Here is a 59,848-nt window from a genome sequence, read left to right as displayed (position 1 = left end):
GTATCTTATTTACCACTGAATCCCCTGCAGCCCATGGTTTAGCACCTCGTATGCGGTAAGCACATAAATACTGGATGGAGAGAGGGATAGACGATGGACGGAGGATGGACAAAGAATGGTAACCAGAGGACATCTCTATAGAATGGATTGAATGGAGGCCTCCATTCATTTGTCAAGTTAGTATTGAGCTGTATGCCAGGCATTGCTCTTGGTGCTGGGGAGACAGAGTCCCTCTGATCCTTGACCCTGGAGAACATCTGTGCTGCAGTGTCATGAGATGAGCAGACCCCTCTGTTTCCTCACTGGGCTAAACTACCTTCCCATCCTGGTATCCAACCACAGGCAAACCTGATGGTCCTTCAAGCACTAATTTCAAGGCTTTTCAGTTTCCCGGGGACATGCAATCCGCCAACCCACCATCATCCAGTCACTGTTGTTCTCTTTCCCTCAGAGGAGCCTTGATGAATCAGGTCAAATTCATAAGGTCATGTACTTAATCAGCTTTAAATTACAGTAAAAAGAGGGAGAGATTAATTACCTTCAAGGGCATTATCTGTGTTGCCTTTAACAGAGGCAGCGTAAATAATGATCGTCAACATAGAGAACCAAGCCTCAGGCTGTGCAGAGTCCCAGATCACCAAAACAGGGTACCACCTCCATCATTCGACTGTTCTCGCTGAGACAAGCACCTCCACACTTCAGGAGCATTTCCAGCTTTAAAGTCCCGACAGAAAGAGATTTCTGATGAGTACTAAATTGATAAGAACGTTTAGTGAACCAGAATATCCCACTTCCTAAAGCTTCCAGGTGATTGCGCTTACCCCCAGGTTGCTCCGTAGACTTGTCTTTTTCCACCGTTTGACTGGATCTCTACCCTGCATGTCCCAGGAAAACATTAGGCAGAGGAGCATAAGGAAATCTGGCATTTCTCAACACAGCCTGGAGAGGGGCTGTCAGAGACCCAGCAGACAAGTCTCTGTTCTAGAAATGTTATTTAGGCCTTAGACGTGACACACTGGCTCTGGGTATCTGATGCAACACCCGCAGCATTACGCCTGATCACGTGCTTCGGTTACGTGACTCTACGCAGGAACACTTTGTCTGCTCACGTACATGCTGTGTTCCACGGAGCTCTGGTGCTCTGGAACGCACCTCCTCCCAGCCCCTCATACTCTCCCTGGTGCTGCTTTGTCTTCACATAGGTCGGAGCTGGGACAGAGGGTGCAGTTAGTAGCAGGTGTTAGAATATAGAAGTGGAGGCGGTTTCTTTCTGAGGAACACTGGTAATCACTGTTCGCAGTATTGTTACTTCCTGATTCATCAAATGCCGTCATGTCGGTATTTGAGCACAAAAACCTAGTCCGCAGTGAGTTTTAAATTAGCTGCCACTTTGAAGTGTTCATGCCTTTCTTCCTCTCCACTAGCACAGTATTGATGGCATGTTTTTGTGTCAGACACTTGAACGATTCACAGGACTGTCAGAAAGATGATCCATCTCTACTCCTGTGTTGGAGTGTACACACGCATGCACGCACACGCTCCTACCCACCCCAGCATCAACGTTCTTGCAGAGGGAGGGGACCTGTAATCATCTCATTCTTTCAGAGAAGGGTAAGCTCTGGGAACAATGAGCTGCCCCCTGGCGGGGGTCCAGTGATTCCACCTATACCTCCAGTTCCAAGGCTGCTTCAATCTCTGGCTTGTGAGCATGGTGTCCATATTTCCCAATTCCACCACTGAGCCACATGGGTGACAAAGGATTTTCATGTTGCCACTACACCTCTTCCCCCTACTTAGTGTGAGAGACTGACTGGGAAATGGAATTTGGATGCCAAAATATTGACATTTGGAACATCTCAGTGTGACAGAATGATTGATATCTACAAAATTCTGAACATCCGGTCCGTGTGGCTACCATCCCTTCAAGGCAAAGTGTTTGGCAAAGGAACAAGCTTTGTTGACTTATTCAAACTATTACCTACTATTCCACAGGCCCCTCCTGTCGTCTGTAAAATGAGGACAATAAATCCTACTTGGTAGAGAGTTACTAAATAGAGTTCATGCTTGGAAAGCAGCACAGTCCTTGGCAAATAGCACTCAATTTGTGGATACTGTTCTTCTGAACTTGGGAAGGTGGCAAAGGAAGGAATGGGGTAGGTTGAACTTTAGCCAGGTGGTACTGGTGGACCCCAGGCTCAGATGGCAGCCCTTTGCAGTTGTATGTATCCCTTGCTGTGTGGCAATCCCTCAACCATTCCAAAGGAAGGGGCTCTGGAATAATGGGTCCCAGTAATGTGTCATAGTCTGGGGCTGGGGGGGGGGATTACCATGTTTACCAAATGTTTGGCAATAAAATTGATGTATGATGATAATTTTTGAAATTTTATTTTAAGACTTGACTAAAATGACAAAATGTTTTTAAATTCACATCTCTTTCTTGGGGAAAAGAGGGTGTGCTGCTGTCTTGGTTAGACTCAAATGCTTTGGTAACATCTTTAGCAGAACCAAGTAGAAGAAGGTGTGGGAGAACCACTGTTCTGGGGTGTTCTGGTAATGCAGGATGTGGTACCTGGCAGGAATTCTGAGATATGCAGCCATCTCTGCTATGGCCCCATGGGCATGAGGAAGAGGGTCTGGGACAAGCCCAACCCAGGAGAGCGCTGATGGGCTCACTGTGGGAACCGATGTTGGACCAGGAAGGAGAGAGGTGGGTGTGCATTAGCATTGCTTCATCCTCAACAAATGACATTCTCTGATGAGGCACAGAAAATGCCCCTGTCTCCTTCCCTGCCCCCCAACCCTGCACACAGTTGCATGGAGGTTAGCTGCAGGACTGGATCTGCAGAAGTCCATTCCCCACTCTGGCTGTACATCAATGCACAGAGGTGCTGAACAGGCCTCCTGGCCCGTGCTGGCCCACACTGTGCATCGGGAAGTGAGGACCACAGCTGAGGCGAGCTGCTAGGAGCTCTCCTGCATTTGTCACCTTTCTTCTGCCCTTGGATACCCTAGAGGGAGGCCCCAGTGGACCTTAGAGGCCTCCTGAGCCTTCATCAAAATCATAGAGTAGGCAGAGCATGCCTCCCAAGAACATCTGCTTGTTTGAAGAGAACCCACAGGGCGAGCAAAACACATAGCCAAAGGAAAAAATTTGCTAATGTGATTGCAGGGGTAATGATAGCTAACGCATGCTAAGCACTTATACTGGGCAGCTGACTGTTTTTTGGTTTTGGTTTTGGGGTTTTTTTTAAACACTTAATCCTCACAAGGGCTTTAGGAGGAAAGTACATTAATATTCCCATTTTACAAATGAGAAAATTGAGGCACCGAGTTTAAGTGACTTGCCCAAGGTCACACAGCTAGTGCTGGGCAGAACTGGGCTCGGGGAATTGAGTTTCAGTGGGCTTGACTTCAGCTGATACACATGTCACTTACTAGACCAGCCCTTCCTGACTCTTGAGATTCACAGCAAAAGGATATTAGGAGTGGAGCAGTTTATTGTTTGATCCAGGCTCAGCCAAAAGCTCTGGCCTTACGTTTCGTAGTCTGCCTCGGTTGCCATATGTGGGTCAAGAATTCTGCCTGGGCTCCTACTTCCGGCAGCCACTAAAGTAAGTGGAAACAAATGACAGGGAGGGAGGAAAGTGAGCTTCATTGGGAAAGGAAAGGGCTGATTTATGAAGGGTCATTAAAATAAGTAAGAGCATCATTATGTCCAAGAAAGGAGAAAATGCAGTGAGAGTGGAGGAAAAAAGGAAGGGAATCAAAAAAGAGAGAGGCTGGGGCATACTAGGAAGAAGCCAGAGACAGAAAAATTCAGCTAGGATCTATATCTTGTGAGTCTGAGCACAGCTAAATAAGTCAGTGCCTCAACAGAGGAGCAACAGGCCCACCACTGGAGCCGCCTTAAGGCAACTGAAGCAAGACTCAAGGAGGAGAAAGGAGACAGCAGGTGCCTTAGACACTGATAGTCGCTGTAGGTCCCAGTTCAAAATTGTTCGTAGTCTAGATGTGTCAGATCTACAAAGATAAGGCCAGGCAAGCCATCTCTAAAGGGCTTTCCAAAAGTCGCCAAACTTCTAGCAAAAAGAAAGTACAAGTGATGAAAACATACATCATTTCTTGTGCTGGTGATTAAGCCAGTTAAGAAATCCTTGGAATCCATTCGAAGGTACTTCTGAGATACCCCTTCTCTATGTGGGCCCAGAACAGATATCGTTTCTACCTCAAGTAGCAGAAAAAGTAAACAAAGCTCAAGGCAAAGACAGTATGCTTTGTAACGCTGAGGACACGATGGGTAGCAGTATTTGGAAGGTGAAGAATTGAAACGTACACAGAGCACTAGAATGCAGAATGATTTAGAAGGCAATAGATCATATTTATTAGGCAAGAGAAAATCCATTATTGATTTTCTTTAATGTTCTTATCATCTAATCCCAATGAAAGATGCCAGATTGCCCTGAAGCTTTCAGTTTGGCTGAACAACATGAAACCATTGATATTCAACCGTTTTTTGCCCTACGAAGCAGCGAACAGCGGGATGACTTGTGCCCTAAATGGGCTGTCTGAAGCTCCTACCAGACTGGAGGTGGGGGCTGTGGGTGTGGGTAGAGGCCCAGATGGCTGGGGCATCCAGGTCTCACGCAGAGAGAGACGTCCCTTAAGGAGCTGGCACAGGCAGGTCAAAGGCAGCCTGCTGGCCTGCATAGGCAAAGGGCAGCTTCTCTGCCTGCAGGAAGCGTAAATTTACATCAGCACGTCTAAATGGGAACCCATTTGGTCTCTCCCCACAGATTGGGCTGCACGGCCCTTCATTTTCTTAAAATCTGCAAACGTTTCTGCAGAGGCTGTGGTCTCCTGGCTGACTGCACGCTCCCAGGAGTCCTGCAGGGAGCAAGTTGATCAGCACACTGCTGCCTGCCCAGAATACCAAACAGCACACAGCAGTGCAGGCTCCCAGTCCTCTGCTGCAGCCGGCTACCCTGGCACAAGCTCCACCCTCCAAGAGCCCTTTCTCTCCCTCCATTGTCGCTTTTCTACAAGCCCACTTGTTTCCAGGTGGCAGAAATACGTCTGCAATCCAGCAATATATTTCTAAGACCTTCTCCATGACAACGCAGGGCCGTGAGCAGACTGCCAGATCTGAGCAGCCAGAGAACTGCCCTGGGGGCAACAGCATAAAGACAGCCCGGGGCAGCTGGGGATGCTAGAAGTCTGCCTTAGCTGTGTTGCAGTTTGGGGTTAACACTCCCCATCTTCTGGGGAAGCAGTGAGCCCGTGTCTCCAGAGGCCCAGCAATGATCATTCATAAACCCTGATGTTAGCACAGAAGCCAAATAGTTCAGGGAAGCTTGGACGTCTTTTCTTCTTGAAAGATCTTTTGCAGCAGAACAAGAAAAGAGAAATGCAGCAAAGAAGGACCTGGGTTTTTTAATGGGCTGCCAGTGTTTTGTGATTGTACAAATTCTTTATATATCTCAAGTGCCATCCAGATGGTATGTCTCACAGATGTCGCCTCCCCACACCTGCCCAAATCACCCCTAGCCCCAGACAATCTCACAGTGGACAGAGCCTAAGAACCAAAATCTCTACTTGCCCTCCCCAGTATTGAATGACATTAACCTTGGGGCAGAATGCCGGGCACAGCAGAGATGGCTCCTCGAGACCCAGCATCCACAAAGAAGCTTCCTAGGAGCTTGTTGTTGGGAGTATGGAGGTCATCAAACAAGGGAGAAAGCCAGAGGAGCAAGGGAGGGACATATCTGTGAGTTGGAAACAGGGGTGAAGACAGAAGCCAAACCAGATGGCACTGATTCTCCTTTTTACAAAATTATGCAGTGGTTAAAACTGTAGTCAGACAACCTGGCCTTCAGATCACCTTGAGCAAATTATATAATTTCCCTGAGCCTCAGTTTCCTCATCCGTAAAGTAGAGACAGTAATGGTACCTACCTCACAGGTGGTCGTAAGAACTAAATGAGATAAAAAGTGAAGAGAGAAGAGCACAGTGCCTGGCACGTTATATGAGTGCAATAAATAGCTTTTATGATTAATCTCATCATTATTTTTTTTAAGTAGGAGCTTCTAAAAGGTGAGCTCTGTTGAAACAGAGGTAACCATGAGCTGAACTATTTCTCTTAACCTCATTCTCAGGGAGAAAGTGCTAGAAGGGATACAGAGAGACTGGCTGGAGGTGTCCATGTTCAACCCAAATTGTCTACCCTAACAGCCCATTAGGGTGGGATCATGGACCCTCAACTAACTTCCTGAGGTTTCTCCCCCAAAGCTCAATTAAGGCAGTTCTCTTGCCAATTCACAGACAAAATTAAGTCAAAGCATAAAACTGCTTTAATTTTAGATTCCCACCCCCACCGTGAGGTTTTTCTTAAGACTTTGGTGTGTGCGTCTGGATATCTAAACTAGAATGTAGACTAAAATGGCAACCATTTATAACCAACGTATAGTGAGTATTTTTAAATTTAGGACCACAAAGATTCATGACTTCCACATGATTTGTCACCTGAACATATTTAAGTAAGGTGAACATGAACTTTGGAACAGTGACCTTGCATCAACATTAGCTTATGTGAACTAATCCCAGACCCTAGGGGATTCCCCTGCTTGATGACTTATTTGAGGGTGGCCTCCCCTCCGACCCCTCCTCACCCTGTGCTCCACTAGGGAGGAAATCTGAGCATGGCCCATCAGGGGCTGAGCCCTAGGAAGCTCAGCCCTTTGAATCCCTCCACAAACATGTGCGATTCTGGCTCAAACACCAGGAACAATTAAACCACCATCATCTCCTTGTCATGGTCAAGGACAAGTCTGAGACAAATGTGGGGTCTGAATGCCCCGCTCTGAGGCAGTACTCCCCTTCTTCTCAAAAGCTCTTTTTTAGGCTAAAAAGAGTTTGCTCTGGGGCAAACTCAACCCTTTAAAGACTCGCTTATACCCAAGGCTGGGGCTCACTAGACCCACGGAGCCGTCAGGAAAGCTGACATTATTTCTGAGCCTCCTGGGCTGCAGGATCACAATAGTGCATGTTTGGAAGTTTGGGAATGTGGATGATGCTGTGCGTTTGGTCCCCAAAGCCAAGGCTGATGGACAGTGAGGCAGGCCAACTGTGCTCTTCCGAACGCTCAGGTCGCAATTAAAGCCGCTGCCCACGCAAAGCACCCCAAAGAAAGTCTGGCAAAAGAGAAGGAAGCACTAATAAAAAGCAGCAGGATGGGGCTTCCCCGGTGGCGCAGTGGTTGAGAGTCCGCCTGCCGATGCAGGGGACATGGGTTCGTGCCCCGGTCAGGGAAGATCCCATGTGCCGCAGAGCGGCTGGGCCCGTGAGCCATGGCCGCTGAGCCTGCGCGTCCGGAGCCTGTGCTCCGCAACAGGAGAGGCCACAACAGCGAGAGGCTCGCGTACCGCAAAAAAAAAAAAAAAAAAAAAAAAAAAGCATCTAACTGCTGCCAAGACTAGTGCTCTCGGGAACTGTCTTCAAGGAAATGCTGGTGGGAGGCCAGAGCCCCAGCTTTCAGAGTCAGCCTCCAAGGCCTTGGTCCATTGGATGGTGCATAGTTCCCTCCATACAGTGACCAGAGAAATCCACCAGGGCTGCCCTGCCCCAGATTTGTAAACAGACCTCCATGGCTGTCTATCAATTGAAAACAAATTACAAAAGAGTTTACATACCTTTTCCAATTAAATTTGATGTATGGATTTTTCCCCTTTTTACCAAGAGACTATTTTTGCCCAGGTTTTCAAGGCAAAAATAATCTAGTGAGACCTAATCAAAATACTCCCAGGTCTCACATTAGGGTGGAGCTTTCCTGATAACAGGGGTCTTATGGTAATGTACCCCATGGACTGGGGTCCAGCACTGGGCTGCACTTAGCCCATAGTTAACAAGCTCCCTGGGGAGCACTTCTCTCCGGAGCCTAGGCTGGCTGACTGGAGGTGGAAGAAAGCCCTGGGTGTGTTTGGAGGAAGGGAGAGAAGAGTGGAGATTGTTTTTCAGGTTTTGCTTGGGATTAAGCAGTGGAAGTGTTTAAGATCCCTTTAGGCAAGAACCAAGGCAGTGTGCAAGTGAGTGGCTCTACCATGGATCTGATCAACATTCACTTAATTCTGACTGTATTCCAGATCCTGAGAACAGAGGGCAGGTGAGAGCGTGGTCCCTGCCTTACAGCTCTGCCAGTCAGGTAGGGCTGCAAACAAGCCAATAAGTTTTTACAAGACCCTGTGAGGTGTATGCTCCAGTGAGGACACGGGTGAGAGCTCACAGGAAGTGCTGGTCCTGGGAGCAACAGAGACAGCTTCCTAGAGAAGTGATGTCTAAGCTGAGACTGGAGGGATGAGTAGAAGGCTGAGAAGAGGCTTGTTTTTCTCTTGCATGATATTCCATAGGCAGGCAGATGGTCCAGACTGGGTAGACAGCCCACAGCACGAGGTCGTCCAGGGCCTGGCTTCCTTCTATCTTACTTTGTCATCTTCTATGGCATTTTCCTCGCTTGCATAATCAAAGCTAACTCACCAACACTGCTTCCATATTCCAGGGAAAGAGAGAACGTGGAAGACAAACAATTTCCTCTTGTGGGAGTTGCATGCGTCACATTTGCTTCCATCTCACTGGCCAGAAATTAGTCATATGGTCACTTTTTGGCTACAAAAGAGGCTGGAGAATATAATCTCTGGCTAATTTGCCATGTCTCAAGCTAAAACTAAGAGGGAAAAAGGGGAGAATGGACACGAGTGGACAATTAGAAGTCTTTGTCACAGTGGGAGAGAGAATGGTCTATGCATGTACGCCCTTGTCAAGGGCAAGAGGTAAAAGAGAGTACAGTGGACTTGGGGAGGAATGTGCCATACACTATACTAAGTACATTATCTACATGATTTCATTTAAACCTCATAATCCTACAAATAAAAAGTGTTACCATTTTAATTTTAAAGAAGAGGAAAGTGAAGGTCAGAGAGGTTGGGTGATTTTCCCAAGGTCACACAGCTGTACAGGTGAAGCCAAGATATTGATCTAGGTCCACCCGGCTCCAGACCTGCTGGTCTCTCCATGAGGCTACAGTGCCTCTCTGTGAAGCCACCTGGCAGGTAGAGGAGGCTATGGGAGACTCTAGGAGTCACTGGCTGAATGAATGGTGCCAGTGGTGGGGCACTGCAAGGAATGAGTGAAGACTAGGAGGCAGGGAGGGGACTGGCAACAGTCGGCAAGTGAATCCAGGAAGGCACATCTGATAAAGCCAACCGTGTCTGAGTCTAAGAGAATCAGTGTTTAGATTCTGCTTTGAGATCAAATTATCCCTAGTAGTTGAATTCTAGAATCTCAAGGCACTCAGATATAAGGATCTTGTTCCTCAAACTGATCAACAGGATAGTTTTGAATGATCATCCACAGACGGCTAGTCCTACCCCACTCAAAGCAGGAGCCCCTCCTACAGCATGCCTGGTGGTTGTTCATCATTGGCACCTCAAACACTTTCAGTGCAGGGGAGCTCACCACCTCCAGCCAGTGTCTCTGTCAGAAAACTCTGGGTACCCTGATCCCCTTCTGAATGGTCCAGCTGAGGGGAAGATGGATTCTACACAGCTGTAGAGGTTGGGTGAGGCCCAGCTATCTGCTGGTGCATTTAATCCATCAATCCACTGATTGAAGAGTTCAGGGAGTCCAAGGCCAAAGTTATGTGAATCTCTACACAAGACATTTCTCTTCACTATGCTTGTCCTAGGGCCTTAGGAGACAGAGACCCTAGACTATCTGATTTGATGGCTTTTCTGACCTCCATGAATGTTAGGCATGTTCATTAATCCTTTTACCCGTAGCCTCACAATCACAACCTTGAAGAAAAATCACTTTGAAATTTGCAACAGATTTGGCCTATGAATAATTCAGCATGGCTCTCGACTCAGGGGAAGTATTCAGTTTCTGAAGCTTCTTAACCTACAGGAGACAGTAGATAGGATGCTGCAGGGATGCATCTGCTTAGATTTGAGTGAATGGATGGGAGGAAGGATGGAGAGAAGGAAGGATAAAAGGAAGGAGGACAGGGAGGGTGGGAGGGAGTGAAGGGGGAAGGGAAGTCAGGTATAAAACAAATTTCCTTCTTCAAGCAGTCTTAGAGGCTCCCAAGGACTTCAGCTCATGTTGGGGAGCAGGCACTGGGGGAAGAATTGTGGTCAGGCTGTGGTGCCAGGCCAACCTGCCTCGAGAGCAGCTACAGGAGAGCAGCCATTGAGTGTGGAGCTTGTCCACCATGGAACCAAACTTGAACCCAGGTAGGAACCCGGCACCAGCATGCAGAGCTCCTCCCTGGAATGCCAAAGCCTGTGGGACCATCCCCCATACTCCTATTTTGTCTTGGCTTTGTCTCCAGACTAGAAGAGATAGAAGGAAAGAGATGGGGACTTGGCTGAGTTTCAGCCCCGGTTCTACTTTTCATGGCAGTGGGACCTCAGGCGGGTCACTACTGTGTGCTGTCATCAGGGTAACTTTATCTGGCTAAGGATGACCATATCTGGCCAGAGACCCTCCCACTTCCATCACAGGTGGGGTCTCAGCTTACTATCTTGGAATTCTTTTGCTTTTTAAATAAATGCATTTTTTGTTTGTTTGTTTGCGGTACACGGGCCCCTCACTGTTGTGGCCTCTCCCATTGCGGAGCACAGGCTCTGGACGCACAGGCTCAGCGGCCATGGCTCACGGGTCCAGCTGCTCCGTGGCATGTGGGATCTTCCCGGACCAGGGCACGAACCCGTGTCCCCTGCATCAGCAGGCGGACTCTCAACCACTGCGCCACCAGGGAAGCCCAATAAATGCATTTTTTACTGTTCACCTCCCACTCCAAGGAGGTGAAGTGGATAGAATTTTTTTTTTTAATCCTATCCTATCACAGGTCAAACAAATGCAAACTCTTTACTACTGAAGCTCATTTGCCCTGGTGGACCGGGTTGCCCCATGTAAGGGACTCCCTAATGCAGGCTGAGGGCTCACTTAAGAAGCCTATTTTTTTCTCCTGTATCCCCAAACTACTTAACACTCCCATAGAAAGGAAAGGTGAGTCCCAGGAAAAGCATGCCAAGGAAAAGTGAGTAAGAATTTCTGTCCAAGATCCAGACAGAGCAGGTCCAATCCACACACCTCAGGCTCACTCAGGGAGGGAAGTCCCCAGGCATGGAGAAGAGCCCAAGGAGGCATCCTTCCCCATCTTGTGGGCCTAGAGTGATGTCTCCTTCCCCAGGCCCTGGATCACCCCTGATATCATCCTGTTCCTTGGGGATGGGAGGAGAGGGTGGGCAGGGCTAGGAAGAGTGAGATTTCAAGCTTCTCTTGAAGCCAGCAGTCTCTGATCTCTGTTTCTTCATCTTTAAAATGGAAATTGTAGGGCTTCCCTGGTGGCACAGTGGTTGAGAGTCCGCCTGCCGATGCAGGGGACACAGGTTCGTGCCCCGGTCCAGGAGGATCCCACATGCCGCGGAGCGGCTGGGCCCGTGAGCCATGGCCGCTGAGCCTGCGTGTCTGGAGCCTGTGCTCCGCAACGGGAGAGGACACAACAGTGAGAGGCCCACATACCGCAAAAAAAAAAAAAAAAAAAAAAAAAGGAAATTGTAAAAGCACCAGCCCTGCTTCTTCATGGGCTGAGGCAATGGAGGGGAAGGTATCAAAAGCGAGAAGCCTCATAATACTGGCTCTCATTGTGGGGCTGCCAGTCCCCATTTCAGGAAGCCCTCGCTGGACTGGAGATAGACAACAAGCATATTCTGGCTGCAGCAGGTTCCTTGGAGGGACGCACACTGTGTATGAAATATAGTCCCTGCCTGCAAGTTGCCTAAATGCTTGTCGGGAACAGAACATACTCCTGCAATACCCTGAGGAACCACCCTGCGATGGTAGACCACGTGGTGCAGGTTCTTTGCTGCCGATTGATGGTTGTATGAGTTAGCATGCTTGTTCTAGCACCTGAGTCCCATGGCCTCCCTCCAATCGGGCTCCTGGCATCCTCCACACCTTGGTGGAGTCACCAGGATTCCCAGTCTGGTCCTTTACTCAGTAGTTCCAAAACCCTTTCAGACACTAATGCACCCTGGGAAAGAGGTTCACGTCAGCCTGGTCCAGATGTCAGTGCATTGTTTACAATGGAAAAGCAGCCCCGCATTTGCACAGAGCCCACATCCTTCTGAGAAGGCATACATCCACGTAAGGGACCCAGCGAGAGACTGGAAATTTTCCTCATAAAAAGAGTGAAACCAGAGGGTACTGGGCAGCCTCACGAGGCGTCATCTATTACTCCATCACAGTCGCATGGTGACTGCATCCTACGCCCTTCTCACCCACTGTCTCTTTCTCGCTGGGTGTCTTGGGAAGCCTCACTCTCCCGACAGTCCATTGCCTCTTTTTTTTCTGGCCTCCATGAACCGTTCTGCCAAGAAAATAAGTTAAATCACAGTTTATCTGGCGCTGTTCGCACATTGGACGTGGACCTCCTTAGTAAGACTCACGGTGAACCAAACCTCCAAGAACTGCCCCACCCTTCCAGGCTGCCAGTCCCAGGGAACAGCAGTTCCTTCTGTGATTGGCCGCACTGCAGTCACTGTCTGAAGGACCAACTCTATTTTTTTTTTTTTTAAAGGGCTCACTGGGTGGGGATGCACCTCTGATTGTCTCAGCTCTTGTAACTCTTTTTTTTTTTTTTGAAGATGTTGGGGTAGGAGTTTATTAATTAATTAATTTATTTTTTGTTGTGTTGGGTCTTCATTTCTGTGCGAGGGCTTTCTCTAGTTGTGGCAAGCGGGGGCCACTCTTCATCACGGCGCGCGGGCCTCTCACTATCGTGGCCTCTCTTGTTGCGGAGCACAGGCTCCAGACGCGCAGGCTCAGTAGTTGTGGCTCACGGGCCTAGTTGCTCCGTGGCATGTGGGATCCTCCCAGACCAGGGCTCGAACCCGTGTCCCCTGCATTAGCAGGCAGATTCTCAACCACTGAGCCACCAGGGAAGCCCCCCAACTCTATTTTTCAGGAGAGACTTCATCCCCACAGCCAAGGAACTTAGTAGCAAACAATCGCTTAGACCCTGATTCTCAACATTTTTAATCTCATAGTCCACAAAGATTCAAGCAAGCTTTACTACTATCTGTGGTTTGAAGGACAAAATGATGGATGATGACAATGACAATGTTTAAATTCTATTAGAATATTGGGTGTATTTTCAAACTCTGCTGCCCCCAGTCCATGTGCTGAGGTTCCCTTCTACCCCCACACATTGTTGTAAATTAGTGTTTGGGGGTCACCTCTTCAAATGGACCTTCTCACTTGTGCTGCAGGAATGAATTCTACAAGCGTTGGGAGTGCCAGGCTCTATGCTGGTATCGCCAGCCTGTTTGTGGGTGGACGGGGGCGGGGAGAGGCAGAGTTTCAGAGGGAACAGCACAAAATTCAACAGCGAAAGAGTGTTGGTGTCTTTATTCTCTGTGTTGGAGTTCTGAGAGTGGATGTGGGGGTGCGGTGTGTCATCTCACGGAATGTAGGAAGATCTTTTCAGCTGTAGAAGGAAGGATAAGGACCCTCTGCAGGGAGCCGAGAGAGTACTGGAGAAGGCTGTCTGGTGCACCTGGCTGGACCGGGCGGTGCCGCGAACAGAGAGGTAAGGGTTGGGTGGGGTGACCCAAGACAAATAAAAACCCCCCTCCTCGTGGGAACAGATGTATGTGTATGACTGATTCACTTTGTTATAAAGCAGAAACTAATAAAAAAAAATTGTGTAAAAAAAAAAAAAAAAAAAAAAACCCCTCCTCGGTTCCTTTCACACCGTTGAAAGGGTGACTCAACCTGGCCACTCCTGGGCTCCGCCTCTACAGTCTATGCAGAGAGAGGCTTTTCCCCAGTTTCCTGTGGAGGACCTAATGGTCTCTTTCCTGCGGTGATGGGAGGGCAGGTGGAGCACCTCTGGGAGTTCTCTCATTATTAATTATCCCATGAAGCCTCCAAGGTTTTGTCTCTGCTGTGAGTGAGAAAAATGAGCCGTGAGCATCCCCAGCGCTGTGTGAGTCACGGGGAAGAGTGTGGCTATTTTCCCATGGGTTGTTTTTCTGGGTGGAGCCACACTCCTGTACCAGTGTGCGCTGTGGGGAGCGGGGAAGGCTGACTGCCGCTCATCTGGCCCGAGTAGGTGAGAAGATAAGGTCCTCAGGTGCCACAGCAGTAGCCACGGGGAGGAGAGAAGCCAGGGAGCGGGGTTGGGTGAGGCTGCCAAGGGGGCGCACAGGGAGGGGCAGTGGCAGCAACGCCCCTCATGGAGTGGATCAAAACGGGGCACGGTGGTAGGAGACCCTCCCAGGTGTTCCTTCTTCTCCTGGAGGCTGGAAATCAGCGGAGGATCAAAGTAAAAACTTTCAACTCTCATCTCAGATTTTCATGCATTTTTTTTAAGGTTGGAGATTTGCAAGCATTGAAAAACTCTAGGCCATGGCATAATAATCTTAGAGGATAGGCTGGGATGCAACCTTGTAAGGAGGTTAACACTGGTGAGATTGGGAACCTTTCCCTGGGAACCTACAGGAAGTGGCCTCTAGTTCTCTGTCTCCCCTTTGTCCTCTCCTGGAACGCTGGTTCTGAGCATATCAGCCTTGTTCTCAGTCTTTCTGGCAGGTTCCTCCTCTTGTTGGGGTGCCCCAGGGTCAAACCTTTGTCCTGATCTTCACTCACTCCCGTGATGGTCTCACCTAGTTTCATGGTTTTAAATACCATCAGGATGGGCTGACTCCCAAATTTATGTCTCCATCCCAGCCTCTCTCCCAATACCAGGCTTAAATATCCAATTACCTTCCTGATACATCCACTTGGATATCTAGCAGACATCTCACATTCAATATATCTAACATGGGAACACCTGATCCTTTCCCCTAAACCTCCTCTACCTGCAGCCTTCCACATCTTAACTAATGGTGACTCCATTCTTCCCACTGCCCAAGCCAAAATCTTGGCGTCATTTTGACTCCTTTTCCTTTCCCACTCCATATCCAATTTGTTAGGAAATCCTGTGGATTTTCCCTTCCAAATAGATACAGAATCTGACCGCTTCTCACTGCCTCCATTCTCATCATCCTGGTCCAAGCCACTGTCATTCCTTATCTGGATTTCTGTAAGCGCATCCTAACAGGTCTTCCTGTTTCTACATGGCCTAGTCTCAATACAGTACCAGGTGGGCATTTAAAACGTAAGTCTGATCATGCCGCCCCTCAGCTCAACCTCCTGAGATGGCTCCCATCTCTCTCCCAGGAAGAGCCAAAGTTCTCACATGGCGCACAAGGCCCTGCATGATCTGGTCCTGTCACTCCTCTAACTTCACCTCCTACTGCTACTGTCCCCTTGCTCACCCCACTCTGTCCACACTGGCCTCCTTGCGATTTCTCTAACACCTGGACACATTCCCACCCCAGGCTCTTTGCAACAGCCATTCTGTTGCCTGGAATGCTTCCCCCAAGATATTCCAATTCCCTCACCACCTTCAATCCCATCTCCAAATTTTGCCTTCTCAGTAAGGCTTGTTTTGGACTGAATTGTGTCCCCCACCCTGCCCCTGAGTTCATATGTTGAAGCCTTAACCCCCAATGTGATGGTATTTAGAGATAGGGCCTAAAAAAGAGGCAATAAAGATTAAGTGACATGACGAGAGTGGGGCTTTAATCCAATAGGGCTGGTGTCCTTTTAAAAAGAGGAAGAGACACCAGAGCTCTCTTTCCTTGCACACACAAAGAGGTCACGTAAGCACACAGAGAGATGGCGGCCACCTACAAGGAGAAAGAAGAGGCCTCAGAATGAAACCTAACTTGCCTGCACCTTGATCATGGACTTCCCAGCGTCCGGAGCTGTGAGAAATAAATTTCTGTGGTTTAAGCCACCTGAGCTGGGGCATTCTGTTATGGCAGCCCTAGCAGACTGACCCTGTTTCTCTATTACTATTGCAGGCTGCCCACCCTTCCCTCCTGGGGCTCCCAAACTCCCTTACCTTGTTCTACTTGTCCTATTTACCATAGCCCTTAGTGCCTTTTAATAAATTATATAATTTATTTTTTTCTTATATTTACTGTTTACTCTCTGTCTCCCCTGCTAGAGCATAAGCTCCACGAGGGCAGGAACTTTTGTCTGTTTCGTTTACCAGTGTATCCAAGTGTCTGGAACAGTGCCTAGTGAAACCGAAACTGTGCAACTCAGATTGGGACTTGAACCCATGGTCTTCTAAGGAATTTTTTTGTATGTATATAAATTTATTTATTTACTTATTTTTGGCTGTGTTAGGTCTTCGTTGCTGTGCGCGGGCTTTCTCTAGTTGCGGCGAGCGGGGGCTCCTCTTGTTGTGGTGCGTGGGCTTCTCATCACGGTGACTTCTCTTGTTGCGGAGCACAGGCTCTAGGTGCACAGGCTTCAGTAGTTGTGGCACGTGGGCTTCAGCAGTTGTGGCTCGTGGGCTCTAGAGTGCAGGATCAGTAGTTGTGGCGCACGGGCTTAGTTGCTCCATGGCATGTGGGATCTTCCCGGACCAGGGCTCCAACCCGTGTCCCCTGCACTGGCAGGCAGATTCTTAACCACTGTGCCACCAGGGAAGCCCAACCCATGGTCTTTTAACTGAGATTATACACCTGGTCTCAGGACTAATGAAGCTCAGCTTCTTGATGTCTCGTTGCAGAAAGAATTCAGTGAGAGACAAAGTGATAAGTAAGAAGTGGATTTATTTAGAGAGAAACACACTCCACAGACAGAGTGTGGGCCATCTCAGAGAGAGCAGCACCTGGGTGTGGGGCTGTCAGTTTTTATAGGGGCGGGTAATTTCATAGGCTAATGAGTGGGAGGAATATCCCAGCTATTTCGGGGAAGGGGTGGGGATTTCCAAGAATTGGGCCATCGCCCACATTTTGACCTTTAGTAGTCAGCCTTGGAACTGTCATGGCACCTGTGGGTGTGTCATTTAGCTTGCTCAAGGTCTAGTGGAAGTCGATCATCCACCATCTTGGGCCTAGTTGGTTCTAACCAGTTTATGTCATGTCCTCAGGCTAAGTCATTCTTTTAAAGGTTGTGCCCTGCCCCCTTCCCTCCTGTTTCACTAGTGCGTAAGGGATATTCACCAAGTCTTGTCAAATGAAGGGATGAGTCACCTTTTTTGAAGGTGCAAAAGAAACCAAGGAACCAAGGAGAGGGTTTTTTATTTATCTTGGGTTTGCTTGTCTCTAAAGGGAAAGCAGCCCAACCTGGCCGGGGTGGGGCGCAGGGTGGGGGGGTGGGCGTGGAGTGGGGAGGGGGGCGCGTGCGCAGATGTGCTGGGCAGGTGTGGCTGTGGCCTCCAGCACCCAGAGAGACAAATGAGGCTCAGAAGGCTCAAGCACGGCCACTTGGCTGGTGCTCTCCTAGACTGAGAGTCATGCAGATGGGAGGAGCTGTCACCCACTTTGTTTAAAGAAGGAGCCAACATTCTCCAGTGGAAGCAGGAAGACAGTCCAAGCACACAGCATGTGCAAAGGCACCAAGGCATGAAGCCATCTGGGAATACAGATTTGCAAGGAGTGTGAGTGGAAGAGAGTGAAAGCAAAGCAGAGAGTCCAGGGAAGACGAGGTCATGAGGACAAGGAATGTCAGGTTCAGGCACTTGAGCTTTATTCTGTCAGCAATCAGGGACCACTATAGGACTTAAGGCAGAGAAGCAGCCTGATGGGATTTACTTGCTAGAAAGATCACTTGGGCAATAGCTCGACTGCACTGCACTCCCTGTGTGCAGAGCACGAGTCTTTGTTAACCAATAACAGGCAAAGCTACCGCCAAGCCTCCCTTGCAACCTCAGGGAGGGAAACCTAAACCCCACTCCAACCCCCTCTACTCAGAGTGAGACAACCCAAATAGCTGGGCTCTGTCTTTCTTTGGCTCTTAGCAAGAGAGGGACTTATCTATAGGCAAATACCATTCAAAACACTCCAGTCTCAGGCTTTTCCTTAAAACACTCCCATCAGGCTGTTGCCATGACAACCATTGCTGACCCAGCCTTCAGGAAGCTATTGGAGTCCCGAGAGGATGTGGTCCTGCTGCTGCTGCGGCTCATCAACTCCTCAACAATGCTCGCCCAGTGATGCAACAGTCCCGCTGGCTACAGTTCATACACACACCCACAGCCCTCCCACTCCTCTGCATCTGTCCTGTGCACATATTCTTCCCACTCACCTCTGTACTGGTGGATTTCCTGACCAATCACAGATCCAATTCTCCCCACCTACAGCAATGATTCAGCCAAGAGGTGGGCATATGACCTGCATTGCAAGACCAATTCATTCCTTGGGGTGAGTACAGGGAACCTCAAAAAAGGAGCTCCCCTTCCTCTAGGGTGCCAAGCTGGGGCTGGCAGCGGCCATGCCCTCTCCCAGATGTTTGCAGCGGGAAAGCGAAGTCAACACACAAATAGAAGCAAAGATAAGCAGAAAAGAGAACCAACATCCCCGTGGCAGAGTCTCCAGTTCTAGGCCCTAAGCCCTGGTTCCTGTCACTCATGCTTTGAATGAGTCCTTCCCAGCCTCCAAAGCCAATATGTTCTGTCACAGGAACCAGAATTTTCCCGGATGGGTCCTCCCTCTTTCCAAGTGAATTCTTCTCAGTCACCACCCATCCACCTCCTTCCCCCTTCTGAAGAAACCCCCTCCCTCTCTGTGCCTTCATTTGCATAGCTCTACAATGGAGACAATTCGTCTTGTTCCCAACCTCCCTTCCTTCTAAGAACTGTTAACGGAACAAGAGGAGACAGACAAGGCTTGGAAGGCTCGGAAACTCAGGAATATGTCACAGGATTCAGGAAATGACAGAAATGGTTCATGCTGAAGAGAGGTGGAGAGACAGAAACGGCCCAAGCCTGCCAAGCTGGCCTGAGCGGGGTGACAAAACTGTGGGCCCGGCACTGGGCGTGTGGGCTGCTCCTGGCATCCCAGCCACTGCCAGGCTGCTGCCCGCGAAGAAGGCATCCGGTTGCCACACAGGGTGAGAGGACAGCACGGCCCGCAGCTTTCCTCACCTTCCCAAGGATGTCCCGCTAACATTAGGCTTCAGTTCCTCAGCCCTGACCCAGAGGCTTTACCCTGAATACCAAAGGGAACAAGTTCCTCTGTGTGTGTGAGAGTGTGTGAAGGACAGTGAGAGACTTTCAAACAAGCAGCGTAGAAATGCTGAATCCAAGGCAGAGAGCATGAGCAAGACCATCACGATTCACTCAAGCAGCGTTCACGCGGTCCCTCCTAAGTGCGGAGGTGGCCCGCTCACCTCAACACAATACCTGTTTGCAAAGGTTTACAGTTCCCGAAGGTCTCCCTTACTTCAGCTCTCCGGATCCTCTGAACAACCTCTGAGGTAGTAAGGGCAGACATTACAGCTACAGTTACTAGTGAGGAATGTACACCGACAACGGAGGAATCCAGCGCCTAGAAACGTTAAGTAATTTGCCCAAGTCACACAACTTATCATCGGTGAAACCTAAACTCTGCCACGGGACTCCATTGGTCTGTTCTACACCCTGGAGGCTGGAGCCCTGTGTCCCGAGACGCTAGCAAATATGTCACTGAGCGAGCGACACGTTCCCCTCCAGCCCTCTGGGCAGGCAGAGTGGTGGTATGGGCAGTGCTAAGTGACGGGGCTCCACAGACACGCCAGAAAAACATCTGCCCCCAAAGAGCTCAAGTAGAGATCCATGGTTTACGGTAAGCACCACAGCCTCCATTAACCCCATCAGCTTATAGCTGGTTACCCATGGGGCTAATATTCTGAGTCATGGACCCCTTCCTCTTTGATAATGGGTCTGATATTCAGGACCGGCATCCCCAGACAGAATGTGGTAGGATAAGCAGGTTGGTGTTTTGTTTTGTCTCCTTTGGGGAGGCTCTGAGCTGCTGGGACTCTCCCCGACCTCCACAATGTCGTTTACAGTGAGGGGGACCGACCGCTGGCTGCCCATCAGCGTCCACATTTTTCCTGGTGCTCAGCCAGGCTACGTTTCCCAGACTCCCTGCAGGGGAATGTAGCCATGTGATAGTTTCAGCCAATTAAATGAGGACAGAGGTGCTCTGAGCCATTTCCAGGTCCAATGAAAAGGCGTTAGGGATGGCTGGAGACTATGACACCAGGGCAACTTGGGTTGATAGCGAAAAATTGGCTGCTATGCGGTTTCCTGAATGACATATATAGGACTCTCCACAGTCAACCTGCACAAACAACCAGGCTTTGTCTCTTGTTCCCTGTCATCTCCCCAGCACCAGAGCAGGGCTTGGCACATAGTATATATCATCCAACATAAGACATCATTAGATATAGGGCACACCATTACTCTATGTACCACTAAGAAATAAAGGGTGGGGACTTCCCTAGTGGTGCAGTGGGTAAGAATCCACCTGCTAATGCAGGGGACACAAATTTGATCCCTGGTCCGGGAAGATCCCATGTGCTACCAAGCAACTAAGCCCATGCGCCACAACTACTGAGCCCACGCGCCTAGAGCCCATGCTCCACAACAAGAGAAACCACCGCAACGAGAAGCCCGCACACCGTAACAAAGAGTAGCCCCTGCTCACTGCTGCAACTAGAGAAGGCCCGCGCACAGCAACGAAGACCCAATGCAGCCAAAAATAAATAAATAAATAAATAAATAAAAGAAATAAAGGGTGCTGTCAAACTATGACACTATACTTGCACTTGGAATTTTTTAAATTAAATTTATTTATTTGGTTGCACCGGGTCTTAGTTGTGACACGCAAACTCTTAGTTGTGGCACGCATGTGGGAGCTAGTTCCCTGACCAGGGATGGAACCCAGGCCCCCTACGTGAGGAGCGTGGAGTCTTAACCACTGCGCCACCAGGGAAGTCCCCCAGAATTTTTATTTTACACTTATTGAAAGAGCTTTTTTAGATTTGGTTAGTCATAGGTTTTCATCAGATATCACTCTTGTGCATAATAAAATGGGAAATAGAAGTGAAATAAGTGAGCTAAGGCATTTCTAGAACTTCTCATCCCAAATCTGACTCCTCTCTCTTTGACTAGGAGTGACGATGACCACATTTTTTTCACACAAGGCCATCTTCTGAAGCATCAAGAGTGTCAGTGATGCAGCATTTCTCAGAAGAATCCGTAGGGCTTCCCTGGTGGTGCAGTGGTTGAGAGTCCGCCTGCCGATGCAGGGGACACGGGTTCTTGCCCCGGTCCGGGAAGATCCCACATGCCGCGGAGCGGCTGGGCCCGTGAGCCATGGCCGCTGAGCCTGCGCGTCCGGAGCCCGTGCTCCGCAACGGGAGAGGCCACAACAGAGAGAGGCCCGCGTACAGCAAAAAAAAAAAAAAAAAAAAAAAGGAAGGAACTAGGGGGCTTCCCTGGTGGCGCAGTGGTTGAGAGTCCGCCTGCCGATGCAGGGGACACGGGTTTGTGCTCCAGTCCAGGAGGATCCCACATGCCGCGGAGCGGCTGGGCCCGTGAGCCATGGCCGCTGAGCCTGCGCGTCCGGAGCCCGTGCTCCGCAACGGGAGAGGCCACAACAGTGAGAGGCCCGCGTACCGCAAAAAAACAAAAGAATCCGTAAAAGAAGTGTCATAGGTGCTGGGCTCTTAAGCCGGTTTTACAGTTGAGTGGATCAGCTCTATCTCAAGCACTGCCAAACAAGTCTGATTCACCAGCCCCCCGGCAACCATCTGATTCTTATCTGTTAAGTGCACCTCCATGAGTATTTCGGGATTTTTTTTTTCACCAAACTGTTGATGCGCATTCAGCACATTTTGATGCTGGGACTTCTGATGCCTGCAAAGGCAAGACACCCTCATCAAGACTGCTGTACGGCCAGCAGCAATCAAAAGCTGCCATCGAATTAAGATACATCCCAATTTCAGAGATTTTGAGTTGGGGTGAGTGTGTCATAGAATTTTAAAGAATATGATTGTAGACTCAATAAATATTTGTTGAATGAATGAGTAGGTGAATTCTAGTAGATGACTGAAAAAATGCCTTGACTTTCTTAGGAAAAGGTCTTCAGACTTTGGGATCACACAACAAGTCTGATAAAGCTAAGGTGATTATCCTCCTTTTTTGCAAATAACAGAAAACCCAAGCAAAATGACCTAAACTAAAGGAAAGATACATCAGCTCACATAACAAGGAGTCCTGAAATAGGCAGATCTAGTGTCAGTTAACTCAGCGACAACTCAGCAGGGACCAAGGCTCCTTGCCATCTTTCCGCTCAGTTACCCTAGGCACGCTGGCTTGGGCCTCAGGTCAGCTACCCCCACGGTCACAAGTTGGCTGCCTTAGTTCTAGGTGTCATATCCAGACATGAAATGTCCAGTGGAGGAAAAGGGACTGTATCTTCATTATGACTCTCTTTGAAAGTGAGAAAACCTGTCCCCCAGCAGACTTCTCATCTCACTGGCCAGCCTGGCCCACACCTAAAGCAGTCTCCAGCAGAGAAGTGGGGTCACCAGAATTCAAGAAGGATGTTTTTAAATTTTTTTAATTTTATGATGGAGTATAGTTGATTAACAATGTCATGTTAGTTTCAGGTGAACAGCAAAGTGATTCAGTTATACATATACAAGCATCTATTCCTTTTTCAAATTCTTTTCCCATTTAGGTTATTACAGAATATTGATCAGAGTTCCCTGTGCTATGCAGTAGGTCCTTGTTGGCTATCTTTTTTTTTTTTTAAATAAATTTATTTATTTATTTTTGGCTGCTTTGGGTCTTCGTTGCTGCGCGCCTGCTTTCTCTAGCTGCAGTGAGCGGGGGCTACTCTTCGTTGCAGTGCGCAGGCTTCTCATTGCGGTGGCTTCTCTTGTTGTGGAGCACAGACTTTAGGCACGTGGGCTTCAGTAGTAGCTCTCAGGCTTAGCTGCTCCACGGCATATGGGATCTTCCCGGACCAGGGCTTGAACCCGTATCCCCTGCATTGGCAGGCGGATTCTTAACCACTGCACCACCAGGGAAGTCCCAGATATCTATTTTGAATATAGCAATGTGTACATGTCAATCCCAAACTCTAAATCTATCCCTCTCCCACAAGAAGGATTTTGAGAGCATCTAATTTCACATCCTCATTTAATCAAGGGGAGGTCAGATGGCTTGCCCCTCTCTCAGGATTAATCACTGGCTTTACAGGAACATACGGGCCTCTAGATTCCCAGCCCGGGGCCTTCCCATTGGCTGCTTACTCCCACCCTGAGAGGATTCTTCTGTTCCGGAGGACACTGGGCTGGGGAGGGGGAAGGACAAAGGAAGGTGAGGGTCAGGAGACTGCTAGCCTGGAAGTGGTTGGAGACAGCAACAAAAGGCCTCCTTGCTTTGCAAAGCCCTTAGGATGAGAAGCTCTGACCCTCAGGACCTCCTGTACTGGACTAGCCAGACTTTCAGGAAGGAAGAGTTCTAGGGAGACTGTCAGTTACCAAGCCCCTGAATCAATCCCTTAAGAACCCTTGATAGAAAATATCTGTGTGGAGACTCTGGGCCTAGAACATAGAGGAGCTCAGTATATTTGTTGAAGGAAGGCAGGGAAGGAGGAAGCTCACTGAAAATAATTTACATGTAAAAATTTACATCTTTATACATAATATTCTACATACTAATATTCCACATTAATATTTACATATGCTAGAAAGAACACTGGCCATGAACTCAGATACCTGAAACTCCACTTAGAAGCTGTGTGACCTTGGGGATCATTTTTCTGTAAATCAAGGAGAGGGATGTTGTGAGGACAAAAAAGAGAAATCAGTGTGAAAGTGCATGGTTCACAATAGACTGAATACATGTTGGCTGTAGCAGAGACTTTTGTTTCATGTCTCAAAGGGGAGAACAGCTGGGAGACTCACACCAATAATGTGGAACCTCGGCCTTGTCACAAAGCCCTCCCTTTTCTTTGAGAGCCTCAGTTCACTTTCCCACTGGAATTTGCTGGCCCAGCTCAGAGCATGCTGCCATCTGCTGGGGAGAAGGAGGAGGTGAACACCAAAACATCCCTTAACACGAAACCACCACAAGGAGCAACCTGGAAAAAGGGAAGCATAGGGACCCAACTTCCGCTCAGCTGTGACTCTCTTACCCTTTAAGAAGGGCAGGGCCCTCACCCCTGGACAGCAATTTGTAAGAAAAATAAGATGTCTACCCATTTTTCTTTTTAAAAGTAAGTGATAGGATATTATTCAACCTTAAAAGGGAAGAAAATTCCTACACATGCTACAACATGGATGAATCTTGAGGACATTATGCTAGGTGAAATCAGCCATCACAAAAAAGACAAATATTGTACGATTCAACTTACACGAGGTAACTAAAGTCGTCACATTCATAGAAACAGGAAGTAGAATGGTGGTTACCAGAGGCCGGTGGGGAGGGGAAATGGAGAGTTGTTTAATGGGTGTAGAGGACTTCCCTGGTGGTCCAGTGATTAAGACTCCAGGCTTCCACTGCGGGGGGCACAGGTTCGATCCCTGGTCAGGGAACTGAGATCCCACATACTGCATGGCACAGCCAAAAAATGTTCATTGTAGCTCTATTTACAATAGCCCGGAGATGGAAACAACCTAAGTGTCCATCATTGGATGAATGGATAAAGAAGATGTGGCAATATATACAATGGAATATTACTCAGCCATAAAAAGAAACGAAACTGAGCTATTTGTAATGAGGTGGATGGACCTAGAGTCTGTCACACAGAGTGAAGTAAGTCAGAAAGAGAGAGACAAATATCGTATGCTAACACATATATATGGAATTTAAGAAAAAAAATGTCATGAAGAACCCAGGGGTAAGACAGAAATAAAGACACAGACCTACTAGAGAATGGACTTGAGGATATGGGGAGGGGGAAGGGTAAGCGAGAGAGTGGCATGGACATATATACACTACCAAATGTAAAATAGATAGCTAGTGGGAAGCAGCCACATAGCACAGGGAGATCAGCTCGGTGCTTTGTGACCACCTAGAGGGGTGGGATAGGGAGGGCGGGAGGGAGGGAGACGCAAGAGGGAGGAGATATGGGAACATATGTATATGTATAACTGATTCACTTTGTTATAAAGCAGAAACTAACACACCATCGTAAAGCAATTATACTCCAATAAAGATGTAAAAAAAAAAAGAATGAAAGAAAAGGGGGTGTAGAGTTTCAGTTTTGCAAGATGAAGAGTTCTGGAGATTCGTTGTACAACAATGTGAATATACTTAACACTACTGAACTATACACTTAAAATGGTTAAAATAGTAACTTTTATATATATATACATGTTTTTTAATTAATGAATTTATTTTTGGCTGCATGTGTCTTCGTTGCTGCGTGCGGGCTTCTCATTGCAGTGGCTTCTCTTGTTGCAGAGCAAGGGCTGTAGGCGCACAGGCTTCAGTAGTTGTGGCTCACGGGCTCTAGAGCGCAGGCTCAGTAGTTGTGGCGCATGGGCTTAGTTGCTCCACGGCATGTGGGATCTTCCCAGACCAGGGATCGAACCCGTGTTCCCTGCACTGGGAGGTGGATTCTTAATCACTGCGCCACTAAGGAAGTCCCCAAGATGGAAACTTTTATGTTATGTATATTTTACCACAATTAAAAAAAAACAGTAAGTGACAGGGATAATAAGCACATAGTAGGTGCTTGACTTCATGCAATAGAATCATAATAAATATTTGTTGAAGGAAGATGGGAAGAAGTGATGCCGACAGGTGATCTCAAGACGCCAGGGTGAATATGAGAATGGACATCTTCCCTTTCCCAGGACAGCCTTCCAAGTGACCTTCTTCTTGGGGTGATAAATCAGTTATCCTTCCTGCTCTCATCTCAACCCTAAACTTTCCTCTTCTCATCCCTTCTGACAACAGCATGGCTCCAAGTTCAACCTAAGCTGGAACGTCATCCCTGAGAAATGTATCTTCCTGGTCAGTGCTGTCGGTGGCAGCCATGTCTTTGTTGATTCCATGGCTGCGAGCTCTCAGATCATAGAACTTAAAAACTGCAAGGGCACTGAGCAGCCTCATGGGATTTAAGAGATTTATGTCCTATCTAATAAAAATATATAAGTACAAAAAACATTTAAAACAGTGGCTTGGGCTTCCCTGGTGGCGCAGTGGTTGAGAGTCTGCCTGCTGATGCAGGGGACACAGGTTCGTGCCCCAGTCCAGGAAGATCACACATGCCGCAGAGCGGCTGGGCCCGTGAGCCGTGGCCGCTGAGCCTGCGCGTCCGGAGCAACGGGAGAGGCCACAACAGTGGGAGGCCCGCGTACTGCAAACAAAAAACAAAAAACACACAAAGAAACAAACAGAAAAAACCAGTGGCTTATCAAAAGCTCCAGAACAGGAAGCAGTGAGACAACACTAACCAGCCCCACCCCCTGGGGAGCAGCAGGCAGAGTGTGGGACATGTTCCTCCCCTCAGCGCCTTGTGATGGGGTCACTGCTCTGCAAGAGGAAAGGCTCTCCTGTGGTCAGTGTCACTCCAAGGCACATCGGTCCTAGTTTTTGCCAGGATAACAGGGGAGGTTGAGTCTGTTCATAGCAGGACTCTCGGCCCAGAAGTAGGTGTCAGATCCTCCAGGGCAAGCAAGGCAGAGAACCTGAGCCCCAAACGCACTGGCTGGCTCTGCAACTGCCCAGACAGCTCCTGGAGCCCCTGTGGCCGAGCACTGGCCTTTGAGCAGCCCTGACTCACAGCAACTTCGCTGCCTGATTGTCAAGGGTAGCACAGAGGGAAAACCAAAGGACACACAGAATGCTGGACTGCATTGAAACGTTTGGTGGCAGTTGCAGGTGGAATTCATCACAAGGGGATGGAGTTTATTAAGACCCTCCCGCCCCCAGGATTTCTGGGCTTGGAGTGCTTCCTGAACTTCCCCTGAACAAATTTAACCGAGTGGGATGGAGAGGGAAGCTCATTTCTGGGCCAGAGGAGTTGGTAGCAATGAGTGGAAGCCCAAGTCTAGGGAAGAGAAGGGGAGATGGGATGTGCAAAGAATCAGGAGGACCAAACCTGGGGCACTACACCGCACCCATCCACAGCCACGTGGATGTTTGAACAACCAGTTTCTCCCAGTTGCTTTGGATGTCTGGGACCACTCCGGACCTCTATTTCTAAGTGGCAAGGACAAAAGGATAGCACTGTACCCTTTCCCAAAGCCTTGCAAAGGACACCCCTTCACCTCTGCTCCCAGGTGTGGGATGAGATAAGAGAAGTCAGCATCTTTCCCCCCCAAGAGTCAAAGCCATAGGGTTTCTGATCTTGGAGAGCCCTTGCTGCATCCTGGGGGTCTGAGTGGCTTCATCCTGGCTTAACACAGAAGCACAAGGGTCCCCAGGGACTGCTGGCCTTTATCCGAGGCCTCCTTTGTTTGATGGGTTTAATAACTACCTTCCAATTAGACCAAATCTGACACACCCTGGGCTCCAGCAAGTTTCAGTTTCACCTTCATCATTCACTGTAGGCTCCAAATCTCACGGGGATGGTACCCAAGCACCCACAGGCTGCCCAGGTCATGCTGGGCTGGGTGAGATAGGATGGATGGGAGCAAGAATCACTTCCCTCCAGAGACAAATATAGGCAGTGGGTCCTTCCCAGGGGCTGGGACCTGGAGAGTAGATCAGAACACAGTGTTTTACACTTTACAGATCTCTTGCCTCACCCATTAACATTTCACTGGAGAAAAGCACTAAAGCTAAGATGACCGTGGAAATACCATCCAAACTGGGACCCTTGTGATAACAAAAGGGGGAGTCATTAATAATTCTGCTGGGAAACAACATATAAAGGGCTACGATATAGATCACCCATTCCCCAGTGAAGGAACAGATCAAATAGGAGGAGAACCCAGTCATCAGCATTTCTCTCCCTCCCTTATGTGATTACAAAACAAAAGCATAAACCTCTCCTCATCAGAGCCGGTAGAACTGTCAGTTTCCAATAGAGACACTAAAACTAGCAAGCCATCAAACTAGGTACCCTTTGCCTGCCTGAGGCTATTCCTATGGGCGCAGTCAGCTCTGTCCCTTCTGGTCCGTGCTCAGATCAGAAGAAAATCTGGCTGGTAGTCCTTGTTACAAGGGGACAGCCAGGACCTCAGGGCGGGAGCACAGATTTTTCAGTTAATTATTAAGAAGCCACTGCCTGGAGGTGCAGCGATGGGGAGTACTTCCTCATAGGGAGGGAAACGTGTGTGCAAATGAGCACAAGCAGGCAATTCCCTAATTCCACATTCAGCCTGCAGGGGGCAACATCTCTCTAGCAATGACCACAGTGCAAGCGACGCTGCAGGGAACACTTTTAATCGGCCAAGAAATAGGGTTTTGTTTCTGTAAAAAATCAGATCCATATATTTCCAGTAAGTAATTTTCACCCCTACATATTTTCACATAGAGATGTTACTCTTTTTCTATTTACAGTGCTAGGTACAGAGTAAGTTTTTAACAAATAAATACTTATGGATTGATCAGCTGGTTGAAGATAACACAGGCTTGCCTGAGGCGTGGAAAGTACAGGGTGAGATAGGAGGAAAGAAATTAGAGACTGGCGAATGTGCATGAGAAAGCACTTTCCTCTCTGGTTAATAGCTTGCCCAGGCCGGGAAGTGCTTTTGAAAATTTCGGAAAGATCTCTCTCCAAGAACAAACCATTATTAATTTAATTCTTTAAAAACAGAAAATAAAATAGTAATCTTGGTTTCTAAAGTTTCCTCATTTTAAAGTCCATCCTACATACATGTTAGATCAATGAGTTCCAGGTTTATGCAGGTTTCTACACGTTTAAAGCTTTTACATTTAGACTCATGCCTTTCAGATGCATTGATTCTGAAGCACCTCCACCCCTATTCCCACCTAGGCTCGTAAGAGACTGGCTGAGGTCATCCAAGTCCACCCACCGCTGAGAAGGGACTGATGAGGTTCATTTCACCAGGCAGTCCTGACCGCAGAGCAGGGCAGCCTGCCTGGCCTTGGCTGGCCCAGCCGTAGACACGCCCATGTTTTGAGTCGTAACATTCCTTTTCCCACAGAACAGGCTGCAGGCCCCTGCCCTGCAGCCATCTGTCCACCTCTCAGACTGGGCTCCACTGTCCAAGCAGCAGAGAATCAGCACCTTTAATACGACCCGTGCCCCTGAGCACCCTGACCCCAGGGAGACGCCTTTACTGGAGAGACCAACAGACTCAGGCAGTTTCGGAGGGAAGGCCTGGAGGGAGAGGAGCCAGACAGACAGTCTGTCCACGGGTGAGGGACACACAGTCCTTAGCACCCTGGAGGGCAGTGCCTCCCACAAAAGCTGCGAACAGATGTTTCAGCTTCGCCTCTGATGACCCTGGGCCAATGAATGGCCCCCCCATCTTCCAGGGCTCGTGGTCACATTGTTTCACTGGGTAAAGCCTCTGCAGGAGAGGAGGCAGCAAGGTGACCGAAGGAGGGACAGCTGGGAGGCAGACCTCTGGGGTCCCCCAGCCCAGCAGGGCCGAGGCAGCCAGAGGGAGCAGCCTCCCTGCCCGGCCAGGAGTCGATAATGCAGGAGTCCGCTGCCTTCTTCCACTCCCTGACTTGCTGCCTGTTCTCTGGCAGAGACCTCAGTTTCGCTGCTGGCCACAGCTCCCTCCCGCCCAGGGCCCTCGGTACACACACAGGAGGAATGTCAGGGCCACATCTTCCCAGGAGGGCGCGGAGGCTGCAGGTGGGCGAGTCCCCCTGAGGAGGGCAGGGAGCAGGTGGCCCCACAGCCAGGGCCCGGCCCCAGGAACGGTGTGTCTGGCGAGGGTGGTAGGCCACCGGCCCAGAAGCGGCTGTGCCAGCTCCCTTTCTTCCCTGCCCCGCGGTGTGGTCAAAGAGGGGCCTTGACCGAGGGACGCCTGTGGATCTCAGAAGCAAAGAGGGTTGGGAAGCCCTGGAAAGCAAGGGTCAAGGTGGGGAGGGCGGCAGAGTCACAGAGAAGTACAGCAGGTGGTGGTGGGCCCCGCCCAGCCCACTCCCTGGCCAGAGAAGTCTCTCGGTGCCGCCAGGCCCCATCCTTGCTTCACCATGACAACCAGGCAGGCACCCAGCTTGGCCTGACCTGACCCAAGGGTAGGGTCTGGGGTGAGGGTGAGGGAGGTGGCGCCCCTGTCCTTTGCGGGTGAGGTTGGCCCCCACGTGGAGCGCTGGCAGAGAGGAGCCGCGTGGAGTCGGGCCTCCCCCTCCCCCTCCCTCCTGCCCCCCAGTGAGGAAGGACCTGGGCGGCGGGGAGGGCCGCCCATCACTTTCCCGCCGGCGGAAGCTTAGAGGGGGCTCCAGGCTGGGTCGCCATGATGTGGTAGATGGATTCGCGGAAGCGCTGGTCCCGGCTGAGCCGCTTGGCCACCTCCTTCAGCTCCTCCATGTTGTTGGCTTCCAGCTGGGAGGTCATGAAGGACTGGGACGGCTTCACTGGGGATACGGTGGCCCCACGGGCCGGCCGTGAACAGCCCTCCCTCCACTGGGGCACAGCCCTGGCCCCAACCCCAGCCCCCGTCCCTCGGACCCCATCCTCCAGCCCCTCCGGGTCCATGGGCTTCCATGACCCTGGGAGAAGCCCAAGGCTTGGGGAGCCGGGCTCGGGCCACACTCAGGGCTGAGCCAGCCCCTCTCCCTCCCCGGCCTGCCCTCTTCCTGCCTGGTCACCGACAGCCCGGGACCGTCCCACCCCCCAGGGCCCGGGGAAAGCCACACCCACCGTCATTCCAGGAGGTGCTGGACCTGCGCCGGTGGAAGCGGCAGCTCTTGATGCGGCGAGTGGCCGCCTTGTGGATGTACACGGAGTTCTTCATGATGACCGGCATCTTGGCCTCCAGCTCCGCATTCCGGATGCACTCTTCAAAGAACCCTGCGGCCGCAGTTCCACTGCACCCTCCCCTCCTGCCCGCCCCTCCCCTCCCCAGGATCCTGGTGGGGTGGAGAGGGAAATACGTTGACCCCCATCCCTTGGGAGACCTGAGTCACCTGCCAAAGGGGGCAGAACTTCAGGCTTTCCCCCCACCCCGGATCCAAGAGCCAAAGGCAGCCACGCCCAGGAGGTGCCCATCAACACCTATGGGTCACCTAGTGCACACCAGGCCTGAGTGGCGCTCCGGCCCCAGGCCGGGCTCCGCAGGGCCTGGACGGCTGGGCAGAGCTCGAGGGCTGGGCTGGCGGTGGGGGCAGGGCTTACTCTTCAGGTGGCTCACGTCAGCCCGCATCCTCTCCTCTTTCTGCTTGTTCCGCACCTTGGAGTTGAGCCCCTGTTCCAGGCTCCGCAAGGCCCCCTCTGCCTCCCGCAGACGCCTCTCCAGGTCCATGCGGACCTTCACCTCAGCCTGAGGGGAGAGGCAAAGAGAGGGAAATGGGTCCTGGCGGGGCAGCTACCATCCCTTGGAGGCCTTGCCTGATCACCCCTGGCTCAGCGGGCTTTCTCGCCTCCAGACTGGGATGGAAGTTACTGCATCCTGCTTCTTGTCTTACGCCCTCCACCCGATGGCCGGGACTCAGCCCCTGCACGGGACAGGTGTCTCCAATGATGCCCCGCCGCAGGTCAGGTGCAGGTCAGGCTCGTGGTGGCTGCACTGCCTGCACCTGGCTGGTCAGATTGGCAGGGCTCATTCAGGAAGTTGCCCGGTGAGGGCAGGGATGTGAGGGAAGGGTCTCCAGGTGAGGGAAGTAAGCCTCCAGGTGAGGGGAGGGCCCCGAGCACCATGCGCCCCCAGCGGCCCAGCACCTTGAGCTCGCGCTCAGCCTGCAGCTTCTCCGCCGTCAGCTCCTGCAGCGAGTTCTGCAGCGCCTGGGACTGGCTGGAATAGAACTCCCGCTCCTCCTCCAGGGCCCGCGAGCGTTCCTCGTTCTCCTTCATCCTGCCCCGGGGAGAGGTGCTCACTCAGGGCCCACTCACCAACGGGGCCTCCAGTGGGAGGGCAGCCCCTCGTAGGGACCTGGCTGGAGAAAGCCTGAGACCCTGCTTTGTGAGCCCCAGAACTGGCTGGGTCCTGTCTCCCAGGTGGTGATGGGGGTAATGTGGTCAGTGAGGGGAGTCCTGGGTCCATGTCTTGCTAGTTCTGTGAGCTCGGGGAGGTCCTCCAACCCCTCCAAGGCTCAGTTTCCTCATCTGTAAAAAGGGGCTGAGAGGTGGCTTCCCTGGTGGTGCAGTGGTTGGGGGTCCGCCTGCCGGTGCAGGGGACGTGGGTTCCTGCCCCGGTCCCGGAAGATCCCACATGCTGCGGAGCGGCTGAGCCCGTGAGCCATGGCCGCTGGGCCTGCGCGTCCGGAGCCTGTGCTCCGCAACGGGAGAGGCCACAGCAGTGAGAGGCCCATGTACCGCAAGGGGAAGGAAAGGAAAGAAGGAAAAAGGAAAAAAGAGGGGGAAAAAAAAGGGAAAGAAGAAGAAAGAAAGAAAAAAAAGGGGGGGGCTGAGAGGACCTGCCCAGCCTGTCACAAAGCTCTGTTAGACAGGCCTAATGACTGTCTGTATGGGTCACACCATTGCAAGAGGCAATTATCAAGTCTGCTTAGGATAGTGAAAGATTGCTTCCCATTTGCCTGGTGGGGAAACTGAGTCCTAGCCAAAAGGAAGTGAGTGACCCATTTGATCGAGGACAACTAGAACCCAAGAGCCCAGGTGTCCAGTTCACGGAGAGTTACCTCTATGGACTCAGGGGTTTAGGACTCCCTCACCGCTTCTCCGCCAGGAGCTTCTCCTCTAAGAGCTGCTGCATCTTCTCCTCTATCTGCCTCAGGTTGCTATGGAGACCCCCACTGGGAGGGGGCTGCTCGCTCTGATTGGCCAGTGTCTGCAGCTGGTTCTCATTCTCCTCCAGCATTTCCAGGGTTTTCTTCTTCTCTATGGAGAGTTCCTGGCATGGAGGGAGGGGAAGAAGAGAAAGAGCCTAAGTCAGGTTCTCCGCCATGGCTGCCCTCACCTGGATTTCAATTCCGGGAAGTGAGGCCCTCCTCACTCAGTCCTCTGAGGGACACCTGAAATGTCTTCATTCTTCCCTGAGGTAAAAGGCCAGCGAGAATCTCCTTCCTCCCACTGAGGCAAGGCTACTCCTCCATCGAGGAAGTCAGGGAGGAGCCCAGCTCGTGGCACTGGACGTGGACGGGCCACCTACTACAATGGGGACCCAAGGCTCAAGGGCATCATGAGCTTCTGGGGTCCTTGTTCCTCCAGGAACAAGTGAGGGAGTGTGCTGGGCTTGTGTGAAGAACACCCAACAGGAACCAGCCCAAGAGCAGACTTAGACATTCTCCCCACTTATCAGACTGGGATCTTGCACTACTCAGAAATTCTGGAGTTGAAACTACCCATGAGAACGACCTCCTGTGGTAAGACAGGGAAAGATAAACAAAGAAAGGCACCACAAAGCCACAGTCAGTCAAGGAGGAATAGAAACCTTGCAATCTGCAAGGCAGTTCATGAATCTGGTAACCATCACGGATCTCCCACGACATGCCAGGCTCACTCGAGGTGCTGGGCTTGGAGAGAACTTAAGATGCAATCTAGTGAAGCTTACTGTTTGGAAAACACAACCTCATGTGTCAAGTGCATGAACAGATGTACAAAGTGCCGTGGGGACCCAGAGCTCAGAGCAAATCCCTCCTTCGAAGAGTCAGGGAAGCTTGACTACGGTGATATTTGAGCTGAGCTTTAGAAGGATGAAAGTGTTCTCTAGGCAGAGAAGAGGTAAGAGCACGTTCTGGGGGGAAGGAGCAGCGTGGGCAAAGGTGTGGAGGATGGAGGTCACGGCTTCCTCGGGGCACATGTGTTCAGTGGTTTGAAGTAGACGTGGGGATGTCATTGTGCCGGGTGTGGAGGGACAGCAGAGGGAGAGGAGACAGGAGGGTAGCAGAGGCTGGGGCCAGAGTGTGCACCTGGACGCCCTGCTAAAGAGTTGGCACCTTGTCCTTGACACATGCCCCCTCCTCCTCCTCCCTCGCTGTTTCTGTATCAAGTGGAGGTGATCTGGCAGTGGATTTCCCCTCATGCTCAATTTCACCGGGGAACAGCTAAGTGAATGAGCCGCAAGAAGGAAGTGGTGGGTGGCCGTGCAGCCCACCCTAATCGATCCTCCATCGAGTATAAAAATATAAGCACTGGGGCTTCCCTGGTGGTGCAGTGGTTGAGAGTCCGCCTGCCGATGCAGGGGACGCGGGTTCATGCCCCGGTCTGGGAAGATCTCACATGCCGCGGAGTGGCTGGGCCCGTGAGCCATGACCGCTGAGCCTGCGCATCTGGAGCCTGTGCTCCGCAACGGGAGAGGCCACAGCAGTGAGAGGCCCGCGTACCGCAAAAAAAAAAAAAAAAAAAAAAAAAATATATATATATATATATATATGAAAGCACTGAAGAAGGTGGATTTCCTAAGGCCACGGTCATAGCCAGGGCAAACTTGAATTTGCCCTTCTGGGTCCTGCTTTGAGCCTCAAGTGTCAGCTGGGGTTCCCAATGGTCCACAGAGAAGAAACCCTTTAGATCAGCTCCCCTTCGTGGCCTGTTTCCCTTGCAGATAACTCTCTGGGGCAACACTGTTGGAAAAAACTCTATCACGTGGCCCAACCAACCATGGCTCCCTCCAGGCAGCCAGCCCACCAGCGGCCCCTCACCTCCAGCATCTGCTGTAAGGACTCCGTGAGGTGCCTCAGCTCCTTTTTCTCTTGCTCCACACCCTTGAGGCATCTTGCAGTCAGTTCTAGCTCCCTGCAGGGACAGAGGGCTGGGTATGGCAGTGCCCACCCCTCCCAGGCCCCTTTGTGACTTCTGCTTCACAGAAGCCTATACGGCTTCCCTATACAGCTCAGAGGGCTCTTTGGAAGGCCAGCCCCTCACATGGCTGGGTGCTGCCAGCAGCTGGAGGAGCCCAGGATTGAACGGAGGAGATCCCGGCCAAGCCGGGCTGAAGTCACTTGCTCCAGGTGTACATGAATCTGTCAAAATAAATCCAGGGCCACCCCAAGGGCAAAGAGGGGCACTGGAGAAACAAAGGCCTCACCCTGTCTTCCCTGGACAGCCCTTGCTACAATCTGCTCACTCTGACATGGGACATGGCTGAGGCCCTTCTCTGGGGTGACAAACTCCTTGCTGCTGTCTTAACAAGCCTGGGTCCCCTTGGGCCTTTATACCCGTTTTCCCTTCCTCCTGCTTGTGATGCCTTTTCCTTCTCCTACCCATTTTCCAACTCCTACCACCCTTCAAGGCCCAGCACAATCTAACCTCTGTTGAAGCCCACAGGGATCACACATATATCTTAATTTCTATAAAACAGGGGCCTGTACTATGCCCTTGAGCACCTGTTTGTACATTATTGTAAACATTGTTGATGTTTCCTGGGTGTGAGTATGGTCTTCCCAACCAGATCCTCAAGGGAGAGAGGGCTTATCTTCCATTCCAGGGTCTGACACAATTCTGGAAGTGAGCAGGTGCTTGGTTATTGGTTGATGAGAGTCTCTGAGCTTCTCCCTCCCCAAAACACATGTCTAATAACTTTCTTTTTTTTTTTTTTTTTTTGCGGTACACGGGCCTCTCACTGTTGTGGCCTCTCCCATTGTGGAGCACAGGCTCCAGACGCGCAGGCTCAGCGGCCATGGCTCACGGGCCCAGCCGCTCCGCGGCATGTGGGATCTTCCCGAACCGGGGCACAAACCCGTGTCTGCTGCATCGGCAGGCAGACTCTCAACCACTGCGCCGCCAGGGAAGCCCCTAATGACTTTCTTTTATAAAGTTGTTTCAAGAACACTCTTTCTGGGCTATCACTGATAATCAGTAGTGATGATGGTGCTGGTGATGATGATGATGGCGATGATGATGGTGATGGTGACAACAACCAGCACCATCAACAGTAACCAGAGCAGTTGTCTCCAAATTCACGGATAGGCTACATAGAATGACCTGGAGGGACTTCCCTCATGGCGCAGTGGTTAAGAATGCGCCTGTCAATGAGGGGACACGGGTTTGATCCCTGGTCCGGGAAGACCCCACATGCCGTGGAGCACCTAAGCCCGTGTTCCTCAACAAGAGAAGCCACCACAATGAGAAGCCCGTGCACCACAATGAAGAGTAGCCTCCCCTCGCCACAACTAGAGAAAGCCCGCAAGCAGCAATGAATAACCAACGCAGAAAAAAAAAAAGGAAGAGAAAGAGTAATGACCTGGAGAACTTCTTAAAGTACAGTAAGTCCCCTACACATGAACCTTCAAGTTGCAAACTTTCAAAGATGTGAACATGCATTTGCATGTCCAATCACGTAAGTTAGTTTACGTGTCTGGTGTATATTGTCACGTGCGTGCATCCTCTACAAATAGTTGTGCTTTTGTGTACTTTACAGTACTGTATAGAGTACAGAGTACAGTATCTTTATCTCAAGCCCAGGAAAGAGCTACTACCCACACATCACTGGATCGTTTTTTCAAGAGGGTAGATAGAACTGAATCCAGCAAGGAACCAGAACCTGTGCCATCAACGTCAGGCGTGAGTGAAATTGCAGCTTGTCTCCTATTGCTGACGATCCTTCAGCTCTACCATCTCCCACCTCCTCTCCCTCCTCCAGTCAGTAACTCTTCTTGCCTGTTCACTCGATGCCAGCCCCTGCATGCCAGCTGTTGTACTGTACTACTGTACTTTTCAAGGTACTGTACTGTAAGATTAAAAGTGTTTTCTTTATTTTTTGTGTTTGTTTTTTATGTATTATTTGTGTGAAAAGTATCATAAACCTATTACAGTACAGTACTATACAGCTGATTGGGTCAGTTGGGTACCTAGGCTAAATCTGTTGGACTTACAAACAAATTGGACTTAGGAACAAGCTCTTGGAACGGAACTCGTTCATGTGTAGGGGACTTACTGTATAGATTTCTGGGTCCTACTTTCAGCAGATTCTAATCCTCTTAGATGATTATAATATGCAACTGGGTTTGCAAACCATACACAGACTAAAGATCCCAAGGGACAGACATCATTAGCCAGAATGTGAAGAGACTGTGCAGGAAAGACAGGGAATGTTGGGGATTTTGGCCAAGGGCACCTCCAGACCAGCCTGACCTGTCTGCCCCGGGTAAGGGAGGTTTGCCCGAGGCAGGAGGGGGTCGTTGCTCATGGGGATTTCTGATTGCACCTGCCCATGCCTCATGCTCCAGGGTGCAGAAGTGGCCCATCGGTGTGGGGTCTGCAGCTTTTTCTGGGCACACCCCAAGGCCCGGACAGATCCAAAGCAAGTCATCAAGCAGTGAGGATCTCCTGGGGGGAGGCCTCTCCAGCCTAACGGGAAACATGGGTCCTATGTGTCCTAGCCTGGGTGCACCTTGTCCCCGCCCCCTGCCTCCAGGCACCACCACCACCTCTTTTTTTGTGTGTGTGGTACGCGGGCCTCTCACTGTTCTGGCCTCTCCCGTTGCGGAGCACAGGCTCCGGACGTGCAGGCTCAGCGGCCATGGCTCACAGGCCCAGCCGCTCCGCGGCATGTGGGATCTTCCTGGACCGGGGCACGAACCCGTGTCCCCTGCATCGGCAGGCGGACTCTCAACCACTGCGCCACCAGGGAAGCCCCACCACCACCTCTTGATCTGCTCCTGTTCCATCTTCAGCTCCTGTACCACCTCCTCAAACTGCTGCTTCTCGGCCTCCAGCACCTGGTTCAGGCGCTCAAGCTCCTAAAGAGAATCAGAGAGGAAGAAAAGAGTCACAGGCAGCAAAGGGCTCCTGAGGTCAGGAAGCCCCCCTATAACCCAGGGTACCCTCTGGGGTTCAGCACAGTCTGCACCAGACTTGGAACTAAGCCCTGAGGAGCCCTGGTCCCGTTCAGTGACACACAGTCTCAACGAAACCGAGAGCTGTGATGAACTGGGCTCACTTAAAACACACTTAGAATATATAGACATACATGTGTGTGTGTGTGTGTGTGTGTGTATACAAATGAATTACTTTGCTGTACACCTGAAACTAACACAACATTGTAAATCAACCATACTACAATAAAAATTTCAAAGATAAATAAATAAAAAATAAAACAAAACAAGAACACACTTAGCATGCTGAGCTAGGGTTTAGAAAGGATCCCAACATTATTTCCTGCGACAGGATGTGATGATAATTCTAGATGTCTGCTCCACCGGGCAACTCCAGTCACTCACACCCTAAGGCGTGTTGGCTGGCCCCCAAGCCCTGGAGGGAAACGTGTGTGTGTGTATATTTCCATTAAACATCCCTGGAGTGGCATCTGTTAGAAGCGGCAAAGGAAAGCTAGTCCCAATCCCAAAGTCAGAGAGTAAAGCCTTTTTCCTCAAGGCATCCGGGAAACAATGAGCACAGGTGGCTGTAGCCTCCCCTGGACTCACCCCCAAGGGAAAAGTATAGCCAGAAAGCCCAGGACAAGCTGGCCCAGGGAACCAGACCAGTCCCTTCAGGATTGCCAGCGAGCTCAAGTGTTTTCCCAGCAAGCAGGTGCCCCCCAGGGGTTCTGTTTTCCTGGGGTTCAGTGGCAGGTGGTATTGAGGGGTGCACTGCAAGCGAAGGGTGGTTAGAAGCATCTTGTGACAACTGTTTCGTTCTTCCACATTTTACGCTGTGGGAGGGTATTATTTCTAGATCCACTTTCTCTCTCATCTTCTAGCTCCAAATTACGCCCTCATTCTTCACCCAGGGGCTTTGTTCTCAAGGATAATGGAAACCCCACCAGGGAGTGGGGCTGCCTGTAGGGAGAAGTTGCCCTTGGCTTTGAGGGGAATCAGAGAAGGAATAAAACCCGAAGGAAAGGGAAGAGTCCGATTAGTGACCCTGGGGTCACTAAAACTAATGGTTTCAAAGAATGTTCAATGACATGGAAAACTGCTGAAGGTACAGTGTTAATGAAGGTAAAATGAAAGGTATCATGAAAAAGGCCATAAAACTGAATATCTGATATGATCCTATTATGTTTAAGATATATATGAGAATATTATATAGGAAAAAAGACCAAGGGAAAACACCAAAAAGTTGACAGTAGGGGCTTCCCTGGTGGCGCAGTGGTTAGGAATCCACCTGTCAATGCAGGGGACACGGGTTCGAGCCCTGGTCCAGGAAGATCCCACATGCTGCGGAGCAACTAAGCCCGTGCGCCACAACTACTGAGCCTGTGCTCTGGAGCCCGCGAGCCACAACTACTGAAGCCCGTGGGCCTAGAGCCCGTGCTCCGCAACAAGAGAAGCCACCACAGTGAGAAGCCCGTGCACCACAACGAAGAGCAGCCCCCGCTCGACGTAACTAGAGAAAGCCCGTGTGCAGCAATGAAGACCCAACACAGCCAAAACTAACTAAATAAAATAAAATTTTAAAAAGTTGACAGTAATTACCAATCAGTTGTGGGGTTAAGGATAAAATATGTTTTCTTCTTCATGTTTTCCAAATTTTCTACAAAGAGCACGATTTCTACCATTAGGGGTTAAAGTTCTATACTAAAGAGGAAAAAGAAAGAAAATCTCCTTCCTGGTTGCTCCCTTCCTTTCCACCTTCCATTTCATCTGTATGATTCTTTTTTTTTCTTTTTTCTTTTTTTTTTTTTTTTTTTTGCGCGGGCCTCTCACCGTCGCGGCCTCTCCTGCTGAGGAACACAGGCTCCAGACGCGCAGGCTCAGCGGCCATGGCTCACGGGCTCAGCCGCTCCGCGGCATGTGGGATCCTCCCGGACCAGGGCACGAAGCCGTGTCCCCTGCATTGGCAGGCGGATTCCCAACCACTGCGCCACCAGGGAAGCCCCTTCATCTGGATGATTCTTAAACGAAGCTGATGTCCAGGTGGAGCCTAAGAATGCTGACTGGGGTGGAACACACAACCTGTAAAGCTGAAGCAGCCAGAACTTTCTGTTCATGCAGCCCAAGACGGCATGAGTGTTTGAGTCACCGCTGCCATGACTGAGGTCAGCTAAGACCCCCTGCAGCTGAAGACTTTCTCCACCACATCATGCTTGTGCTTCTGACTCTTGCACCTGACTTAAGTTGCCAAAGTATGAGGTTGGAAAGAAGGCACTAGACGGCAAATTCCAGCTCCATGGAAGGAAGAGCTTCCAAATAGTGGAGCAATAATGCAAAGGATACCTTCGGAGGTAGCGAGCTGCCCATGCCAGAATCAGCATCAGCATCCACCAGGGAGGTCGGCAGAGAGCCTCACCTTGAAAGGGGCTGTCCTTTCCAGCTCCAAGAGTCTGAGTTCTGACTGGGAGCACCCCGCATGGCAGGAACCCTGCCTGACTTGGCCCTGGGCATTTCTGATTTCCCATGTGCCTGTCCACATGCAAGGCTGAGCTCTCACAGTTCAACCAGAAAAGGGAAGGTAGGCAGGCTGCTCTCCTCCAGGGGATAAGAGTGATGATAGGGGAGCCAGGGACACCTGAGGGACCTGCACCCAAGGAACGGCATTGTCTTCTGACCCCAGGGCAGAAGAGCCCAGGATGGCTCCCTTTGAACTCTCAGCTCGTACCCCAAGAGCTCCCCGCCCTTTCTGCCAAGTGGAGGATGTCAGAGCTGCACCATCACACAGTGCATATCTGCACAGGCCTTACTGGTCCACAAAGCACTCCCTGGCTTCTATGTCACTGAGCCCCTCAGCAACCTGAGAGCTAGCCAGGCACAGCCACGGCTCTTACTGGAGCATCACAGAGCTGAATTTGTCCAAGGTCACACAGTCAGTGATAGACTGGTACCAGACCCTGAGTCTCCTTTTAAACCAGACTGCCTCTTGGAGACCAGAGAATCTTCAACTTCTCCCTGGGCCATTTTACCAAATGCCTTTCTAAGTGGCCCAGGCAAGGTACTCCCAGACCATCTCTGTGACCTGGAGTGGAGACGGGAAAGCTGAAGGGGGCAGGTGGATCCATAATATAGATGAACAAGTTAAGGAAGGAAAACCCTTGACAGAATGACTCAGTGAGTTCTATTCCCAATCTAGAGCACAGAGCTGACACTGGAATGAGAACCTGAGCACATCCTCTCCCTCCTGCCAGCCCAGAGTAGCCTTCACCAAGGTGGACCCAAGCTGGACCCAAGTGAGTCTTGCTCACATTTTGTACCCAAAACCCAGGAAGTTCACAGCTGGCAGGTCTCCTTCCTTCAGCGAGCTATGGCTTTAAGCAATGTCTGTGAGCAGTGGGTCTCTGCTGGCCTCATTTCCTGGCTAAAGACCTAGATAGAGTGTCTAAATTTTCCTCGGGCTGACTGCCGTCCCAGATTTAGTCTCTCTGATGGATAAGTCTGTCTCTCTCTGCCAGCGGCTGTGTCTGTCACTCCATCCCATCCCCTGGCTTCCTAAATTGCCTGCTTTTAAGTTGCTGACAATCCACCATAAGTCTCACTTTTCAAAATGTACAGAACTGTATGAAGATAATGCCAACATTCTAATGTGGGAAGAACCCAGATGACAGCCCGGACCCAGAGGCCCACACACTGCTGGCGGGGAGAAGGCTCAAAGCAGTCATGATGCCAATCCTCAGATCCATGCAATCCTAATACAAATCCTCAACAGATTTTCTTTTCTGTTTGTTTGGGTTTGGGTTTTTTGTTTGTATGTTTGTTTTGTAATTGACAAAATGATACTGAAGTCCAGCTGGAAGAAAAATTGGGCAAGAATATCTGATACATTTTTGGAAGAAGAAAAAGGAGGGTGGATTGTCCTACTGGATTAAAATCAAGATGTAATGTACAATTATAAGAATCAAAAATATTCATTCATCGAGTCATTCCACAACATTTATCAGGCACCCATCCTGGGCCAGGTGTTCTGCCAGGCCCCGGGAGAGTTTGGGGTGCTACAGGGCCATGATGCTTCTTGACTGTCGGGCCCGTTTCCGAGCCCAGTGACGGGGGGTTTGGAAAGGGTGAGGAGTTTGGAAGAGTCAAGTCAGAGAGGCAGGCACTGAGCCCAGGCTGATGGGCCCAGCCCTGGACTTGCCTGGGAGAGACAAGGAACAGGCACCAAGCAAAGAGAAGTGGACCAAATCAGGCCCTCCCTCTGCAGGCACCTCAGGGTATGCCACTCTGGGGCTTGGGGCTCAGGCAGTTCAAGTGCAGGATGGGCTAATTAATGATCGTAACACTAACAAACGTAGATGTTCATTAAGCACATACTATGTGCTAAGCGCTTTCTATATAACACCTCATGGAATCCTCAAAACATCCCTGATAAGATGGGTTCTATTATTATCCCCGTTTTTCACATGAGACTATTAATGTTCAGAGAGGTTAGGTAACTTGCCCAAGGTCACACAGCCAGAAGCAGTGAAGGTCCAATCCAGACACAGGCAGCCTGACTCCAAGTCAGCATCGCTAACCACTACCCTTCCCTGCCCTTCAGGGGTGGCCGTGATTTCTCAGAACAGGCAAGGCCCAGTGCTGCATGGAGATCCCAAACGGCATGGACTTCAGCTGCCCCTATCTTCAAATGAGGCAAGGGTCTCCTTCACGCCACAGCCTGCCCCCAGCCAATGCTTGGCCTCCTTAGAACTTGTATGTTGACATTTAGAGGATGAAGGAACCTCTGATATCATCCAATCCCATCACCTTTATGGTGCCAGAAGCCCCGTTATGGATGAGAAAGGCCACCGCAGCCTCCTGTGAATATCACCAGTGACAAGCAGCTCATGACCTCCTGACACAGCTTATAAAATTTTTGAATGGCTCTTTCTCTAGAAAGTGATCACCTACCCTTTTTATTTTCCTCCCCCGGGACAGGCAAGGAGAAATACACGTCTTGCCAAGAAGCAACAGCAAGTCCCAAGCACTGTCATCTCATTGGCCTCCCTGCTCTGCCCGTCTGATTTCCCAGCAAGTTGTCTGGGTGCCCATCTCCCCTACACCACTCCCTCATGCCAGGAACACAAGTCAGTACACTGTGGCTGTGAAAGGGCCCACCGAGCGGGAGGCGGCGGGGAGCAGCCTCGATGTGCCCCTACCTCTCTCTGCTCCCTCTGAAGGCAGAGTTCTTCAGTCTCTTCCATCAGTTTGTCTGCCAAAGCAAGCACACACACTGTCACGAAAAGCTCACTCCAGACCGAGTCCTGAGGGGTCAGTGCCTGCGATCACCTCATCACCCCCAGCTCCTCCCAAGGAAGAGGTCGGCACTGCCGTGCCCAGGCCAGACAGAGCGGGTGGGGCAGCGCCCGGGGATGGAAGCTCCATGCTGGCCCGAGCTGCTACACTCCTGTCCCGGCACTGTCCCTGCTTTGTGCATTCATAAGACAATGACAGCTCATCTTCGGAAGCTCAGGTGGATCTCTGCACCCCGGGGTGCTGTTAGCCTCTGTGCTGGTGTCTGGCTAGTGAGGCAGGGCAGGTCCTGGGGGCAGAGGGCGTCTGGAGCAGGCAGAGGGGAACCAGTGCTGGGGCCCCACTTGTCTAAGCAGGGGAGAGGGTCCCAGGCAAAGGACCGACCTCCCAGGCTCACCTTCTTCTTTCTCAAACAGAGCATGCCTACCAGCCAGTCAGGAACACAGGGGCCTAGAACCTTAAAGTGGGCTGGGGGTCTGAACTGGGACCAAGTCCGGACCTTTGGGGCCCTGGGCAGGATAACATCAATTCCATTAGTGGGACCCTTACTGCATGCCTGACACAAGGGCTTCCAGGCATTTTCTTATTTAATCTGATCCTCATACCACCTCTAAAAGCTAGGAATAAAAATGTCTCCATTTTAAGGATGAGGAAACTGAAACTTAGGCTGAGCTGCCTAAAGATACACACAGCTGATGGATAAATGACAAAGCTGGGTCCAGAGGCCAGGCCCCTAACCACCAGACTCTCCTGCCTCCTGTCATGCTGGCCCAGAGGACATGTATCACGTCATAGAGCCCTCCAGGCTCCGAGCCAGTCTCTGGCTCCTCATAGCCTGCTAAGCCCCACCCAAGACACGCTCTCTCCATCCTGCATCAAGCCCTGGGCTGCAGCCCCCGGCCCTGAAATGCTACCGTCAGGGAGCCTCTGTTTCCAGCCCATCCCTCAGCCAACCTAAATACTCCTGCTTCTCCTTGGCCAGCTGCAGCCCCTGGGCCTCTAGGCTTTTGATCATGGCTTCTCCCAGCTGGGCATTCTTCCAAGTCCTGGGGAGGGAGGGCAGATGGGACAGGAGAGAAGAGGAAGAAACACAGAATCGTTAAAACAGAAGGGTGGAGGAGAAAGAGAGTGTGCATGGTGTGTACTCGCCATTCTTTCTCCTCCAGAATCCCAGCTCGCATTCACCTCGGCACCTGCGGCTCTGGGCACGCCACCAGCATCGATCAGTTACAGTCCCCGGAGGCTGGCCCAGGCTGCAAAGTGGGCCACCGTGGGCTGGGCCAACAGAACTTTGGGAGCAGGGAAGAGATTGCTTCCTGGGCTGCTTTCTACACCATTGAATGCCTACCACCTGGCACAAGGCCTGGCACGGGGCAGGCACTCAGCATTATTTGTGGAACTAAAAGCACGACCCAGCATGAATAGGCAGGTGCTGGGACAGGGGTTTGTGCGCAAATGGATAACGCTGGGCTGGAGGTTTCTGTGATCTGGACTCTGATGTACAAAGCACCAGCTCTGGTCTGAGCTAGGGTTAATTATGGGCCTGGGGAGATGAGACGGGTGTCGGGAGGCAGCCAAATCCTCCTAGTGATGCTGGGTTTGTTCCTGAGAGTTGGAGACAAACGGTGCCCACGTCTGCCACCTGTGACGCTAGACAAGCAAACTCACTTTGCTCAAAGCTCACTTAGGAGACCCCCCAAAGATGCTCGAAACCTGGTCTATCTCCTCTCCCCACAATAACCAGCTCCCACAGCCCTGTCCTCCCCACCCTGCCCTCTGCTAGGGTGCTCAGTGCCCACCGGGATCCCAGCAGAGAGGCAGGGAGATCAGGGTCGGCACAGCCCACACACTTTCCCCTTCTGGACCCTCAGGCTGACCCCTCCTGCCCGTGCACACTTACACCTTCCCAGACTCCTGCAGCATCTCCAGCCACTGGGTCTGCTCAAACTCTGACTCGGCAGCCAGCAAGATGTTCCCCTGCCAGGAAGAGGAGCCATGGTTGTGCCTGAGAGGAGGCCACCTTGAGGACCATGGAGGCCACGGCCAGGCCTCTGCAGGCCCTGATCTGCTCTCCCACCCGACATCCCCAAGTCACTGACACTCTTCCCAGGCCAGCCCACTGGAGGGGTTGCCCCTAGGGAGCCTGGGGTCCCAGAGAAGCTGCTCTGCCCTTGCTGAGCCCAGACCAAGGGGAGAGTCTTACTCACGTGGAAATCCTGGTGGGAGATTTTCATGGCGTAGGGCATGCTGGGCTCTTCCTTAGCCTCCACCAGGCAGCCCCCCAGAGGGATGACACCCTGAGAAAGAATCAGAAGAGGCACCCACCCCCCCCACACCCCCGCCCAGCCCAGGTCACTCAAGGCCTCTGGGATCCCTCAGCCGTAGTCAGGTGTTGCCCAGGGCCCGAGAGGAAGCCAGACCAGAACTTTCCCAGAAGGGGCACTGGAGGGCGGGTACCCAGGCCAGGAGGGGGCCAGGGTGGCTTGTGCCCCCAGAAGGACTTGTTTTCCAGATGCCCTGTTAGACCAGAGCAGGACAACAGATGGTACCCTACCCCTCAGGGGATACCAGCCCCCGTTGTCCCCACTGGGCCCTCCCCCGCTGTGGCCCTGGGGAGAGGGCCCCTCACCTTAGGATGTATATTGAAGTATTTGTTGGTTTCAAAGCTCTTTTTTTCACTCTCAGAGTAGTAAAGAAGAAAGCTCTCTTTGATGATGAAAAACCTATAGCAGGTGGTGGGGAAGGAGGGGCAACCAGGAGAGAAGGGGTGAGGTTTCTCGGGACAACAAGAGTGACCTTGAGGGGCCCACGCTCCCATGGGGAGCCCCTGGGGACACCAGTTCAGACTCATCCTCACCAACTCATGTGCCACATCCGGGCAAAGGCCTCTGCTGGTCAGTCACCCACCACCAGGCAGCCCAACACTTGCACCAGTGGAAGTGGGCACAAGAGGCCTTCAGTGGCTTCCACAACTGGCTCCTCCAGCCCCCTGAGCCGCCACACAGGTGGTATCTGTGGTCCTTCCCCTCAGGCACCTTCAGCCCCGTGAGCCATCATCTTGGTCCCTTAGGGTCTATCCCAGGAGAGGCAGAAGGAGGGCAAGAAGACACAGAATCCCAAGGTGGGTCTTTTGACAAGTGGTCCTGAAGACTGGCAATCAAATGGGGTGTGGGTACCAGGCTGGTGAGGCCAGGCCTGCCGCCTACATGTGACACCTGCATTGCCTCTGGGCTTAGTTGCTCCACAGCCTCCTTCTGGGATGTGGGTCTAACTTAGGATCTCTGGGCCCTTGGTGCTTTCTGACTTTGATGCCCACAGGTGGAGCACTGGACCCACCCTAGGGACTCTCACAGACCTCGTGCTTGGAGCTGACTAGGATAAGACACCAGGTGCCCTCCAGGGGAAGATCCAATTGGAGCTGAGAACCCCGAGGCTCTGGGACATTCAGAGTGGCTGGTTCCTTCCTCCCAGGGCCCCTGCTAATGTCACTGTTGGAGCCATGGGACTTGGGGGAGCCAGAAACAGCGCTCAGATAGGCTCATGACAGCCAACAGCGTGACTCTCCCCGGCTCTGTGTTCAGTGACACTGTATTGGTAGCTGATATCAGTCATACTGTATTTACACCATGAAAATCATCAAATGCTACAAATCAGTGCTGCACCCCACCCTGCTCCCAAGAGAGCCAGTTGTTAAATATTTATCAGCACAGCACTGGTTGGACACACCCTCTTGGGAGGGGCTTGAAAAGTTGCTGGCGAATCTCTGAAGGTGCCACCAGCCCTGGGACCCTTCCTGAGGCCACGGCTACAGCGGGAGGGTCGCTGGCATGGTTGACAGCTGCCGTCTCACCTCCCCTAGGGAAGGAGCTCAGCTCTGTCCTCTGCTGTGCGCCTCACACCAACCACGTTCTTTATCTGCACCGACCCTCTCTGCCCAGCCAGATACTGAGGGGAGCTGCGGATCTCAGAGGTGACATCCTGCTAATGCCAACTCTTCCCCCAGTGGAGGAAGAACACACGAATACCACCCTCTGCAGAACTGCAGGCACCTCCTGGGGCCCCCAGCGCCTGACCCCTGCCCACCTTCTTGGCCTTCCCACCACTCCTGCCGTTCAGCCTCTCTGCTCGAGGCGAGCACTGAGCTCACTGCCTACTGCCTGACTATGTTTTGCATGATCCTGCGAAGGAGACTGTGCAGCTCTCCCAGGAGTGCCCACTGGTTGAACCTGCCTCACCACCCTTGGTGACCAGCCCAGCCCACACTGCCGTCGGAGTTCCTCCCGCACTTGCTGACTGGCCATGCGCTTGGCACTTAGCTCCATAGCCACACCCCATGTGCTCATCTTGTCTGGAGGGGACACTGGGCTCCTAGAGGGCGGGCCATGGTCCCTCAGTCCTGTGGGACGAGAGATGTCCCCAGAGAGTTGCAAGGGAAATTAAGACCACAGACCTGCCACTTGTCAGCTGCGGGGCCTTGGGCAAGTAAGCTCACCTCTCTGAGCGTCAATGTATTCACCTGTAGGATGAGGGTGAGAACACCGACCTCATCTGATTATTGAGAGGATCAAGTGAGACTGTGCTCAGCACTCTGCCAATTTACAGGAGACCCGGGACAGGGCTGAGTGACGCATTCCCATGGTCCCATTACCCACAGGAAAATGGGAGGCAGCCACCTGCTGGGGACCCTTCTCCTCCCTTTTCAATGGCTTCTGAAATACTGCTATGGACTGAACTGTGTTCCCCCAGATTCATATGTTGAAGCCCTAACCCCCAATGTGACTGTATCTGGAGATGGGGTCTCTGGGCAGTAATTAAGGTTAAATGAGGTCAGGAAGTAGGGCCATAATCCAACATGCCTGTGGCCTTCCAGGAGGAAGCATCTGCTCTCCCACTCTGCCACTTGAGAACAAAGTGAGAAGGCAGCCGTCTGCAAGCCAGGAAGAGGGTCCTTACCAGAACCTGCCTATGTCAGCACCTGATCTCAGACTTCCAGCCTCCAAGAACAGCGAGAAAATAAATTTCTGTTGTTTAGCAGAAGGGTTTAACAGTTTGACTGTTTACTCAGTCTGTGGCATTTGCCTGAGCTGACTAAGATAAATACCTTCGTGCCTTCCTGATACTTCTGGAGCACCCTCCTCACTCAGAGCAAAGCACTGTGTCAGGGATGGGTGCGGGTGGCAGGCAGAAGAAGGTCACTAGACGGGACTCTGGAGGGAAACAATCTCCATCCCTCAAGCCACAGCCTCAAGCAAGCTCCCAGCCTCACTGAGTCTTTCCTTCAAAGCTCCTCTATAAAAAAAAAAAAAAAAAAATCTCCTCTATAAAATGAGGGTGCAGATATCTGTCTCTTGGGCCTGCTATGAAGATACATTCATTGATTCAGCAAAGAATCGCTGCACTCCCACCTATGCCAGGCAATGTTCTGGGTGTTGGGGATAGAGTTGTGGACAAGAGACATGCAAATATGTCCCCATAGAGCTGATACTTGAGTGAGTGTGTGTAGTGGGAAGGCAGATGGTAAATAAGTAAGAAAGAAATGCCATGTACTAGACATCCATAAGTGCTATGGAGGAAAATAAAACAGGGTAAGTGACAGGGTGAGGGGTGAGTCGGGGAGGTTTTGATATTAAACAGAATGGTCAGGAAGAGCCTGAAGGTAATATTTGCGGAGAGGTTAGTGTTCCAGGCAGAGGAACTGCAGGCACAAAGGCCCTGGGGTCGGAAGTGTGCCTGGCTCTGGAAGGAACTGCGGCTGCAGCATGGCTGCAGCAGAGGGAACCAGGTAGAAAGTAGATTGTGTAAGAGCCTGTTGGCTACTGTAATAACATTAATGATAAAGCTAATGTTTACTTAGCACTTGTCCCAAGCCATGCCTTATTCCAAGCAGTTACCTCTGTTAATTCATTTAATACTCACTATTATCCTATGAGGCAGGTGTCTGCATTTCTATGGACAGAAATGAAGTAGAAAGGTGACACAACCTGCTGAAAGTCAGACTGCTAGCTGTTAGAGGCTGGTTTTTCCTCTAAGAGGGACAGCCACTGAGGGTTTTGAGAGGGGTGACATGATCTGACTCACACTGCAAAAGGTTCAGCCTGGCTGCTGGGCTGAGAACAGATTGTTGGCGGGGAGTGTCGGGGAGGGGGGGGAGGCACAGGGATCCATTAGTGGTCACAAGAGGGACAAGAAAGGATCCGGTGGATAAAGGCACATAAAGTCCTCCGCACTTGTCTGCCACACAGGATGTGTCCCCAGATGTCACGGCCCTCCTCCCCTTGCCCTCTGAAGGAGGGCACAGAGAGGCAGGGGAAGACAGATGTCCAGGGTAGCCTTTGTTCCACACCAGCCAGACTTCAGCAGGCCTCAGGGCCCCCATGGCTGCAGGGGTTGTGAAGGGCCCATGCGGCATGCATGCCAAGACTGGCCTTGCTGCAGCTGCTCTCGGTTTGGTTTGGGTAGGGGTGAGGGTCACGGGGAGGGGAGCAGGCACGGACCTGGAGGAGGAGGGCGACTCCCTGGCTGGTAAGGAAGAGGATGGCCCAAGAAAGGGCATATTCGGCAAGCACACTTTGAGGACCCAAAGGGCTGGCTTTGCTTATAACCCAGCCTCAGTGCCTGCCCGCTGCTCCAGCTGATGACTCTCAGCTTCACCTCAGCAGGTGGGGGCCCAGGGCCTGAGTGCCCCTGCACAGAAGGACACTTCCTCTTCCTGCCCCTTTCTCCGAAGTCCCCTTACTCCCAGGCCTCTCATTCTGACTGCAAGCCAGGGACTGCCTCCTTCTGTGCCCTGCAGAGTTGGGCTGGCTGAGTAAGGGCCAGAGATAGTCACTGATTACTTAGCTGTTCTCATGTACTGGCTTCCATGCAGAACGTACGTATCAGTATTTGATCCGTGTAACAATCCTGGAAGGTAGGGCTTTTTGTTCCCATTTTACAGATGTGGAAACTGAGGCTTAGAGGTGAAGTAACACATGCAAGGTCACACAGCCAGGGCAGAGGTGGAGCTGGGACTGGAACCCAAAGACAACAGCCCCTGCTTCTATACCCACACCACACTGTCTTGGGAGCTGCTCTGGTCTTCGTGCCAGCACCTGGGCAGGAAACAGATGGGCCAAAGGCAATAGGTGTTAAGGCTGGGTTAGTCAAGGGTCAGAGCTCTGCCACCTACCAGCAATGTGACCAGGGCAAGTCCCCTGATCTCTCTAGGTCTCAGGTCCCCCAGAGTAACTTGAGGATAATAATAGTACGTACGTCTCTTAGGGTTGTCGGGATAATGAAATGAGTTTGTTCACATAAAGACTTCGAACATTGTGAGACACATGGTAAATATTCCTTAAGTGTTTACTTTTATTACTACTATTTTATTTATTATTATTAGGTTCAATGTCTGCCGCAGCCTCCCCTGACCTCCTTTCCCATTTGTGCTCACAAAAGCTCCTACTAGCAGGAGCTCTTGGCTCCAGCCCAGCTGGCCAGCTCACTGTCCTCCAAACACACAGCACTTTCCTGCATTTGCCCCTCCCTCCTGTCCAAGGCCCACCCTTCTATCCAGGCCAACTTCAGTCCTGGGCGAAGCTTTGTCTCCAGCCCTAGCCCTCAGGGCCCCCCTGTCCAGCCCACTGTGCTGTGGTGAAGCCCAGAGAGTGTGTGTGAGTCTGTGTCTGGGGGGCGTCAGTGTCTACCCTGGCTGCCTCTTCTCTCTGGTTTTAAAGAATTTAAGTATTTTCACCTCTAGATTAAGGAACATTTATGAGGTACCAAGACACTCATTTTTCTAAGTGTTTTATTGACATTATCTTGTTTAAATCTCTCATAACAATTCTAAGAGATGGGGGTGTCTGTTTTTCCATTTCACTGGTGAGGAAACTGAGGCACAGAAAGATTCAGCAACTAGCAAAGGGCAAACTGGGAACTCAGCTCTGTCTGCCTGTTACTCAACCAGGTTCGTTTGCCTGACGCGCAGCAAGCCAAATGCTGAGAGGCCGAGGTTTGCAGCAGAGAAAGGGGCATATGCGTAGTGGCCGGTAGCTCCTGTTATGTATATATTAATACCACATTGGAAGTTAAAACCTACTGAGAGAAAATTAGACAACTTGGCTCCAACAAGGGTCATCACGAGAACCTGGATTCGATCTCTTGGGAAATATCTTCTTATGGATACCAACAGGAATAAGGTCGATATTTGAGGGATTACTTAAACCGTCATTTTTTGTGTGCTTGCTAGGACTTATACTCCTTCTTGCTAAAACTCTGTACTTGCTCTTTGCCACGCATCCTTAAGCCCCAAGTTCTAATTCATACGATGATCATTCAACATAAAGACCCAGACCACCACCCCACCCCACCCCCGCCAAAAAAAAAAAAAGACCCAGACCCAAAGCCTTGGTCCCATATTTGCAATCAAGTGCAAAACAATTCCATTCCTCAGATCCTCTGTAGGCCTTCGCCCCTTAACAGCAGAAAGTAGGCCTCTTCCCTCAAGACTGAGGAATTGGACCAAAAGATAGGGGAGGACACGGGGCTTCCCTGGTGGTGCAGTGGTTGAGAATCTGCCTGCTAATGTAGGGGACACGGGTTCAAGCCCTGGTCTGGGAGGATCCCACATGCCGCAGAGCAACTAGGCCCGTGAGCCACAACTACTGAGCCTGCGCGTCTGGAGCCTGTGCTCCGCAACAAGAGAGGCCGCAATAGTGAGAGGCCCGCGCACCGTGATGAAGAGTGGCCCCCGCTTGCCGCAACTAGAGAAAGCCCTAGCACAGACACGAAGACCCAACACAGCCAAAAATTAATTAATTAATTAATTTTTAAAAAAAAGATAGGGGAGGACTGAAACTGTGCCCCATAGGGTTAAAAACCCATAACAGAAACTGGTGACTAACAGAAACTCCTGAGCTTGTCTTACAGAACTGCAGATAAGGGAACGGCTTCTTTTAAACCCCTCTGCTTGTCACACAACGAAACCTGATGAAACCGGAGGGACCCAACCCAGCGGATCCGAGTCTGCACAGAACAGACTTGCTTGCCCCATAGGTGATCTTTTGACGTCACAGCCCCAAATTCCCCTACGGTTCATACCAAACTCACCTGGAATTGGCACATGCGTCCCATGAAGAAGTCTGTAACTCAGATACGCCTGCGCAGAACATCAATTTCCTCACCTCTTCCCTCCAATCACCTCTCCCCAAGCCTCAGACCACCCTGTTTGTTTATACCATAAATACCCCAAGCTCCTTGCCTTCGGGGAGACAAATTTGAGATTTATTCTCCCGTCTCCTCGCTTGCTGCCTTGTGAATAAAACTTGCCTCTGCTGTAAATCTGGGTGGCTCAGTGCTTGGCTTGCTGTGCGTCGGGCAAACAAACCTGGTTGGGTAACACGCTGACAGAGCTCAGGTTCTCAGCTGCTGTGCTCTCTGACGCCTGGCCCCCTCATCACTGCACTTGTCTCTCCTCATCGCTTCAGACCTGACATTGTTGTTTGCCTTCTTAGAGCTTCTGTCTGCAAAGTGACTGTAAGCTCCTGGCCGGCTCAGGTCAGAGAGCGTGAATGAATCACCTGGTACAGCCTGGGCCCTGGGGCCTGATGATTTCCTGCCCTCAGGGAGCAAATGCAGGAGCGAGAGTTGTATAAATCAATAATGTGAGAACTACTCAATGTCTATCAAGCTCCTTGTTTGTGCCAGGCACTGTTTTAGTAACACCAGAATGTTTGTCAACTACTCATTCCTCACCGTGAGCTAGATGAGGTAAGTGGAGAACAGAGAGGTTAAGTAACATGCCCCAGGTTACACAGCTGGTAAGTGGGGAGCTGGGATCACTACAAAGCACCAGGGTACCCCGTGACATTGTAAGTTTGTATGAGACACCGGAAGAGTACAGACCAGTGAGGAACAAATGGTTTGGGTGTCCAGCCAAGGGAGTGGCAAGTGAGAGGAGGTGACAACTGAGCAGGGTTTGGAAGCATGAATAGGAGTATCTGGGAAACTGAGGGGAAGAGGAAAGGGGAGATGCATTCCAGACAGAAGGAACAGCAGATGCAACGATTAGTGTGTTCGAGGTTATCGGAATATGTCTGGCATTACTGGCAGGTAAGTGCCAAAGGGGTGGGCAGTGGTGTGGGGGGAGGGAGAGTAGGGGGTGAGTCAAGGTCAAAGAGAGAAGTGGGGACCAGACCAGGGTGGGGCGTGTGGTCCTTGTGAGAAGGTGGGGCTGCTTCTTGCAGATGAAGGGAGCTGCCAGTGGGTTTCAAACGGCACTTGTGAGGTCAAATTGCAGTTGTAGACCTGGAGATGGTGGCTTTGAGGGCTCCACACCCGGGCAAAGGCGCAGATTAGAGTTATTGGTTATAACAGAGTTATTGGTTATTGCTGATAAGCATCAGCAGGGCTTGTTGAATAGACAAGAGTGGGGAGAGCAGAGTCTGGGATGACATGAGGGCCAGGACACTAGCTTAGGTGACAGGGTGGACACAGGTGCAGTCCAAGCTGAACTAGGGAACCTTCCTAAGCTATGCCTCCACCTTTACTCCCCTCCTCAGTGCTCTGAAGGTGACAAGGGCTCAAGCAGAGCTTGATAGCTAACATAGGCCTCACAGTTGATCCAGCTGGAATTGAGCGGAAAAATGTTACTTAGACCCACAGGTACCTTCTAGGCTGGGTGGGTCCTGGCAAAGAAAGGCCCATCTACTCTGCCGAGCTCCTTAATGTTTGGAGATGCAAAAGCCAAGTGTGGGCGTACAGGCTGGAAAGGGCTTTGCATCACAGAGTGAGAGAAACTTGGAGTTGGGGGAAATCCTGGAGGGCGGTGGGGAGGAGGGGTGATGGGAGAATGCAGAGGAGAGAGGATGCAGGCAAGATGCAAGAGCCCCGGTCCTACAGGGTCAAGAGATAGCAGTGAACAATCCCAGCTCTGATGGTAGTGAGATGCGGTGCCTGGAAAGCTTGAGAAACTAGGGAGCTGAGCCTCAGCTAGGTGCTTGCACCTCTGGGATTTAAATGCCTCCTCCACCCTGCTCTTTGCCAAACCTTCCCCTCAGCACAGTCTCCTAGACCCCCAAAGACCTTGTGTGGAGGCTGGTGCATCTGTGTGGCGGGGGGATGGGCGCGAAGACGGAGGAACGAGCCGGGGTCCATATCTGCTAGTGCAACAAGAAGCATCTACACTGGGCAGCCAATTCATCCACAGATAAGGAAACAAGAGTGTAGAGCCCCTCGGGGATTAGCAGAAACCCTGTGCAGGCTTTACACTTCCTCAAGTCTTCCTGTGGGATGAGACCTTGGGCCAGACGTCTCACTCTCAAGAGGGCAGCCAGAGCCCAGCGGACACACGAGCTGCCCATGGGTTACATTTCACGGGAAGGCGGGATACGCAGCCTGGCTGCCCCTTCTTCCCTGGGCACAAACGTCCAGAACAGAACCAGCACACAGGCTCCCCCATCCCTGAGCCCCTCAGGCACTGAGAACGGGGGTGTGGGGTTTGAAGCCAGGTAAACCCTAGAGCCAGGGAAGGACAGCTTATCAGAGGTGTCCCTTTCAGAAGTGGCAGAAGGAAGGTAGAAGTGACACAGGCCTCAGCACGTGTCCCTTTTCATTCTTTCCGGGTGGCCTTGTATGCTCAGGGGAGGCTCATCCTGGCCTCTGCCACTTGCCTGGCTCTAGGTCTGAGATGACAGGACAGGAGGGATCCTGCCTGTGAAGTACTGATACATGGGTGATGACAAGTTAGGGTTTATGCAGAGATCATCAAGTCCAAGGGGCTCCAAAAAATGTGAGCGGGATTCTTCAAACAACATAGTAAAGACGAGCTTACTAGGTCAAGCAGATAACAGGGCAGAGGCACTGGGTGAAGTGGGAGGGGGCCTTGGAGCCCCGCCTTCTCTCCCCACCCCCCTGCGGTGGAGTCGAGGCAGTTGTAGAATCACCATGGAACAGAGTTCAAAAGCCACAATTTGATCCATTTCCATTCTGTGGATGAGACACTGCCAGCCAGTGAGATGTGACACAGCCATGCCTCGGCCTGAGTCATGTGGCTGGTCACCGGCAGAGCTGGGACTGGAACTCAGAGGTCCTGCCTCTAAGCATGGGTTCACCTGCCACCAACGGCCACAGCTGCTCTCAAAAGAAACGGCTTTATATTTCCAAGTCTTGGACATAAGGAAGTTGAATTGCCTGAAAGGGTTCTGGCCCCCATTTTCAAACAGGCCATCAACAGCCTCTAAGGCCAGCTCCTTGGGAGTGCGGGGAGAGGAAGGAGTGTGTCTTGTTTGCACAACCGACTCATTTAACTTTGGTGCAGGCGAATCATCACAGGACCGCAGTGAAGCCTGAAATAATGGGTGTTAATTTCATCTTACAGCTGTGCTGCGATCCGGAGAGTGTACCCATCTCCTTAAGCTAAGGACTCCGTGTAACCTCGATGTCACCACCTCAGAACGGGCGGCGTGCGATGGACAGAGGGATCTGGGGAGGTCCCTCAGCTGCCACCTAGCCACTGCCTACCACCAAATGCTGTCCTTCTAAAAGAAGTTTGGAGAACACAAGTTGATTATAAAAAGAGGGGCCTGCAGGCACCCTCCGGCTGGGATAGAACAAGCAGAAATGCTGCAGCTGTGCTGGGGGGACACCTCCCAGTCAGCTGTGAGAAACGCTACATGAGCCAGAAAGTGAGACCAAATCCCAGTGTCACTAGCGTGACGCAGAGCCTAGTGCATGGAGGTGATACGCTAGCTCTTCCTCTCAGCCCTTTGGGACAGCTCAGTATCGCAGTGTCACCTTTAGGAAGCGGTGCTCAGAGCCAAAGAGGAAACTCCCGGACCCAAATCTCTGTGTGAAGAAAGTCTCCCCAGGTCTTTTTGGTATGACGACCACCAACTGCACAGATCATCTTTCCACACCTGCGCAGGTTGTGGCCTGAGATTTGGGAAATTAGGCCACTGTCTCCATGGTTGCCCTGGCACTTAGTGGACACCGTGAGTCTCAGCTCCCTGAGGCAGGACCCACCGATGTTCCACAGGAGTGAGCTGCTGCTGGGCTGGGCTCAGGGCCCACTGGTCACCTTACACCTGGGGGGCTGGGGGAGGAGGGACGGGAGTGTAGACGCTCCTGCTGCAGGAAGGAAGGGGCTGGGCCCGCCTCATCAGGGGCTCCAGCCTTGGGAGGTGCTGGGAGGGATTTGGGAGAGGGACTGGAATGCCAGGGAAGGTATGAAACCCTGAGAGAGAGCTGGCCTGTCTGCTGGACCAGCCCTACCACGGGGCTGACACCAGCCAAGGCAGAGATGCTCCACTCCCTTCCTCCTTGTCTCTGAGCACCCGCATCTCCACTGCTCACAGGTTAGGGGGAGGACAGACTCGTCCACCTTGCCCTCTAGACACCTCTTCCAGATCCTCTTATCTCTGCTAAGGAATGCTTTTGATTCCTTTCTCTTTTTGTTGTTCATGGGAAAAAAGCTGACCCTTCAGCTCAAAGGCACCTTCCCACCCCGGGAAGGGCAGGACTGCTGGGGCACCAGGAGCTGGAGGCACAGCCCTGAAACAGACCCTGAGCGGAAGAGGTTTTACAGAACCCAGCCGGCCACAGCCGCTCCCAACCTGCCCGTTCGTTACTTATGTGGCTCGGGAGCCTTTCCAGGGCCCCTCCTCTTAGCTGTCACTCTCCCAGGGCATCGATCGCCCTAATGGCAAGGCAGTGGCGGGCCTGAGCTGCCCGTTCCCAGGCCTTCCTGCGGCTGCTAATTAGCTGGAGTCCACAGACTCCACTTCACAAATGGGGAACTGGGACCCAGGGGCCCCTGCTGGGCATTGAAAGGGAGCTAAGCTTAGTATCATGCCTCCCCCATCCCAGACCCTCTCTGGCTGGCTGTTGCTGATCCTAGGCTAAATCATGTGTGTGTGTGTATGTGTGTGTGTGTATGTGTGTGTGTGTGGTGTGTTCCCAGAACTGTGAACATGCACAGAGGCCTAGAGTGGGCAGGGGGAATGTTAGTTCTTTCCTGAGTCCCAGGGGAAGGGGAGTCTTTTCACAGTGGCGACTCCAGAATTCCCACAAAGGAAGGGAACAGAAGTGACAGTCTCCTTGGAAGGGGGCTGGAGGCCTTGACTTTGCAGGGCATGTACGCTGTTCTGACTTGGATTGGACGGTTTCTGAGTGGCTGTAGGGGTGGAGATTCTTGGGGTGGGGGCACTACAGCTCTCCAAGGCCCCCTTGGCTCCATCACTGTGCTTTTAGCTGGAGCTTTTGTCCCCAGCACCTCCCAGCCCTGGAATCAACTGTAGCTGCAGGGGCCAGCTACCTCACCTGTGGGTGAGGGGGGCTAGGGGACAGAACCTGAGGGTTGCAGACCCCTAGCATTTACTAGGGATGCAATCAGGTGAAAATGCCTGGAAAGAGATATCTTGGATGTCCAGAGGTAATACCAAGGACAGCAGCCAGACCCAGTGGAGGAGTGTGGGCTGCCTGCAGCAGCTGAGGTAGAAGTGGTGATGGGGCACTCTGCTAATGGTTCTTAAAGTTATAAGCAGCCTTCCCACCACCACTCGGGCGCCCTGGAAGAGACAAGCTAGCTCCTGGCACTTGGGAACTGCAGCTCAGACAGCACAGCCCTGGAAACCCCTCACAAGATGCTCACCACGCTGCCCCAGGCCTCCATCCAGGGGATCAGAGATAAGCTGAACTTTGGAGGAACTCAAGGAGCCTACATCCCATTAAACCTCAGAGTGAAATCCAGCAGAACTAACAGGGTTTCGCAAAAGTATGCGAAACCAGGTATGTAAAATGTGAAACACCATCCACAGCTCTGTTTGTTCTGTGGTCTTGCAGACGTATTAAATTATTCATCAAAACAGAACATCAGAACCAACCACTACCATGTCTCCGTGAACTGTGTTCCTGGGAACATATGAAGCCCCCCCTGCTCAGGGGCAGACTCATAGTGTGGGTTGGGAAGGGGCATCTAGACACAATCCTAGTTTCCTGGGCAGGATCATGACTCCAGGGAGGGGCCAATCAGGGTCTGAGTTCACTAGGCCATTCCATAGCAAACCTCAGAACTGAGATGGGCTTGAAGATGAAAGCTGTCCAGAAGGTGTCCCATTGCTCCTGAAACCAGCATTGGGAGCTTCCTGCAAATTCAGGGCTGTGAACTCCCCCTTCCTCCAATACCTTCCAGGCTCATTTATGAGTGGAAAGCAGCTACTGATGTCTGGGGAGTGTGGCCTATGAGTTGGGACCAGGAAGCTGATGCTGAAAGACCCAGGCTGCTCTGACCTTCCCAACCACTCCTTCCAAGGGATCCATCCTTCTAACAGGACCAGTCCATCCTTTCCCCCACTTTCCTCAGTCTCTGCCCCATCTCCCTTGAAATATATGCATTTCAAGGGACAGTTGGAGGGGTTCCCAGCATCACTCCTCCAGGGGTGGGCACAGAGCCTTCTAGGCCCTTCTTCCTTCTCCTGGCCGGTGCCTTTCAGAAGCTCTCTCAGTGTATGTACCAGTTGGGGGTAGGCGGGAGTGGGGGGTGGGATGTAGGACACCCATGTCCCACCTTCAGTGCACTTCCAGAAGCCTGGAGCAGGGGAGTTGTGAAGATGATGGAACGGCAGTGGGGCTCCCAGGAGGCTATCTTTGGCTGGAGACAGGGCTTCTTCCTCCGCAGCAGAGTATGGCCCAATCTGACCCAGCTGGGCTCCTACCACGGCCACGACCTCTTCAGCCCACATCCACTCTCCCCAACCCGACTTAAATCCATTCCGCAGAGAACTCAGCGGTCCCACCCCAGCTCGACCAGCCTCCGGCAGAGATGACCCAGCCCAGGCTGGGATCCACATCTTCCAGGAGGAGCCAGCGTAGAGTGAAATGGGGCGAGGCCAAGGTCACAAAAGAACGCAGAGGTAGGACGGTAATGAAGGGTTTGGTAGGGGGTCCTTCGGCCCTGGCTCCCTCCCCCGGCGGTCCTCACCGGGAGCGGTAGGGGCACTCACCGTCGAGACCACTTGGCCGACGGCCTCCCGAAGGGCCGCTTCCACAGCACACCATAGAGCTGCACTTTGGTGCTGATGTCCAGCGCGTCCGAGTCAGCCTGCTCCAGAGACGGCGAGGGCGACACCGAGTTGGACTTGGACGTGAACATCCTGCTTCAGCGGGGCTGCCCCAGCCGGGCCCACCCGCTCCCCGGGGCCGGCACGGATGCGGGGCTCCGGGCGAGGGCGGGCGCGGCGGGCGGCTGCGGGGCAGCGGCGGCGGCGGGCGCCTCCGGGCGCCGTCGGGGCGCGTCGCAGCCGGCGGAGACGCGGGGCGGCCCCAACCGAGAGCTGCTGCGTTAAAGCGCGCGGGGCCCGGAGCGCCGCGGCAACTGGCGAGGGGCGCGCAGCCTGCGGCTCGGGCTCGGGGCTGCGCCGGGCCAGGCGGGAACTCGGCGGGGAGGGAGGCTCAGTCTCCAGCCAGCAGCATCGCCCACCCCCCTCCCTGAGACAGCCCCAATTCTGGTGGCCCCGATTGGCTGGGAGGGGCAGGTGAGCTGGCTGGAGGCCGGCCGCGAGCGCCAATCAGTGCGGGCGCCGGCGGGAGGGCCGGGCTCCGTGCGTCCGGAAGGCCCCGGCGGGTCGCCCGGCCCCGAGACGAGGCCCCAGCACTTCCCCACCCCCGCCCCGCGTACCCATTTCTCCCCCGGGTTCCCTCTCGGTTGCAGCGCCCACATCGAAACCGGGAACACGTCTCCTTTGTGATGGGCTTGGAGTCACTGCTGCAGATCCCTACTCGCTCTGGGTGGGGGAGAGCAGATGATCGGGCTTGGAATCCCAGCTCAGTCCTTACATGACTCCGTGAAGCTGCGGTGAGCCTCAGTTTTCTCTCCTGTGGAGC

The 59,848-nt window shown here is 51.8% G+C and overlaps 1 protein-coding gene across 1 annotated transcript; it reads right to left on the bottom strand.

Moving 5' to 3' along the window:
* Positions 1-30,242: 30,242 nt before the first annotated feature.
* On the bottom strand, positions 30,243-59,117 carry PLEKHD1 (pleckstrin homology and coiled-coil domain containing D1; the record flags this gene model as incomplete). The annotated part of the gene is made up of 13 exons (XM_082617998.1): positions 30,243-30,412; positions 30,699-30,848; positions 31,173-31,317; positions 31,716-31,848; positions 32,666-32,844; positions 34,595-34,688; positions 37,539-37,633; positions 42,901-42,953; positions 43,949-44,040; positions 44,895-44,971; positions 45,202-45,291; positions 45,624-45,717; positions 58,969-59,117. The coding sequence occupies 13 exons, from the start codon at positions 59,115-59,117 to the stop codon at positions 30,243-30,245; spliced, it is 1,521 nt and encodes a 506-aa protein (XP_082474124.1).
* Between the last annotated feature and the right edge of the window lie 731 nt (positions 59,118-59,848).

This window comes from Mesoplodon mirus, assembly GCF_964341445.2.
Source record: "Mesoplodon mirus genome assembly, chromosome: 4".
In the NCBI taxonomy this organism is placed as follows: Eukaryota; Metazoa; Chordata; class Mammalia; order Artiodactyla; family Ziphiidae; genus Mesoplodon; species Mesoplodon mirus.
The sequence above is the reverse complement of the archived record's forward strand: the minus strand, read 5'-3'. Positions and strand labels throughout refer to the sequence as shown.